Source organism: Balaenoptera ricei, chromosome 20, assembly GCF_028023285.1.
Source record: "Balaenoptera ricei isolate mBalRic1 chromosome 20, mBalRic1.hap2, whole genome shotgun sequence".
NCBI classification, from domain to species: Eukaryota; Metazoa; Chordata; class Mammalia; order Artiodactyla; family Balaenopteridae; genus Balaenoptera; species Balaenoptera ricei.
Genome location: NC_082658.1, coordinates 1,864,863 through 1,919,792, shown reverse-complemented (window position 1 = coordinate 1,919,792; position 54,930 = coordinate 1,864,863). Strand labels below are relative to the sequence as shown.

The window sequence follows — 54,930 nt, the reverse complement described above, 5'->3', positions numbered from 1 at the left end:
CATGGCCACCTTTGCCTAGACGTCACTTGGCCAGACCTGATTCTCTCTCATACCCTTCGCTGGACCCCAGGAATGAGTTCACCCACAGGAGCAACCTTTTGTGAAAGGAACTCACTCTCGATGGGATGAAACCTTCTCCTCGAAGGACTAGGTAAGCCCCCACCTCCTCTCCCAAGAGAACATTTGGGAATACTTCCTTATTTGAAAAGTATACGCACAAAAAGTTGGGGGTGACTCTGGGTTCTTTCCTTGGCTTGTTTTCTGTTTGTGTGGTTCTTGAACCTCACCTCCTTTTTCCAGACTTACTTCCCCTTCTTTGTCTCTTGATGTCATCTACATTCTGCCCAAAGAAGCCACCAAGTATGCATGGTGTTCTCCCTCGACTTTGCATGCATTTAAGTCACTCCTTCCACTCAGTGACATTAAGGAGCATCCAAATGCCACCCCAACAAGGAGTCTTTCTCCATCTGGCCCCATCAAGCCAATGCCATGTCCTCTCCTCTGAACTGGGAAGGCGTGGAGACCTCCGCAGGGCTCTTGTGCTCTGCTCTGGTTTTTGTGGTTAATTGCACTATGGTCTACTCTGCGAGCTCCCTGAGGGCAAAGATTGTGATCCACCAGCCTCTTCTTTCCTGGAGCCACCCAGCAAAGCCGGGCCTCACATGGGGAAATACTTGCTGTTTGTGTGGAAATGTGTCTTTTTGCGTAAAGAATGACCGTGCTTACCTTTCCAGGACCGTGTATTTGTTATAGAAGCATCCCCGAGGTCACCTCCTCCAAGAATTTGGAAACAGGGAAATAAGATTTTTATTTGTTTGTTTTATTTTTTATTATTTTTAATTTTTATTTTATATTGGGGTATAGTTGATTGACAATGTTGTGTTAGTTTCAGGTGTACAGCAAAGTGAATCAGTTATAAATATACATGTATCCATTCTTTTTCAGATTCTTTTTCCATACAGGTTATTACAAAATATTGAGCAAAGTTCTCTGTGCTATACAGTAGGTCCTTGTTGATTATCTATTTTATATATACATAATAACAATCTATTATTATCTGCGTATCTGTTAATCCCAAGCTTCTGATTTATCCCCCCACTTACCCTTCCACAGCCATGTGTTTGTTTTCTATGTCTGTGAGTCTGCTTCTGTTTTGTAAATGAGTTCATTTATATCTTTTTTTTAGAGTCCACATATAAGTGATATCATGTGATATTTGTCTTTCTCTGTCTGACTTACTTCACTTAGTATGACAATCTCTAGGTCCATCCATGTTGCCGCAAATGCCATTATTTCATTCTTTTTCATGGCTGAGTAGTATTCCATTGTATATATTACCATATCTTCTTTATTTTTCATGTGTCGATGGACATTTAGGTTGCTTCCATGTCTTGGCTATGGTAGATAGGGCTACAGTGAACACTGTGGTGCATGTATCTTTTTTTTTTTTTTTTTTGCATGTATCCTTTTGAATTATGGTTTTCTCCAGGTATATGCCCAGGAGTAGGACTGCCTACAGCCATACCACCCTGAATATGCCCAGCCCAAGCTCTTCTGATCTCAGAAGCTAAGCAGGGTCGGGCCTGGCTAGTACTTGGGTGGAGGGAAATAAGATCTCCCAGGGACAGAGAGTTGCCAGATATATACAGCAAAGAAAAAGACAGGATGCCCAGTTCATTAGCATTTCAGAGCAGCAACAAATAATCTCTTAGTCTGAGTACGTCCCATCCAATATTTGGGACATACTCATACAGGAAAAATTATTCGTTGTTGATCTGAAATTCAAATGTAACTGGGAACCCTGTCTCGTATCTGGCAACCCTACCTGGAGAGTTAACGTATGAAACTAACACGTGCGGATTCGAGCAAAGTCAAGTCACCTTAAGAAGTCAGCGTGGGTCCTTCAGCAAGACGATGTAATTGGAGCATACGAGAAAAGCATATTGACAAAACCACTTTAAACCTTCTCTTGTAACATAGCTCAGGAATGGGCCAGTCAGAAAGTGGAGGGTCAAAGAGACAAGCTTTGGTCACTCTCTCCAAGTTTGTCCAGGAGAATCAACTTTGAGGTCCGGGGTGGCTCTGACCCCTCATGTCTCTGGGTGGCAGGGGCCACTGGGGTCGTCCAACGGATTCCCCGGGTTTCCCAGGAAGAATTGTTAGAATTTGGCTTCTTGTGCCTCGTGGGGAGTGAATGTGCTGACCTGGGAACTATGACCTCTGAGGGTGGCAGCTAAATGACATTGGTTTTTTTTCCGCCCCATTCTCTCTGTGAACTTGACTCTGATCCATTCTCCACGCGCCGGGTCACCCCCATGGGACGTCCAATGTCAGTAAGTTGTGTTTTACTTCAACTAGTGCCCTCTGTTTTCTGGGTCTCTGCTACAGCCAAGGGCAGCATCCGTTTCTTCAAGGTCCAAGGGCAGCATTGATGGAATGCTTCCTTTATGCTCCGTAATCGTCACACTAACTCTCTATCCAGCTTCAGAGACAAAGAAATAGAGAGGTTTCGTAACCCCTCATAAGGGGCACAGCTGGGACGTAAACCCGTGGCTGCTTCCCATGATTATTAACCATGATTAACATTCTGGCCAACATGTTTTTAGGACAATTTTTAAATTTTTTTTTTTTTTTTAAATTTATTTATTTATTTTTGGCTGTGTTGGGTCTTCGTTTCTGTGCCAGGGCTTTCTCTAGTTGTGGCAAGTGGGGGCCACTCTTCATCGCGGTGCGCGGGCCTCTCACTGTCGCGGCCTCTCTTGCTGCAGAGCACAGGCTCCAGATGCGCAGGCTCAGTAGTTGTGGCTCACGGGCCTAGTTGCTCCGCGGCATGTGGGATCCTCCCAGACCAGGGCTCGAACCCGTGTCCCCCGCACCAGCAGGCAGATTCCCAACCACTGTGCCACCAGGGAAGCCCTTTAAATTTTTTTGTACAATTTGTAAAGGTCTTTCCATTTACAGTTATTACAAAATATTGGCTATACTCCCCGTGTTGTACCTACATCCTTGAGCCTGTCTTACACCCAATAGGCTACACCTCTCCCTCCCGCACCCTTATACTGCCCCTCCTCCCAGAGCCCACTGGAAACCACTAGTTTGTTCTCTAGATCTGTGAGTCTGCTTCTTTTTTGGCAAACAACTTCTTGAAACACAGGTACACCCACGTTTTTACATAAATAAGCTCAAGTTATATATGTGTGTGTGTGTGTGTATGTATATATATATATATATATATATATATATATATATATATATATATATATATACATACACACACACACACACACTGTTTGAAACTTTAAAAGAAAATTCAGCCAGGTCTTGGGGAATCTTCTATGTCTGTGCTTCTAACAGCCAGGCCACAGAATCCCGCAGAGAAGAGCCTTCAGTGTGACAATTCGGAAAACAAGTTCAAGAAGCCTCCAGAGAGGAAATGCATACATTTAGGAAGGAGAAATATTTGCCCTTGAGAGAAAGTAACGTCCTCATGCCCTTCCCCACCTGGGCCCATCGACCAAAGCCTAATCCTTTCTGAGGTCCCTTCGTGGAATCCCCTACTTTAAGGAGACTCTTCTCACGTTTGTGTTTTACAAGTGGACTGAAGCTATTTGAACTGCCATTTGAAATAATTTACCCAGGTTACCAGGCCGGATCCTGAACCAACAGAGGTGTGTACGTAAAAGAAAGGACTCCAAACAGAAGCAAATACGAGAGAAGGAAAGTCAGGAAAGTCAGAGGAGGGAGACCCTGGGACGTTATATTTACCACCTGGTGTTTCAGAAGGCTGTTACTTTCTGGACTGTAAATTCATCCTCCTGGATGAAAACGATTACGAACCACTGCTGTCTTTTCCCAAGAATGTACATATCTGCAAACCATTCTTAGGAGAGACCTTGGCCTTGAGACTTAAACCACCCGGTGACTCATGTCAACAGGCTGTTTGTCAGAGAGTTTCCATAATTAGAACCTGTGACCAACACGTCTGACCACGAGGATGTATCACAAGGACTTGTCGTGAGCATGGGCTTTTTAGCAAAACCTGACCTGTTGAAATGTCAGGGCTTGGCGTTTTGGCCTTTGGGGTTTTGTCAGGCTGTCTGTCCTTCCTGGAATCAGCTTCTTTGTATCCTACCTTCTCAGCAACCCTATGGGGTAAGGTTCTTATTGTCCCATTTTATGGATAAAGACACTGAGGCTCAGAGAGGTAGCGTATCTCATCTGAGACAGGCCATGGCGGGGAGGGGGGGTGTCTCACCTTGAGCGCAAGTCCACTGACCCAGATTCTAGGTTCTGTCTCCCGTGGTGCCCAGGGCTGAGCCTCCAGGATGTTACGAACGAGGTCGGTTGAATCCTCGTGTTCTCTACAGAGTCCCCGCCCGACACAACAGAGGCCACTGTCCAGTGCCTCGTTCCCTCAGGGCCCCCAGTGCCTGTTTGGTTGACTGGAGCCACTGCAGCCCAGAGAAGACAGTGACCCAGAAAAGCCAGGAGGAAATTGCAGAAGGAGGGAGCGCTCCGTGGTTTCAGATGCCAGGGGCGATAGGCTGACAAACGCGCCCGCTCTGTTGTGACTTTGTGCCTTCCTTGGGGACGTGCTGTTCCCTCACTCCTGACTGTCCTGCACTGGCCAGTCTTCCTCCTCCAAGACTCAGCCCGAAATACTGCCCACCCTCACAGTGGAAATATCGTTATTGTTTAAGATATAACACAGTGTCATGATTTTATAAAAAAGCACCCACAATAACAAGTTTTTAAACTTGCTTTTAGGGATTTCCCTGGTGGCACAGGGGTTAAGAATCCGCCTTCCAATGCAGGGGACACGGGTTCGGGCCCTGGTCCGGGAAGGTCCCACATGCCACGGAACAACTACCACATGCCACGGAACAACTAAGCCCGTGCGCCACAACTACTGAGCCCGTGCGCCTAGAACCCGTGCTCTGCAAGGAGAAGCCACCACAATGAGAAGCCTGCGCACTGCAACGAAGACCCAACGCAGCCAAAAATAAATAAATTTATTAAAAAAAAAAACAAACTTGCTTTTATACACGTGTAAAGTGGATATGTAAATTTCATACTTAACCTTTGTAATGTATATATTTTTGTACTCGCAGATTATATATATAAAGTATGCCAATTTGTGTATAGAAATGTTAAATACCAAAAAGGTACCATATTGTGTATAGGTTTTGTCTCTCCTGTCATTTTCAGTCACTCACTCACTATCTATCTATCTATCTATCTATCTATCTATTTATTTATTTATTTATTGGCTGTGCCATGTGGCTTGTGGGATCTCAATTCCCTGACCAGGGACTGAACCTGGGCCCATGGCAGTGAAAGCTCCAAGTCTTAACCACTGGACCACCAGGGAGTTCCCTCACTCACTTTATAGTGGATATATTTGATATCAGTAAGTATAGATTTACCTAAATTTTTTTCTCAAAATGAATAGTTTTAAAAAACATAAAACTGGTAAATGTTCCTTGCAAAACATATGTAAATGGTACAAAAAATATATAAAGTAAACAGCCAGACAGCCCTCCTTCTGGAGAGAACCATTATTAATATTTTGTCAAACATCCTTACACACACAGACACCCACGTTTTTATATGAATGGGCTCAAGTGATATATACTGTTTTGAAAACTTTTTAAAAAATTCAGCCAGATCTTGGCAACATCCTTCTATGTGAATCACAGCATGAGATCAATCTTTTTAATGACTGCATTCTATTTTACTGGGAGATTATAACTGCTTGACTGAAACACTAACGATGAACATTCGCTGTTCAGGTTTTCCAGATTATAAACAATGCTGTGATGAACATCCTCAGAGGCAGAGAATTCTTTCTGGAAAAAGAGAGAAATGGATTGAAAAGCCAGTCTGTACCAGTTTGGAGGTCTCGGATGATTGCAATTATGTTGGAAAACGCACAGCATGAAAAAGTCTGAAGGTTCAGCCAATGTTCACCCAGGTTATTTCTGGGCAGAACCAGGAGTGATTTTCTTCCTTTGTGTACTCTCCTGTCCTTTCGAATGTGTCTATTCTAAGCACGTCTCACCACTGTCTTTCGCTACGTGGCCTCCAGTAGAAACGTATTTTTACATGGCGTAAGAAATGTGTGCTTTCTCACCACTCAGGCATCACCCTGGCGATGCTTTCCTGTTTCCTCTGCACCAGCCTTTGCCCTCCATCTTCACATCTGTCCTCTCCCTCAGAGGCTGTCAGTCCTCCCCTGTCCCTAAGTTAGCACCAGCTGCCCTCATGGGGGGTGGGGGGGGCAGCTGTCCGACTTGGAGAGCGAGCTGGACTCATGGTCCCCCTCGGATGGCACCTCCGTGGGCACAGCCTGGTTTCCCCACGTCGGGAGCTCAGTGGATTGCAGCTCGTGGGGAAGAAGCCTTGAGGGTCACACGGGGGCCAGGAGGCCTCCCCGCCTCGGGCACATCCGGCCCCAACGCCCCACGCACCCACCCCAGAGTTTCTTCTACCTCCAGGCAGGTGACCCCGATGACCTGGCCAGGGGGAAGCTGGTTGCTTCTGGGCAGCAGCTGCCCTCGCCCCCAGAAGGTCTAAGAGGACACAGAGGATGTCCTCGGTATTTCCACCGAGGTCACTGGTCGAGTGGGGTGTTGGATGTCTCCTTAGTGCTGAGACACTTCCTCTTTCATTTGTGTCTCGTTCATCCCCTCCCCCCCACCTTCTTGGAGACTGAAAAAGGGGAACGTGAAAGAAAAACTGTAAATTTCAGACGCAGCTCCAGCACGGAGACTGTGTGACCGTCTTTAGCAGAGGCCGGGGCAGTGGGTGGGGTGGCCGGGGTGGGAGTGGGATCGCGGCATCCTCCAGGGGTCCCGAGGTCACTGGACCCGGCCTTCTTCCTCCCCTCCTGCTCACTTTCTTAGCTCCCACCCAAGGAGTCCTAAATGCCACCCACAGGAGATCCTTGGGACCCCAGTTCCTATTTTTCAGGGAGTGACGTTCTTAAAGTAAAAACCAAAGTCTGCGTTTGCTCATTTCACTGAGTTTACTATGTTCATTTGCAAGATAGATAGATATAGACACACATTTGTGTGTATATATATGCGTGCATGTGCACACACACACACACACATACACACAGATTGTGGCAGCTTTTTGGAAACTATCTGAGGCTCAGAAAATAACTTGCCTGACAAGACATCAAAGAACTACAGAAAGAGGTCACAGCACCAAAGGCCGTGGTGACGGACTGCTTCGCAATTTGCAGTGTGATTGATGATAAGCATCTATTTGCTCCAGTAAGTTGAAGTAGAACTGTAACATTTTGTTTGTTCCGGGAAACAGTAACTGAAGTCACAAATCATAAATAATAAAAGTTAGAAAAATCCCCTTTTAACCTAATGGACTAAAAGATTTTAGTTTGCTTTTCATTTCTGCTAATGGCCTCTCTCCCTTGGCACTGCCGGAGCTGGCCCATTACGGGCAAATCAAGCCTTGGTTTGCAAGTAGGACAGGGTCCAGAAGATCATTTATAAGCTGGGTGTTTGGGATGCAGGATGTGTTTCCCCTAGAAACTGTCTTCCCAGAGTGCCTGGGTTCTCAGTGTCATTACACAGTCCAACCCCTGCTGTACCTGGGCTCTGAGTTTTTGAGGGCAGGTTGTCTGCAGTGCAGGAGAGAGAAAACAAGTCAGCTCCTGCTCTCCCCATAGAGCCCTGGCTCTGAGCACAGTTTAAACACAGGTTAACTTTCTTTTCCATCTTCCCATCTCCTTGGAGGCATCCAGGTCCAGTGTCCTAACCCCCTGGGTCACAGCATCCTCCCCAACCTGCCTTATCTGTTCTGGGCTGCTCTCCTGCTGGGGGGCTCTGAGACCTCAAACTCCCCACCTTTCCCAACCTCCCGACCAATCAGACTTCCATTTCCTCAGAGCAGTTGATATCAGACAAAGGCTAGATGGAAAGCAAACTAAGCAGGTATGAATTCTTACTAGCAAGTGAATGACTGAAACCCTCTTAACGCTCTTAATGTATTCTCGTGTTAAAATGGGTTGGTTGTGGGCTTCCCTGGTGGCGCAGTGGTTAAGAATACGCCTGCCAATGCAGTGGACACGGGTTCGAGCCCTGGTCTGGGAAGATCCCACATGCCATGGAGCAACTAAGCCCGTGCACCATAACTGCTGAAGCCCGCATGCCACAACTACTGAAGCCTGCGTGCCTAGAGCCCGTGCTCCACAACAAGAGAAGCCACCGCGATGAGAAGCCCACGCACCGCAACGAAGAGTAGCCCCCGCTCACCGCAACTAGAGAAAGCCCACACACAGCAACAAAGACCCAATGCAGCCAAAAATAAATAAATAAATAAAATTAAAAAAAAAATAAAACAGTTATCATTGGGACTTAAGCTAATGACATGTTAATGAATCATATATAGGGAAAACTGACTAGACAGAACCATTAAAATTATTTACAGTGGTTGTGATAGCCTAGTAAGATTGGGGCAATTTTTTTTCTTTTTACCAAAAGTTTTTGGTATTATATGGAGAAAGTTTATACCAAAAAAAGGTGTTAGACAGAAGATACTCAGGAGCTGCTGGATTCTTATCCCTGCACTGATCACTGAAAACAAACAAAAAACAAGTCCTTCTTAGAGGGAAAAAAAGGCGGAAATCAAGCTGGATTGAAACCAATCCTGATGATGACTGTTATGGACTGAATATTTACATCCCCTCCAAGTTCATATGTCAGAGCCCTAATCCCCATGTGATGGTATTTGGAGGTGAGACCTTCGGGAGGTGATTAGGTCATGAGGGTGGAGCCCTGATGAATGGATTAGTGCCCTTGGAAGAGGCCAGCTAAGTGAGGGTAAGTCTGCAAACCAGAAGAGGGCTCTCCCTGGAACCTGATTCTGCTCAAACCCTGGTCTCTGACCCCGTCTCCCAAGCTCTAAGAAATGTATTTCTGTGGTTTGTAAGCCACCCAGTCTATGGTACTTTTTATAGCAGGCTGAACTAAGATAATGACCATAAAATGAATGAATCTGACCTTCACATATCTGAATGCTCCAGTGAGTTTTGGAGGCTATCAGATCCTGACTTTCAACACCTCAGAAAGACTAACACCACACTCTTGAATATCTATGGCCTGTTACAAGGACATTCCCCATGAGGAAAAGAGTGCAGGAAAAAAATAACAATACACTGGGGGGGGGTCACCTTTCCAAAAACCTACTGAGTTCCCCTTAGGGTCCTCAAAGACACGTACTTAAAAATTTCCCCATAAAGTCCCTCTTTACTTTTTTTTTTTTCAGGAAAATTTGAAGACCTTATCATAGGAATTTTGTGTTATCATTATTATTTTTGGCCTCGCCGAGTGGCTTGCGGGATCTTAGTTCCCCGACCAGGGATTGAACCTGTGCCGTCGACAGTGAAAGCCCCGAGTCCTAACCACTGGGTTACCAGGGAATTCCCGGAATTTTGTATTATAGACTATAATACTATATTACGTTATGAACAATTTTTGTTGCAAGTGGGAATATTCTAGAAGGTTTTCAAGAATCTGAAAGTAGTAAAGAACGTGGACACCATTGAGCTCAAGCTCCTTATTTCCCAGATAATTGGTCTAATCTTCAGCTTCTTAAGTTAGTGACCGTCCACTCAAGGGCCACTTGTCCACACGGGAGGGCCAAGTTCTCGCCACCCCTCCTCAGGCTGGTTCCATTCAGGCTCCCGTCACAACTGGACAGTGTCTTCTAAGGCAGACCCTGTGTCGGTGCCTCTTGGGAACAGTCAGACATGTCAGCCGGGCACACAGGGAGCTTAGCAAAAGCATCTGTGTAACAATGTCAGATTCGTGTCACCGTCGAGCAGAAGCATTAAGACGTGAACGTAAATCGCTCTACAGTAAGTGCCCTGAAGAGAGGGGTAGGATGGGAGGGGCACACAGAGGAAGAAACGGCTCCAGCCTCGGGGTGGTAGACATCCTGCCATCTTCCTCAGAGCCAGGCCTTAAAGGGTGAGCAGGATTTGGCCCACGGCCAAGAGAACCAGAGAGGCGAGACGTGGGGAGAACAGCTACCTAGTTCAGCTGGTGTGAAGGAAGCCGGACGCGCAGGCTGGCTGGAGAGGGCGGTTGATGCCTTGAATGTTGGACAGGGGTTTGAACATGATTCTGTTTCATGCGCTTTCGAGAGGGCTACGCTGTCCAGTGCACCTGTGTTACGCTGACGCTCATTATTGCCATAAAGTTGGGCATCCACCCTTGGTCTGGAACGTCATCCTCCTTTACCCCGATTTATAGCATCTTCCCCCAAACTATAACCTGCTGCAGAAATGCAAGGGCCGCCTGGACAACACTAGCTCGACTGTGGAATTTCCTCAGTACCACTGAGCCCTGGGCGCCGTGACGCTCTTTTTTTCGGGATAAAGTTTCGATATACTCATTCCGGCCTTAAATGAAACCAGTGATTTAAATCCCCAAGTTGGCAAGCACTGGGATTTTCCATGGAGAATAAAAGAAAAAGAAAACAACTCGACTTCTCCTCTCCCGAGGTCAGTGGTGTTTGACCTCGTGGCATCTTATGAGTTAACTCTCTCTTCTTGCACGTTTGACAGGGGAGGGAAATCAAGCCCAAGTCTAAAGCCGCCGTGGACTTAATTACAAAAGAATGATCGACTTTTAAAAAGACTTTGTGGCTTGTTTCCCTATCATGTTGCTTCATGGGGAAAAGATAAATCAACACACCTCCACTCAGTATAAATGTTCACTCTGGACATAACTTCCCTCTGTATTCTTGGGGCCAGCACAGAAGCTTAACCCTCTGCCCTGAATAGTTACTTTGTATGGAACCCTTGTCTGAGCCTTCGGTCATCTTGGTGGACTTGGAAAATGGATGCTTGAGAAGTGTAGGTGACAGCGCTCGGTAGATATCCCTTCCTCTAGCTGCGATGCTGTATTCCAGGGGCCCCACTCACTTCCGAGGGAAAGTTACAATATGTCTTTTAAAACAATGCCCAAGTCATTCCTTTTCTGAGGATTTGCCAAATTTCCCGTCACCAAACAAACCTCTGGTTTAACCTATGAACTGCAAGTTTCCTGCATTCTCAAGAGACCAAAGTCTCTTTTCTCTTTCAACAACCCACATTGTGGGCAATGGAACAGGTCATTTTGAGAGCATCTCATGCCAAGGCTCTGTGATGGTGCCCAGCACTTTAGTGGACAATAGTTTTTTAGCTGTTTCCGCCGACAAATCAATATTCTCTTGTTCCAACAATAGCCTAAGAAAAGCTTTTTTTTTTTTTTTTTTTGTAAAGACTTCTTGGTTTCCTTTGGGGGATTCAAATGCTCAAGTGAGTATAGTTTCCATTTTAAAAGATCTTAAGTCTAACAAAGGCTAATTTAATGACCTGTTTCCAATCTACAAATTTGTAGGTATTTGTAGATTTGTAAATACCTCTAAGCCCAAATTTTTCTGTTTTTCTTGGGACCAAGAGTGAAATCTCACTGTAAAGGTGAGGCCTTGGACACAATTTTTATTTTGCCAGAAAGGCCTGGAACCAACTAGTCCTGGATTATAGCCATCACCACTGAACTTTATTCACACCTGCTTTGCAATTCTGATGGTGGGAAAGGGCCCTTCACTCTGCTTTGGGGAAGAAAAGCACATGCTCAGCTTCCCATAAACGCCACTTAAAGAAAAGGTATAAACATACCAAAAGTTATTTAACAGCTTCTAATTTAGCTGAAGTTGCAAAGGGAAAAGATGAGTGCCGTGATTTCATGAGAGTGGTTACTTTACCTCTGTGGTCCCAAAACACAGAATCCAGTCTAATCACAAGGAAAATACCAGGCTGATCCCAACGGACGGACAACCTACAAAATACCTGACCAGCATTCCTCCTCCTCAAAAAAGCCGAGGTCATCAAAAACAAGGAAAGCCTGAGCAACTGTAATAGCCGAGAGGAGCTCAGACAGACAGGACAAATCAATGTAAGATGGTGTCCTGGATGGATTCTGGAACAGAAAAGGGCAACAGGGAAAAACTAAGGAAATCTGAAGACAGTATGGGCTTAAGGATAAATTATCAATATTGGTTCATTAATTTTGAACCAATATGGTGAATTAGTATAATGCAAGATGTTAATTAGTACAATGCAAGACGGTAAATGCGGAAACTATTGCCAACAGTGTGGAGTACAGGGAAACTACTATCTTTGCGATTTTTCTGTAAATCATCATCTTAAAGTTTCTTGAAACAAGAAAAGGAGTGGTAACATGTTGGTTTGTTTTTAAAACGCTATTTTGATGACAAAAGACACAGCAGCATTACTCCTGCAGGTGGACAAACCGTGAGCCCAGAGACACCCTAGTGCAATTTCAGCGATTTTAAGAGGAGCAGAGAGAAAAGTGGGTGTTCCCCATTCCCACATCAAAACAAGTGTTTGGGAACGTTCTTGAAGCCCACATCTCCGTCTTCAGTGAGGAAACGTTTATAGACTAAGTCAAAGTATCGCTGGAGATCTGACAAAAGAGCGATTTCTGTGCTTTCAGTCACTGGGTGAAACTTCTGCTTTCAAATATTAAGTGTCTGCTTTGCACTTGACATTTAATCAGATTTAAATAACATCATAGTATGGAATAGTTTATAAATGTTTATTAAACGTCAGTAATTTTTACAAAGCAAATATTAATAGCAAGAGGCAAAATTTTTGCAAAATATGTACAAAAGTAAAAAGCCTGGATAACTAGCAACTCATTTTATCAAATCAAACCATTCTTTCCACTTTCAGACCCTCCTGTAGAAATAATTTATTGCCAATCCTGAACTAAAGCACTGACAGAAAAAAAATTTACAACAGTATCAGATAATGTGCTCAGTTCCGGGAAAGTTATAAAAAGATATATGTATAAAAAATCCTAAGCCACAAATACTTTCATACAGAGCTAATACAAATCATGTTTTGTTAGGTACAGTATCTATGAGGTTGTTATGAAATAGACTTTTTGATAAGGCTTCCGTGGTAAATGAGCTCCACCTTTAGACTAGTAGAGAAAAGCCATTTAAACATTTTGCGATTCTGCTTTCAAGTAAGAGGTAAAGAAAGGGTAAATGGTATCCTCTGTTGCACTGTTACATATACTTTCCAAGAATTAACCCCTACCTGCCCCCTCTCTGTTTTTCTCCGAGAGCCATCAAATAGGCATGATTTGAGAACAAATGCAGCCCTTTTACTATGGCAAGAAATATTATAAACAAGCTTTCCAAAGACAAACCCAAATCAGAGAACAAGTAAGTAGCATACTTCTATCATGACCTTCACTGATTGATAATGTATGCATACTGGGTCCCTACTTCCATCCATCTGGACATTTTCATCATCATCAAAGGTAATGTGGTTTTGGAAAGGTCGCAAAATCTCTTATCAACCCAGAAATTACTGCCCTATATCATTAACACTTTTTTGTTCCATATGAGCTCTGGCATTTGAAATCAGATGGTTAGACCTAGATGCCACAAGAATGAACAGAGTTATTTAAATGCTAACTATACATTCAAGTACAGACATAAGAATGCTAGTGGTACAAACACTGGTACTTCAAATTATGTTAATAATCACTTATAAGCCTAAGGCTAGTATCAACTGGATGGTACTTGAAAAGGCCATAAAGTTCAACTTGTTTAAAATGTTCCGGTTTAGACTGACACTTTAATCTCTCTATAAATTTATTAAGCCCTAACCTCGTACCATAAAATGAGTATGTACTATCACTTGCTTTATTTGGAACAGGGGGACATGTACACACCACTCACGTACAAGTCCCTCCCTTCCTCATGTTTACTACACTGAAAAGCCAACCTGTGTCCTATCACTAAAAAAAAAGAAAAAAAAAAAACCAGTACTTTTTGTCCAGCAGCACAAACACATGGACAGATCATCTATAATTAATGTAACTTTATGTATTGAAATGATGGGAAAGAGAGAGAAAGTCAGATTTCCAACTGAAAAAAGACATGTAAATTTGTTCTTGATCCCTCAATTAAAACTAAAAGAAATGAAAAGGTAACAGAGTGACTGTCTCTAGATTTATTAGGGAGTTTATTACAAATGTTTGACTGAGCTTTACAGGCATGATTTCATGGATTCAAACAAGAAATTAAGAGTTAACACTGATATTTAGCCTTCTCATTACATATACAGAAATAACATTGCTACAAATTGCAATGAAGAGAATCTTGTTTCAAACGGCTTGGTTTGGGGTTTTGTCTAAATGTATCATTATATAATGAAAGCACCAATTTGAGGGTTTCTCAGATAGTGATTTTAGTTTCAGAACATAACAGAACATAACTTGGTAACTTTATTCTTCATATAAATAAAGCATAACACCGGATATGTGTACTAATGCTGAAAATACATTTTACCAAAAGCATAAATACAAGTATTTGGGTATACACTGGAAGTTCAGATTTACTCATTCCCGCTTACAAACAATTCTGGGGCATATGATTTTTGTGAGTCTGAATCAACACTTCTAATCACTTCTGGTATTAAGGGAATCTCACTTTCTTCTACTTTATACTGACCACTGCCAACAACTGAACAAGGGCCTCCCTCAACAACCTCCCTTGGGAGTTTAACCAGAGGACCTTCACCATGTAAAATACACGCCAGCGCAGCTTCAAACCAAACCAAACCAAACCAAACCAAACCAAACCAAACCAAACCAAACCAGACCAAACCAAACCAAACCATTTTCACCCCACGATGCCTTCTTTGGTTGCTGCTGTGCTCTAGCTGTCAAATGCCCTTTCCGGACAATACAATTGAAAGGAGGATTTCAATGCAATATAATATTTGGCAGCAAGCAATGATACGGGTTATTAAAAATAATATTTAAGTGACAGAGGCATTAAATTATTTGGATCTTCAGAAAAACATTTGACAAAACCTCTTCCCTATAAAATAATCAAGGCAAAAATCTGTGCTGTTCTTTGATTTATAAGGCAACTCTGTATACTATAAATTTCTTCAAGATCAATGAAGACACTTGTGTGACATTTCTTAAGAATTAAGCAAGAAGACATTCAGACTTAAGAACAGAATGTAATAGAGAATTGGGCACATTTTATTCCATATCATAACCATGAAGACTTAGAAAATCAAACACACTGAACAGCTTTAAATCCAAATTACATTTTTAGAGACTGGGGGGAAACTGGCATAGGGAAAACTATGAGCACCCTTTCAACTTTGTCCACTAAATTTCATGTCCCTCTTCACACAGTGGTATTTCAAAAGGATCTGGTTTTCATGCTATAGGTATAGGACTCCTTCAAACAGCTTAAAAGTACAGTATATAAAACATGTGGACTAAAGCCTTCAAATTGAAACTTAAAGTTCCACTGAGTGTCTAAACCAGCCTGCCATTAAATGTAAGTAATTTACTGCCTCAAAATATAGGCTAGGTTTTATTTTAAAAGAAAGTTGACTTTGAGACTTCACACACATCAGGAAAGGAAATCTCAAATGCCCAAAGTAATATCCTATCTATTTGGTGTTTTAACATTTCTTTGTGGTAGTCAAAATGGTGCTCTGTCAGGCAGTACTTATGGTTCATATCACGGATCTGAAATATAACTTAACTGAGAGTATCCTTCCTCTTTATACTTACACTGGAGTGAAATGATGTTTGGCCATTCGGTAGGACCATTTGCTAAATTTACACACAGACTTTCCACCCAAAGCCTCCATGTTACTGTGCACACACTCAGATACCCCTCAGCCCTGAAATGATTCTCTGTGGATTAAGCAATGCGCTCTTTCTGGTAAGAAGCACTAGATACAGAACTATTCTGACGCGCATCAACTCTGCTGTACTGTGGACGCCTGCATCATGACGTAGGGCTACGTGTCAGTAGCTCAGGTGTTACGACGACACGAAAACACTGGCAGTTATGGGTGTAATGATGGTGGAGTTTCACATGCAAGGAAAGTCAGGTACATTGAGAACAATCCCTGGTCAGTTCACTGCAAAGCCCTATTCTCACTAGACAGACAGACAGACCCAGAGCCACTGTCTTGGAAAGGCTGGGTGATCCAGAATGTTGACCAATCTTTCAAGGACTTTCTAGCCAATAAAATACCTGAGAACACAGTCAGCTATACAGTAAAGTGAAAGATATCACAGTCTTAATCACAATTTTCAGGAAAGGAAGAAAAGCCGTCAGACTTTCCAAACTGTCACCAGTCTTGTACATGTGTTTCTCTAATCCAATTCTGACACTACATACGACCTACAGGGCAGTATTTTTAGTCCTGCAACCCAGCCACTCCGAGTTCACTATGCATGTATCTGTAATTGCAAAGCTACTTCATGGGTACATTTTAATTTGGTAAGTGGTGGAGGAGGTCAAATGTAATCACCTTTCAGTATGAACTAAAAAAATTACTACTTATTCTTGGAAGTATCCTTGAAACCTTCAAAATGTACCTCAAGAAAGTTGGAATTTCATAAACAATAATGTTGCAAACACATACATACTCTTTTAGAGACACACCAAGAATGAATAAGAATCTCAAATAATAGTGAATAGTGTGACAGGAAAATACTGCCCTTGGCAAGCTCCAAAAAAAACAAAAAAATCCCATAAATGCCACCGTCTGGAGTTGATGGGAACAGACAGGAGAGCAAAAGAACGATGTTTGTGATGGTGCAGCAGTGATCCCACCGTAAGGACACATCATCTGAGACAGGATTTCAAAGTCTGAGAGTAAAACACATAATATTCTTGGGAAAGGGTGTATTTATTTAGAAAGTTCTGTTATCAGGTTGCTTGCACTTTTTTAGTTGCTGCTATGGCCAGAATGTTTCCCGTATGGCACACTGATTACATGCTATTTAAATATGCAAAGGGCAAATTACATTTCACTCATGACTTTTAATCAGAACACTACGGACGGCACGCGCCTGCCTTGTGCCCCCCCTGGACCATTTGTGAGCTTTCATTACCGTCAGACCAGAGATCCTCATGGAAACTTTAAACACGCCAGAATACTGCCTTCAGAAACCACAGAAATTTAAAAAACAAAACAACTGTTGCGTATATAAGCAATCAGAAAACCGTGAAGGCTAAAACTGGGTGAAGCTACAGAACGCCATTCCTTAGATCACACATTTTTCCAACGGCCCTTTCAAAACAGGCCACCACAAAGCTGGGCACAAGTGTGGCGGCCACCGCAGGGCGAACAGAGGTGCCTTACGCGTTCCAGAGCCGAACGCTCTTCACCTCACACCTACAAACATCAAGGGCACCTTCCATACTTGGCACTACAGCAGAACGCAGTGCGAAAAGCCGAAGAATGTAAAGCCTGAGGGATGCCGTGCTGAGGTCTGGCAGGAAACGACTCCACCCCGATGGAAGCCGGAGCGAAGGAGATCAGAGCCAGGCCTCAGCAGGTATCGGCCGTGTGTTACTCAGCAGCTCTCAGCCACAACCAAAGGCCGCAGAGGAAGGACTGAGATTCCCAAGAAGTTAAACACAGAATCAAGATTTTTCTAATTCCTGTTGTAAACTTCTATTTAAAAAAACAAAACAAACCGAAAACAATCAAAGAGACAGAAAGATACGAAGGCCGCAAGGCTTCTGTGCGTCACTGGAGCATGAGCTGCTTGAGGTTGTCGTGGAGGATGGTGTCCTTCACGTCGCGGAACACAAGGCGGATGTTCTCCGTGTTGATGGCCGTGGTGAAGTGGTGGTACAGGGGCTTCTGCTGCTGGTCCCGGCGTCTGTTCCGGAAGCACTCCACCAGGAATTTTTGGACGTCTCTTAAGCAGTGGGGATCCCCTTCGAATTCCAAGAAATAGTCTTTGATGCTCACAATTTGCACTTTCTCCTCAAGCAAATCTGTCTTGTTCAAGAAGAGAATTATGGAGACGTTGCTGAAAACCCGGTTGTTGACGATGGTTTCAAAAATGTTCAGAGACTCTGTCAGGCGATTGGTCAGACGATCTTCCATAAGCACCTGGTCAAACTCACTTGAGGAAACAAGGAAAAGTATTGATGTCACGCTGTCGAAGCATTCAAACCAACGTTTTCTCTCTGATCTCTGACCACCTACGTCAACCATTTTGAAAGGAACATTTTTAATTTCAAAGTCGTACTCGTGAATGCCTTTGGTGGGTCTTCTGGCTAGCAGAATGTCTTGCTGTGATGGAATGTAATCCTGGAAAAGAAAAAAAATCGTTTCCTACTCAGTAATCCAGGAGTAATGAGAATTTTTAATGTACGACTAACTGGGCTAGTGAATGGATACGCAAACAAAATTATCTTTTAAATGACAATCTCCTGGTAACATTAAAGCATCAATGCTATATTGTGATTCTCATCATAAAACAGCAAGATACACTGCAATGTTAGTGTCCGCACTGGTTCAAAATTCGCTGCAAATGAAGGCGCCTATGATCTTTTCAGCCCCGCCGGACGACCCGAATGTCCGTCCACGCGTGACGCCCCACCGTGCCAGCACCCGCCCGCCGCTGTGTGTCCACGGCCACGGTCACTGCTCCTCGCCCCTCCGTCAACAGCGGCGGGGCCCCCAGTCAAGGTCCTCTGCCCCCCGCGGCCCCTGCTCCGCGCCCCCGCCTGCAGGGCCGACGGCTCTACCCGGGCCGCGTGTGTCGTCGCTGCACGACGCGGCCTCTGCTCTGCCCCCTTGACCGAGCTCACCCCGCGGGGCTTCCCAGCTGTTTGCGGGGGGCCGTCTCCGTGGCAGGGCCCCAGCTTTTCCCCTCTGCCGGCACCTGTGCCCGGACACAGCGGTGCCTCGGAGGGAGGGTCTACACCAAGACCCTGGACAGACGGACGGGCGGGCGGAAGCTGCTGGCCTCCCGAGCCCCCGGCTGCCGCCGACGGTGAGTGCCCCTGGGCAGTGAAACTGGTTCTTTCTTCTCAGCTTAGTATTTTTCCAGAACTTTGATGGAGCTTTTTGATAATACTGAACAGGAAGGTTTCAAATGCTCATCACCAAGGTCACACTTTTTTTTAAATCAAGGCAAGATTTTAAAACAATGCCAACTGTTACTCACAATGCTGCATTTTATACCTTTCCAAACACTATGATTTTGAAATTTCATTACAGTGTGGATACTTATCTCCTTAAAATAGTGTAGCTAAGAATCACAAAAAAAAAGAAAAAAAACAGTCAGCAGTTCTCAGTTGTCTGCAACCCACCGCGATGTATAAAGTGCCCACAGGGCTCTAACGAAGCACGCTGGGGTTCGCACGTGTCCCCCCAGCTCCCGTAAACGCACACGCACCTGCCTCACCTGTAATCAGCACCGCCCCGATTCTCTGCCCGCCCCCAGCTTTTGGCTGAACATTTAATCATGAACTGTTTCACATGCTGATACGGTTGTATTTCATTTTAAAAGAGCACAACATACATCAAATGGATTAACGTGCTATCATTTACATAAATATTCCCCTACTAGTGGTCATTTAGGTTGGTTCCAATCTTTCGCTTAATATAAATGCTGCCATTAAAATTCTCATGCACATTCTTCTTTTCTCCCCTTTTGGGCTATTTCCTGAAACGGAATAACCAGGAATAAGATGGTGATGAAGTCAAAGCTTGTGAAGATTTTCATGATCTGGGACACTTAATGTCCAACTGCTTTCCAGAAAGGTGGGGACCAGTTCACAGTGCTCGTGTGTGCCAGCCGCCTCAGAAACATGCCAGCCCCGAGTGGTAATTTTTAATTTTCTAGTTTCATAAAAATAAAAAGCTCTTTATTATTGCCTTAGTTAGGAGCTAAGGGCTAATTCATATAAAGCGCAAACACAGGACGAGGTAATCAAGTGCTCAAGGGTCTGGCAGAGTCACGGTGATTAGGACTGGATTCTAGAGCCAGCTCCCCACATACTACCTGGGTGACCTGGGACAAGTCATCACGTAACCTCTCTGCGTCTCAGTTTTCTCACCTGTGAACAACACAGACAACAGCACCCACAGGGGAGCTGTGAGGACTAAACACGGCACGTGGGCGAAGCGCTTAAGCACCGGGTTCGGCCCGTGTGTTACTGTCTAGCGGTTCCCACTGCCACCACTGCTGCCACCACTGCTGCCGAGAGCGGGAAACCACGGCAGCGACGGCGCCCCTACCCGTGCGCCCGACGGCCCTCCCCGGACGCGGCCTCTTCAGTGAGAACACGCGCCGTCTTCCTCGCCAGCCCCCGGGGCGCCGGGGCGCTCTCCCGCCCCGCCCCGCCCCGCCCCGCCAGCCCCCAGACCCCCCCGTCGCGGCGGACCTTCTCCATCACCTCCTGCTTTGTATCAAATCCCGCTGCTCCTCCTTTGAACCTTCCTCACATTTTCTTTCTCCTCTTCATTTTCACCGCCCCCATTTTTTAACGTCTCAGCCTGGATCACCATCTTGCCCCTTGGTCCTCCGCGCCTCCTGGGTCCACCTCTCAGCCCCCCGAGGCCACCCCTCCCTGCATCAGACCAATCCGCGCGGACCCGGCTTCCAGGACCCTCCTCACTCCTCGCCTTCCGGGCCCGGCAGCCTCTGCTCCCCGTCGGGCGCCCCAGAGCCCAGCGTGGAGGGCCGCACCAGCCTCACGTCCTGGTAGCGCTGCGCGGCCAGTCGGCGTGATGCGTGATGGCGCCACGACAGCGCGTCCAGACCCTGGCGGCTGCCTTCCTCACGTCCGTTCTTGTAAGTCAGCGCCACGCACTTCTGTCAGACAGACGCGCCTCCGGACCCCGGGCATGGCCCGCTGTGCGCGTCTCCTCGCCGCCCCCGGCCGCCCAGGCTCGCGTCCTCTCACGGGCTGCCAGCTTCTCCATCCATGAACCAGTGCCGTCTTCACCATCAGTCTCATTTAATCGCCCTCTGCTTGTTTTATGCATGTTAGTTTTGTCTCTGACTAGAATGAGTTCCTTAAACACGGAGGTCAAAGAACCAAACAGCTAACGACGAGCAGTTATTACAACCGCAAGGCACCAATCTGAACACCTTACTGGGAGCCGTGGATTGAACTGCGTCCCTGCACCGTCCCCGCACACCCCCGCCTGCATTCATGGGTTGAAGCCCTAACCCTCAGTGTGATTGTCTTTGGGGACAGGGCTTCTAGGAGGCGACCAAGGTTAAATGAAGACATATGGGCGGTGTCCTAATCAGGTAAGTGTTGGTGGCCTTAAAAGAAGAGGCCATACATACACTTCTTGCACGTGTGTGTGCTGAGCAAAGGCCACGTCAAGGCACAGCAAGAAGGCCACAGTCTACAAGCCAGGAAAAGAGTCCTCACGAGAAACCGACCATGCTAGCAACTTGATCTTGGACTTCTAGCTTCAAAAACTGCAAGAAATAAAGGTCTGTTATTTAAGCCACCCAGTCTGTGGTATTTCGTTATGGCAGCCTGAGCAGACTTTTGAGACATGGGGTTTATTTCATGTAATCGCCCCCAAGACCGACGAGGTTGGTTCTCTCACTACGCGCATGACATGGATGAAGAAACTAACGCTGGGAGATGCGTAAGGTCATACGGCCAGTCTGCGATGGAACTGGGATTGGAACTCTGGTGGTCTGGCTGCAGAGTCCTGTCCTTGACCCCTGTGGTTCCACCTCCCAGAGGGTCACGGGGCTTGGCACACCACGGGGGTTCCATGGTCCTAGAGCTTCGGTCAGAGACGGCGAAGCAAACGCAATCCCGTGGCCTGTGTGATGTGCACAGAACGGGCGGCCCGTCTGCAGCCACCCACATTTATTCTCCTCGCCTTTACAACTACCTACTGATCACGGCACTTTTTTGGTTTTATTCCAGATGTGGCCTCAAAACTGTTCTCAACGTAAGACTCTAAGCAGCCAGTACAAACTGACCGGGGCTGGCTCCGAGTCACTCGTTCCGACGCTATTTGTTGAGTGCCTACGAGGCACCAGGCACTGTCACCGGGCAGCAAGAACGCAGCCCTTCACAACCAAGACCCGAGGTCCTTGCCCTTAGGGAAAGAGGCGGGGGAAAGACTAGCAAAACCTATAGATGAAGAGACCAACTGTAATAAGAACAATGAAGCCTGAAAAGAGCCAGAGCTGAAGCTGAAGACAAGAGGAGGGGACCCACTTTGAATGGTTTGCTCAAGGAAGGCCTGTCCGAAAGGCAAATTGAGAAGAACGGGTCAAATGCACACTCTCTGGATCAGAAAACATGAAATAACTCTTAAAAAATTAATTTATCTACTAAAGCTTCTCTCCATTTGGCTTATACTTAACTTTTTTTTAAGGCTTATTGCAATCTGACCACATGGAAAAGTGACAATGAAATAAGTCTTAAGACAAAGTCTTACTGATGTGGATTGAGTGAACAAAAACAGACAAATACAGAGACCCTAACTTCTAGAGCACCTGTGTCTACGAAACAGGTAGGAGAAACACATACTGACTGAACGGCAGACAAGTGCAATTTAGCAAAATACAAAAAAATAAGGGAAAATGCAAAACTTAGCGTTCTAGACACACATATGCTACTTTCCTACTTGCAATAGGTTTCGTTTTGTGCTTTCCTTCTGTTTTATTTTTAAAGTTAAACATCTCAAAGAACCCATTAAACTTTACAACAGAAATCTGGTTTAAGAGGAGGCATACGAAGCTATACTCAGTTGAATGGGTCCCACTGACGCTAGCGCAGTGGCTTTCAAGCATTTTCTCAGCAGCACAAAGCTTCCTTCCAGTGAAGTCTCTGCACAAGTCCAACACGGAGAGCGGCCAGCGCCAGCCCTCACCGGTCGGCCACGGCCTCAAGGGATGCACTGTAGGACAGTCCGGTGGTCCAGCTCCTTCGCAAGGGCGACTCCTCCCACATCACGGCCTTGAGAATCCAGCCTCCTACCCTCCAACCCAACACATGGGGGTCCTGAACTGGAAAATACCGTTTGCTGAAAAGTTCTGAAATCAATCAGCCCACCGCGTTCTTTCAGTTTCCACTTACAGAAAAGCAAAAGACACTGACGTAGGCTAGTTAATGTGCCATCTCATTTTCAAGCATAAACTTCTTTCCATAAAGAGTTTTACTTTCACAAAATAGTGGACAGGGCATTCCTCAAGGAAATGGCAGAGGTCAGGACAGCAGAGGGAGAAAAAATGAAGCAGGGACAATCAGCATGCTGCCACTAGGAAAAAGGAAATAGCTTAATACATAATTTTTTTAAGTTTCCTTATCCTAACTACTGCTTTCAAATGGCAATAAACATAAACATTCAGTCTGAAAACTTACTGGTTCTCCAAGTTTATCCAAGTTATCCAGGAAATATTTTACAGATTCACCCTGAAAACAAGAAGAAAATAAATAGTTATTAGGGCTTAGAAATGGAAGACTTTGTTACAACAGTTTATATTAAACTGTCTGGTTGTACACTTAATCCAAATCCAAACATACTTTGTTTAGTCACCAATTTCAGACTGAGCAGCTAACCCCACTAAAGACGTATAAAATGTCTGCCTCTGGCAAAGTGCTACAGCCTGGTGAGGCTCACAGAGTCTTTACAGAAGCGATACCCCCAAGCACTCATCCATTCGGACAGGATCACATGTACGTGCTCCGATATATCTGTGTATCCAAAGGGAAGATGTAATTAAAAGGTGAAAACTGCTTTTGCGATACACATACAACTACAATTCAGGTGGGATTACTTCTGTCTACATTTTTCAATCAAGTTTATATCAAGAGCGAAGCAGGGATGAGGTGAGAACACCTAACAGGCAAGTGCCTAGACAGACATGCCTTTTTGCTCCTGAACCCTGAAAAATGCTGCAGGCTTCACCTCTCCAACAGGTCTTCTCTACCTGAGTGATCAGCCTACTCTCTCTGAGCCCAGATTTCTATCAGACCTCAGGCAATTTCCACCGTCTAAAGTGCATATGGGAATACATTCCTGAGAGGAAACACTCGCACAAAGGACAGGCAGGTGAGAGCGACCCGGCCGCAGAGAGAAGGGCTGTGTCCTGAGTCTCCCAGCGTTCTCCCTCTCCTGCTGGGTTTCTACCAGCACAGCACTGGTCCTGCCCGAAACTGCTACCCCGAGCTCCAGAAGGCAGTGCTTCTTTCATACAGAAGAGAATCCCCTGAAGATCTTGTCTGACTGCAGGTTCTGAGGGGGCAGGGGCGGGGCACGTAATTTCTGCAATTCGGGTGATTTCTGGGACCACAGTTTGAGTCATGAGGCCTTAAAGCAGCAGTTCTCAAAATTTTAGTCTCTGGATCCCTTCATACATCTTAAAATTCTTCAGGATCCCGAAAAGACGTTGTTTAAGTGGGTTATAGCTACCAATACTTACCACATTAGAAAGTAAAACTGAGACATTGTAACAAATATTTTACTTATTAATTCATTTAAAAATATCGATAATAAACCCATTCATGTTAATGTATTTTCGTGTAGCTTAATAAAAGCCAGTGAGACACTTCTGCTTCTGCATCTGAACTGCTACTACAGGTCGTTTCACCTGTAGCATATGAAGATCTGGCCTCACAAAGAATGCTGATTGGAAAAGGGAGCATTTTAATAACCTTTGTAACTGTAGATATTTTTGTTTCTACACCAGAATTTGACAAATGGTAGTTTCTTAAAAGTAACGTCTCTGTGGAATGGAAAGCCTACCAATGACCTTTTTGCACTTTGTTACAGACACTAAAATTCACTGGTCTATCTTGTACTTTGAATGGGTCTTTCACCCACCCACAATTTTGTAACACCAAGCGCTGACCACATGGAACGTGGTGGGCAATTAAGTATACAGATCTTCCAAATGTTGGCATGTTTCATGACGTAATAGTAAGAAAATCATATTCATTAATATCATAATGATCTCATAAGAAGCCTTAAGGCTTGGGAAGTTGACAACCTCACAGTGGTGGGCAGATACAAGTTTTCCTAAATTCTGATTTTCAATTGAAAGCTCAAATTTTATCAATGGCAACAAATACTGATATTTTCCTTGAACTGGCAGGCTAACTTCATTCATTTTCTTAAAAAATGCCTGTCAAATGCCCAAGTCTGAGTAAGTTGGTTGTTTCTTTCAAGTAAAAATGGTGTTCCATGAAAAACACAGTTAGTTCAGCTCCCGGCACAACCAGTCACAAAAGGGCTTTCCCCGGAGACCACGGCCCTGCTGCAGAAGCGTTTTCAGGGTGCCGCCCAAGCCATCATACAGCGTACTACAGAGTTGTTTAAACTGAGATCTAAAACAATTTTTACTGCTTAATCAAGGATCATCTTCAGTGAAACTGGCGTGTGTGTCTCAAACTGCAGATGCAGAGCAGTGACGAATACACCAACTAGTAGTGTGTTTGGGGCTGATACCCCATCTGCGCTCAGGCACTGGCTGGCAGCTGCAGCCCTGCTGTTCTGTGCTATCGGTGCGAGTGTCAGCTTCATGAAGGGAAAGAACATCTTAAGTGACACTCTCAAGAGTGCTGGACACGAAGACTCCTTTTAAAGGGTTTCTGGGATCCCCAGTGGTCCACGGACCGCACTTGGCGAACTGCTGCCTTAAAGCACATGGTGGAGCGCGCGTACACAGGTGTGCGTGCTGGGGCTGGGTGTGGTGGGGTGGGCAGGCCTGGCTGTGAGTTCCTCGTGACTGCAAAGCAGCAGCGGCAGATGATTCCGCTTTTTTCTGGACCTGGAATATTCGTACAGTGTTTACAGCACCTGAAGATGATTTTTAAGAGAAGGGAAAAGAAAAAGTTTCAAAAAAATTCATTCTGGGGTAATGAAGAGATTATTTGGTCAAGCCTGTACGTGTACTTTGCATTATTTCATCCATTTTAATGAAAAACATAATATTTTTGTTTTTATGATGGATAACATATATAGGCCAAAGGGAATTTGGGCTTAATCTTTAAATAACATCGATATTTACTTATTGAGTTGTTTGCACAACCCAAATGAGGTTATATATTTAAAGTACTTTAAAAAGTAAAATTCAAACGAATATTACCAATCCTGTTACACTGAAGTGTACACGGTAGAGTCTCTTGGACAAATGTGATAAAAAGTAGTCACTCTGTTTCTGTATGAGTAAGACTTACAGAACTGTTACCCTTTCAGTAATGTGCATATTGAATACTTACATAATGTTAAATACCTTAAATGAAATTTAAAACATTTCAAAAGGGTGTTTTTTGACTGGTGTTATATGTTGCATTTATTGACTTTTCTTGATATTAGAATTAGTAAAATTCACTGTGGAAAACTTGAAAATTAGAAAAAGGAAGAAAGAAGGAAACAGGCAATAATCATTAATTCCACAGCTCAAAAATAACTACAGTTAACGCTTGAAGAGATTGCCTTCCAATCACTTTTTGTATATTTAACACTGTTGAAATAATATAGACAAATCTGCATCCTTATTTTTCACTTACGTAACTCTAAGTACATTTTAATGGTCAAAATAATTCCCAGTACTTATATGCTAAAAAGTTAACTAAAACCGCTAATCTAATGTTGGATATTTGAGTTATTTCCACCTTTTAAATAAGGTTTTAATATTTTAAAAATAAATAATGTTGTGTAAACAGCTTTATGTGCTCTTGAATTACATTCTTAATGATCTCAGAAGAATTACTAAGGCAAAGAGATCCAACATTTTAATACGCCTACTACTCACTGACACACAGGTCCTATTGATTCTCTCCTACACAACAGTTACAACACTGAGTATATGAATAGTGAAACTATGAGGACGATAAATAAGCCAAGATCACAGGAGAGTGTTTTACAGATGCTTCTGTAATAAGCTAGAATGCAGACTCTCAGAGGCCCCACACTGTGCTGGCTGATGTTTATCACTTTAGGGACCCCAGAGCAAAGGAGCTCTGTGTAAAAGAGAAAATGACACGTTCCATGGCCAAATTGACAATAAAGGTTCAACTACACAAAAATTTATTTCAATAAATATTGCTGTTTAACTAATGGTCAAATAAACGAAGGTTAAAGTAACCCTAAGATGAACATATTATCGAAAGTAGCAAGCATCTTTCCCCCCTTTAAAAACTAAATGCTTACACCGAACTCATCATTTCTGAGGGTATCGGGAAATTGGTATACTCATTCTAGCGACCTTGCAAATTCACACAAACTTTTTAGAAAGTTATGAGTAGTACACTTCATAAAACTTTCAATGAACTTTTGCACATTCTAAGGAATTTACTGAACATAAAATGACACAAACAAAATGATATTTTACTTGATGCTACCTATAATAGCAAGATTTGGAAGTTCATTTTTCCACTTACTACGGGAATGAGTTAATAAATTTTGGCACACTAACATAACAACATAGTATAAGTCATCAGGTAACAATTATTTCGATATAATCGCTACGTATGAAATATGTATGCCATTAAGAGCTAAATTAAAGCAGGGGCTGACAAAGCTAAGCTCCGCAACCCCTTACCCTACCACACGCTGCTTGTATGCTCACCCCTACACTCACTTGGCAGCAAAACCTGACCTGAAGTGGCTAAGACTCTTTATATAGTCTTTATTTCTCCTACTTAGTGAAACTGTTCAAATGTTTTGCTGCAGAGGAAGTGTGGAGGGACTTCCCTGCTGGTCCAGTGGTAAAGAATCCGCCTTGCAATGAATGCAGGGGACGCGGGTTCGATCCCTGGTCGGGGAACTAAGATCCCACATGCCGCGGGGCAACTAAGCCCGCGTGCCAGAACTACTGAGCTCGCGTGCCTCAACTAGAGCCCGTGTGCCGCAAACTACAGGGCCCATGCGCCCTGGAGCCCACACGCCACAGCTACAGAGCCCAGGCGCCATGGGACCTGCGCAGCACAGCTAGCGAGAAGCCCGCGCACCACAACTAACGGCTTGAGCACCGCAACGGAAGATCCCACGTGCCGCAACTAAGACCTGACGCAGGCAAAAAATAATAACAATAAAAAATAATCATAAGTAAATAAATAGAAAAAAAAAAGAAGTGTGGAGATTACTTAAAAAACAGTACATGCATTATATTATGTATCTGTAATCCAAAAAATTCTTAATGCCATTAATAAATGTGGACTCGGGGATTTATGATAAGAATAGTTCTGCATTACATATGCTTTGATTTTTGCTATTTAAAATATGGACAAGGTAACTTTGCAGTTCTGTTAGTGATTATATTCTCTTTTCAAAAAAGTAAAAAAGGAAATATCATCCCTATTTGTTCTTCTCTTGGTATTACAATACAAATATAAAAAAGTATTTAAAAAGTTCTTTTCACTGAAGCTTCCTGATTTAACTGCATTCCCTAAGAGGGGATCTTAGATCTTTGGGGTTCAAGTTATTACATACCTTTGTTTATTAGGAATTCATCATCTCACCAAAATCAAATAATATAACACAGGTATGCACATGCTCCTGTTATTAAGTTTAAACTTCTGCTGAAGAAAGTTTCATCAGTGTAATTTACAAAGTCCTTTGTGCAGTTGAGACTGTATAAAATCTAAATAAAAACATTTTAATACATTTCACACATTTAAATGTGTGGATTATCCCTAATATTTTAAGTCCTAAATAAAGTGCCCTTTGTCCTCTCCCCCATCACTCGGCCAGGACTCAAGGACTATAAATGCTTTAAAATATTATTCCTATGAAAAACACATTTTGGTTTAAAATAACTCCTCAGTCAAAAAAAAGCTATTTACATCATAGGTGATACTACTAATCCTTGCATTAGTGAGAAAACTGAAAGTGGGGGACTTAAGAATAATCTTAATCATCTGTTAATGCACGTGGTGGTAACTCTTACTGTTAAGAGAAGAAGTTTAGCCAAATGAACCTATTCTGAAACAAAACAGTTTTAAACACACGCATGCAAACGCACACGTGCATATGCGAACACACACATGCTATAAAAGGATGAATACTTTTCTGAATTAGGTAATTTAGGGGAAATTTCTTACAGTAGCTTTAAAGACCTTTACTGGAAAAAAAAAGAGAGAGAGAGAGAGAAAAAAATCTTTCACCACCTCAAAAAACAAAAAAAACCACCAAACTAAAAAATATAAAATGTGTGTTATTTGCAATTGAACCACGAAGGACACAGAAAGTGAATAATGGCACCTCTGTTCTCAGTAACGGAGAGCTTCTGCCCTGGCCTTTTGTCTGAGCGTTAGGCCCTCATGCAAATCCGACACCTTGCTCAGTGCCTGGCACCTGGCGGCCTGGGTCCTTCCTCCCCAAGTGTCTGGTGAATGAAGGGTGAATAACCAGGGGATGATTCCCCTCAAATCCTTTTCCCTAAGCGGTTCAGAGGTGATCGAAATCTTCTGGTTGTCTAATAGTAACACTAAATCTAGTCGTTTCCCTAACACTGAGCCATCTGCAAGTCTCTAAACTTCTCTGGGCCTCAATTTAACCGTCAGTAAAACAAGGAAGTCGCGTGGTTCAATGCATAATCACCAGCGCTCTGCCCCAGGCAACAATTTCAGTTTGTACAACTGGTTTAAATTTAAGTTCTTCTTTCCTTTATCTACGTGCCTGTTACCCTTAAAGTCACTTTTGCTGTGACTCATTATTCAGGTTGTGTTGCTTAGTCTCCTGGCTAACACAGAAGTAAACAATTTCATGTATCGGGCAAGAAAGACCATGGGTTTAAGACTCACTCTTTGTTGGTTATGACTTGAGAGCTATTGTAACTCTCCTCCGTATGTTTTATGTTACTGAAGGGAATTTTTAATAAAATTCCAAAGAAAAGCCATTTCGCACTTACGACTTTTTAAGTTTAAGATGTTTTAGGTCATCCCTTAGTTCTTTTTTCTCTGTTTGAAATACTGAGATAACTTTCTAGGTTATTGAAGCAAGGCTGAAGAGTCCAAAGTGGCACGGCACTCTGAAAGTTTTCCATATTTCTTTAACCTGTGGATATTTGGGTTCTGCCTAAACAAGGGCAGAGCAGCCCGTGGGCCTGGGTTCTACTCGCAAGACAGGCTCTGCTATTGACAAAGCCAGGGAACCCTGGTGAAGTTAACTCAAGGATAAAAATAAAATGACAGATGAAATTAATTAGCTCCAGCATCCCTCTGAATTGAATCCCAGTAGTTTTATGAACCATAATTTGTGTCAGCTTTACAGAGCTGAGCCTAAACTAGGAATGGCTTCAATGTTGTCCCCATTTACAAGAGTCATGTGCTAGAAAGACTGTCTTTGCTTGCAGAGACAAGATGGGTCAGGGGCCCTGAGTTTGAAGGTAACAGAAAAGCTGAGAACACAAATTAGAAAATAACTTCTATTAAACAAATGTGTAATTATAGGGAGACTTGGCAGTTTATTTGCACAGTTATCAAACAAGTGACAGATTTACTCAACACCCTCTTCTGCGCGGCTGAAATATATAAAGGACAGGATTTAGAATGCACTACTCTAAAAGGATGTGGAGGGGCTTCCCTGGTGGCGCAGTGGTTAAGAATCCGCCTGCCAGTGCAGAGGACACGGGTTCGAGCCCTGGACCGGGAAGATCCCACATGCCACGGAGCAACTAAGCCCGTGCGCCACAACTACTGAGCCTGCGCTCTAGAGCCCGCGAGCCACAACTACTGAGCCCGCGTGCCACACCTACTGAAGCCCGTGCGCCTAGAGCCCGTGCTCCGTAACAAGAGAAGCCACCGCAACGAGAAGCCCGTGCACCACAACGAAGAGTAGCCTCCGCTCGCCGCAACTAGAGGAAGCCTGTGCGCAGCAACGAAGACCCAAAGCAGCCAAAAATAAATAAATAAATTTAAAAAAAAAAAAGAAAAAAGGACGTGGAATTTAAGCTAGATAGCCGAAGAATACACAAGAAATTATCTGCTGTTTTAGAAGAATATATGCATTTACTGGCAGCTTTACAGCAACAGGAAGGGGACAACTCTACTTGTACAACCTAGGAGAGATTTTAGCTTCAAAGTCTTATTTAAATTTCTGAAGTCTATAGAGATAAGGCCCAACTTCAGATATTTTAAAAGCAAGGCATGAATATTCTAGAAAGCAATTTGGTAATCTGTAACAGGAGCTGTAGAAATGACCCACATCTCAGAGCTGCAGGAGCAGCACAAGAGCGACGGTGAATGCCTACGGTGGCAGAAGGAAAGGCTGGTCGAGAGCCACTGGATCACTCCTTTATTGCATTTCACACATTCTAGACCAGGGTCCTCCAACTATGACGTGCAGGCCAGACCCAGCCCACTGTCTGTGTTTGTGTGGCCCATCTAAGTAGTTGGAAAAAAAAAAAAAATTAGAAGATTACTTCATGACATCTGAAAATGATATGAAATTCAAATTTCAGTGTCCATAAATAACACCGCACCGGAGCACAGCCATGCGCATCGGTTTACGTCCTTACTGCCTACAGCTGCTTCCCGGCCGCCGCCAGGAGAGCAGCCGGGACAGGCCACGCGTGGTGCTCTTCACTCTGCACCACGAACGGCGCGGACGCAGCTGTAACGTGAAAATGTCCCAAGTGTCATCAGTAGTGCAACACCACGACTTTTTGTCTTTTATTATTACAAGTGCACGTCCACCAAAACAAGCAGAAAAGAAGAGGACTTCATGTGTCACGCTTTTAAGGCACAATGGAATGTGGATAATTTTGATATCAAATGAGATGGCCAAGCCCTGTGTTTATTATGCAATGACCCTACAGCTGCGCTAAAAGTACACACAGACATCAATACTACCAGACTAAGCACTCTACAAAATAATCCCAACTCCTACAGAAAAGCAACAGTCAGAAAAATTACAAAATTTTAAATGGAATAGCTCATCACAGAATTTCTTCACAAGAGGAAAAAAGTAAAAATGAGACTGCAGCTGATAGCTGACAAGTTTCCAAGGAGTTCGTATTTGTTAGCCAAGCAAGGACTGCCACGGACTGCTCAGCGGTTGTTTACTCAAGGGATCAATGCCAAGGGTGAAGTGACTGAAGAATAAGCCTGTATGAATAGGCTGTGTGGAAGAACTACAGATGAGAATATTTTCAAGGAAGCTGAGAAAACACTAAATCAGCACAACCTGAATTGGGATGTGTATTACAACGGACGGTGGTAAAAATGTGTGGAGCAGAAAAGGGACAAATTTACAAAGATTGTGAAGATGGGTTACATCATGTATTCTTCACCAGCAGGGACTTTGTAGGAAATACATTAAATCTATACTGTTACTGAACCAGTATTGTTAACGATGAATTTAATTCACTCTCATGGACTTGACCATCACCAGTTCCGTGAATTTTTGTCAGAAACAGAAGCTAAATATGCTGACTCGCCCTATTACACCAGTTCGATGTCTTAGCAGAGGTAAGTTTTTACTGACATTTTTTGAACTAATGTATGAAATCGAATTTTTTCTGAACAAGAACCACCTTCAACCATTAATGCAGAACACTGAACGGCTTTTCAAAATCAGCTTTAGGGAAGACTTGATTACGTTTCATAATGAATTCAATCCAAAACTAAAAGGCAAAACAGTTTTTTGCAAACTTTATACTGTGGTAAAATCATTTTGACAATTAGTGTTACTGGAATCATAAGCAACGTCCAACTGCTTTATACACTTCCTTTGCTGTCAAGTTAAAACAGTAGGCTTCCATTCTGCAAATGTGCAGCAGATATACATTTCTAAAATCAAACTATAGTTCCAGCAACATCTTTCAGACTGTAATACAAGTGTAAAAAAAAAAAGTCCATACTTCAAAATCCATTTAACTGTGCAACGACTGGAAATGGTAAGCCTGCAATGTAAATGACATGCCCAGAGGCAAACATGTGGAAGAAGCTAACAGAATTCTCTAAATGTCTTCCAAGCAAAGTCTATGCTCGATTAAAACCAAATGCTTGGGTTTCCCTGGTGGCACAGTGGTTAAGAATCTACCTGCCAATGTAGGGGACACGGGTTTGAGCCCTGGTCCGGGAAGATCCCACATGCCAGGGAGCAACGAAGCCCCATGCGCCACAACTACTGAGCCTGCGCTCTAGAGCCCGCGAGCCACAACTACTGGGCCCACGTGCCACAGCTACTGAAGCCCGCGCACCTAGAGCCCGTGCTCCGCAACAGGAGAAGCCACCGCAATGAGAAGCCCGCGCACCGCAACGAAGAGTAGCCCCCGCTCGCCGCAACTACTAAAATAAATAAATTAAATTAAATAAAAATAAATAAATAAATAAAAATAAAATAAATAAAATAAATAAATAAATAAATAAAATAAAAATTAAAAACAAAACAAAACAAACCCCCCCCCCCAAATGCTCACTTGGCAGTACCCATCTGTGTGCAAAGACACTTCCAAGGGTGGAACGTGTAAAATCGTTAATGGATGAACATTTGCACCTGATTGTGACAACAGGGAACACCAAAACCCTGAACCCCACTTAAGCAAAATGTTATCCCCCTTCCAAAAGAATCCAATTCTTCTCATTAGTAAACCTATACTACAAAAAACCGTAGACAACTTTATTATGTTCTGAATTTCGTCAATAAAAAAATCTGTGCAAACTTGCTCTTGTTACACTGATTTTGTCTCTTGGCATGTGACGTCTAAAATATCACACCACCTAGCCCTTTACGGAAAGTTTTCTGACTCCTGTGCTAGCCGAGCGGTTCTTAATCTCGGCAGTGCATCAGAACCACCTAACGAGCTCCTTGAAGACAAAGATCCCCAGGCCTACCGCAATTCTACCAAACCAGACTTCCCACAAGGCCCACGAGATGCGACCCTGAGGAGCCGACTCTGGCATCAGTTCAGATCTGGACAGACAGCAGATTTTATTCAAAACTGGATTTCATATTAATTTTACCTTTTGATACTGATCACATCAAATCAGCTAGGGTTTTTTTTTTTAAAGCTTTGTAAAAATGCCAAGAATATTAAGAATCCAGATCAGAAACTTATTTAGCTTCATCTTATTACAAAAGTAGGTTTCAAGCAATATTTACTTGAGTTCAACTAGGTCTCACATGAAAAGCATCAGGCCTCCATTTGACATATTTGAATTGTGAGATGAACAGCAGAATTAAGTCCACAAACAGCTTTCTTTCTTTCTTTCTTTTTTTTTTAAATTTTTATTTATTTATTTATTTATTTTTGGCTGTGTTGGGTCTTCGTTTCTGTGCGAGGGCTCTCTCCAGTTGCGGCGAGCGGGGGCCACTCTTCATCGCGGTGCGCGGGCCTCTCACTGTCGCGGCCTCTCTTGTTGCGGAGCACAGGCTCCAGACGCGCAGGCTCAGTAGTCGTGGCTCACGGGCCTAGTTGCTCCGCGGCATGTGGGATCTTCCCAGACCAGGGCTCGAACCCGTGTCCCCTGCATTGGCAGGCAGACTCTCAACCACTGCGCCACCAGGGAAGCCCGAACAGCTTTCTTTCTCTTTTTTGAAAACTGACTTGGTGATTCAGACACACTTTATTTCCTGTGTTACTACCGTTCTAGCAGCCTTCCTCTCCATATTCCTAGAGCCCATTTTCAAATGTCCAACACAGTCCACAGCCTTCAAAGCTTAACTCCCAGAGATTTGTGTGGTTAAAAATTAATGAACCTGGTACTCTAGCTGTAACACTGTTAAGCAGCTAAAAAAAGCACAAATGAGAACAAGTATTAGAACTGCTACTTATATTTTAGCAATAGGACCCTAAGGAACTTAAAACCTCAATTAAACTTATAAAATTAATTTGCTTCTGCAACAGACACCGAAACTTTGCATGACAGGTAAATAAAGCAATGCAAAGTGTTTAATATGGAGCACTATCTTTTTACCTGGTGAACAGGTGAAAATTACACTTTGGAATGAAAAAAGAGGTAACAAAATTCAATCAAATGCAAACTATGAGTAATGCAGTGGATTTTAGTTTGCTACTAAAATGAACTACTGTTGCTTAATCTTGTAAAATGCCTGGAATTTAATTGCAGGCTGATTAGGTCAGTCTATAAATGGCAGAAAATTCACTGTGAAAAAATAAGTCAATTAGAAAAAAATAAGTGAATTAAAAAGCATCCCGGGCTTCCCTGGTGGCACAGTGGTTAAGAATCCACCTGCCAATGCAGGGGACACAGGTTCGAGCCCTGGTCCGGGAAGATCCCATATGCCGCGGAGCAACTAAGCCCGTGCGCCACAACTACTGAGCCTGCACTCTATAGAGCCTGCAAGCCACAGCTACTGAAGCCTGCACACCTAGAGCCCGTGCTCTGCAACAAGAGAAGCCACTGCAATGAGAAACCTGCACAGCGCAACAAAGAGTAGACCCCACTTGCCGCAACTAGGGAAAGCCTGTGAGCAGCAACGAAGACCCAATGCAGCCAAAAATAAATTAAAAAAAAAAAAAAAAAAGCATCCCATTTTTATGTGTGGAGGCCCTTTTAGTTATGAGATTAGCATTACCTAAAATAGTTTTTTAAGAGTAAACATATTTCTTGAGAGTACAAGAAATATTAAAATTCAAAGGAAATCTATATTACCAAGACAATTAAGCAGTGACAGATTCTCTTTTGAAATGTAAGTATACGTGTGATTCTGAAAATGATGGCATAACTCGAAGTTAATATCCAGTTTCTCTTTATATAGAGAAGCAACCACTAGCCAAGTACTACAAACAGCAAACACTTCCTGAAGTACTAGTAAACTACAAAACAGAGGTCTGTGTTCTAAAATAGCTAAATCCAACGGTTTAAAGTGGTTCACACCCTTGCCATGCACTTTAAGTCCTTCCGTTCCGTTTGCAAGTCTGGAATATTCAAAGAGGAAAAAGAATCAAGACATAAAATTACAAATCTCTGTTTACTCCTTAAACTGATTACAATTGTGAACTGAACTGCCATATGGTGCTGCCTTGATTGCCGTAGTAAGGTTTTTGCATACCTATAACGTGCCTTTAATTTTCATCAGTCTTATAATCCCAAAACTAAGCCAGGTAGAAATGTTCTCTGAATATTCATTAGGCAGGCTTCACTATGCATATATTTGGAGAACATCTATTCAATAGGAAACTAATTAACTTGCTTTTAAAAGTGACCTAGAAGTAGGGTTGTTTTTCTTTTTTAATCAATAATTCATATTTTGTATACACTGGTAATTTCAGCCCTGCAAATATCCTGGTGAAGCCACATCTAAATAAGGAGGCTTTAAATATTCTATGAATAGACTCTGTGTAATATAAGCCTTTCCATCTAGCATTTAATTATATATAAGGTTTACAGCAAAAAATTAAATGTCAAATATAAGTAAGGTACAAAATGGAAACATTTGAGGTCAAAGCTGGTTAATGAATCAAGACTCCTCATTTCAATAAGGACGTGGCTAGTAACAGAGACAGAAGGTAATACTTCTTACTGGATGGGTTCTGGGTCTCTTTTCCTCCTTAGTTTTTATTTCAAAATAAAATACAGTGGAGAGGCTGGCGAGCTCCACACACAGGGCAGGCATGAAACTCTCCTCCTGGTGCTCAGGCTCTCACCATGCACAGCTTCACTTCTGCTTTCATTCACCTGCCCTTCCAACATTCTTGTTCTGCCTGGTCTTCACAAAGGACCTATTTTACTATTTCTTATCTTTGAGATGACCTACCTTTTTTTTTTTTTTTTTTTAAATGACTTTCTCTATTCATTTTTCTCTGGACAAAAACATTGTAAGGTATTGAAGTGACACACAGCATATGTTTAATAAGGGGATACTGTCATCTTTATCACTGAAGCATGAAGTACTACCACTCATGCCTGTTCTTTGGTTCACAAGGAGAAAGACAGTGTTTACTTATATTCAAAGAAATACAAGCTATTTTCTTTTGTTCTGTAGATAGGTCAAAATTAAGTAGACTCCAACTGAATGCACTTTCAAATTTCTTGCTGGCATTTTCTATGTACATCACTCAAAACTCCCGAAAGAGCCAAAATTAGTCAGTTACATTAAAAACCATCCAAACATTTGAAAATATTTTTCAAATTAAATACCTCTCCAAACTAAGATAGTTTATAATAGCCTAAACAGAATTTCAGAAAGAATACCTCTAAACAGTTAGTTTCAGATTTTTCTTGCATATAAGCTATAAAAACAAACTAGTGCACAATATTAGTAATCACAAATTTTTGGAAAGAAGTTAGCACTTTATTTTGTAAATTGCCGTTTTCTTGCCACTGCTCACAAATTAATAAATTCTTTTTTATATCAAGTTTTCTAATTAGACTTATCACCAAAATGATTCAAAGCTAATGATCTTAGTTTTCTAAGAGTACTCCTGTAGTCCCACCAAATTCCAACTGACATATAACCCAAAAGGTAAATGCAGTTTAATAATTCTACTACAGATGTCACAAAAAAGAAGGCCTTTATTTTATTAAAATGCTTCACCCTGGAGAGACAGAAAAAAGAGTTTGGCCATATGTCTAATAAGCATTTATAGGTGCTTATGTCTTACACTTATATGGTGTTCAACTTTGTTATCTTAAAGTATCAATTATTTTCAAAACCCTATATAAGAATTACAGCCCCTTCTTTAAAATACAGGTTTCAGAGTGGCAGTCAGCATTTCTTTATAAAATCTTATTCCCTGAAAGATTAAATACACATTTTCAGTGTGAGGAAGGAGCTTAACACTGCAGAGGCGGGCTAGCTCTGACATGGTGTAAGCTGCCGCTCACCACGGCGGCAACACGGTATGATTTACCGAAGTATTTATTCCATGTTACCATCTACCACCCTACTATTCATAAATACATATAGATGAAAGAATTTTCCATATAAGTCAAAAACTCACATCCATTTCTAGAAGAATGCCTTACCAGTCCTCTGAGAAAAATCACCTCCTCCAAGAAATGCTAATGGCACAACATTAAATGAACAGGATATAAAATTGTACAGAAATTACAGAAAAGTTTAACTCAACAGCCAATATCGTATTCAAATACTGGAAGAAAATACACCCAATTGTCAACACAGATGTCTTGGGGTGCAGGTATGGTGGTTAACTAGATGATATTCTACAATGGGCATACACCTGTTTTAAAATCTAAATTAAAAAAAAAAAGCTAATTTAGATTCTGGAGCCTATTTCAAGTCAAAAAACAAAAACAAAAACAACTTCCCTGTTTTTCAGTTTTCACATAATGGTAACACTAAAAAGCTTAAGAGTTTTGAACCCTGAAAAATTCCTCAAAGTTAAAATACTTTTTTGAAAAGGGTCAATCATACACAATCAAAACAGCATATAAAGAAATGTCTCGAATTCTAAAAGAAATGACCTCAATTGTTAAAAAAAAAAAAAAAAGAATGTGCAGTTTTCCAACATAAGACATAACTTCCCAAATATAGTTTCAATTCCCCTGCTATCTAAATAGAGGGGCTCATACAAGCACTTTTTAACACCCAGAAGTCCTTGTGAACGCACACCAGATGGAAAGCTCTGCTCTGGGCTGATGTGCTGCAATGCCATCTTGAAATCCCCACAACTCAAACATTGCGCAATAATCCACGTTAATTAACAAAGTAATTCTATGCCTAATATCACACCGCAGGTGACAGGAAAACCCAGACTTTGATGGATTTCACATTCAAGCCATCACCCCAAACTCTCCGCAGCAGAGAAGCTCCGCACGCCACCCCTCACCTCCGATCAATCAGGTCAGACAGCAAAGACAGACATGCAGCCTGTGAATGTTTTACATGTTGATGAATGTGGGTAACAGCTCGTAACGTGTGCTGGAGTATCAATTCCTGTTTCTAAGTCACTACGGGGTTAAGTGTGTTATTAAGGGACACAGGGAAGCACAGCAGTAATTGTGACTCTCACACCCAAACTAGCTACGACCTTAACCTCGATGGACCTGGGTTTTATGTACAAAACGAAATGTACGAAATGTACAAAGCCAAGCGAACTGGCCCACCTGCCCTCCTAGGCCTCTTCTCAGTCAGTAAACACTTGCTGATTCTGCACTCTTGGAAGAGAGGCTACAAATGCAGCACTCTACTCCGTTTATTGTATCATTTGCAGCCACCGCTGGCTGACTTATCTGCTCCTCACTGGATCCAGAGCCTCCAGGAAGGTAGGCCAGCCAGGCAGCTCCTGAGCCCCAGGGCCTACTCATCCCAGCACACGGTGTGGGCAGATACTCGACACACGCTTGCTGAAGGAGGGAAGGAGCAAACGAGCGCCACGCGGCATCACTGCTAAGTTACTGCCCTCGCTGCATAAGCAATGGTCTCAAGTAAACATTACTTGTGTTTGCCTGGCCTAACAGATTAACACTATCATTAACTGATATTAACTCTTCTTCTGAGAGTGAGATTCAAAGAAATTGGTTAATATAAATACAATATACTCTTAAACTTTAAAAAGGCTTGAAAAAACCCAACCTAGTACGTCAGGTGGGTTGAAAGTACTGCAAAAGGGAAATGAGAACAGTCAGCTTGATTTCAAGAGAACCTTCTCCACTTCCTCACCTCCTGTCCCTCACATCACCTGCCACAGTCAGCAGTAACCTTCCTGTTGTCCAGAATCAATGACCACATCTGTCTTCACCTCACGAGACTTCTCAGCGGCGCGTGGTGCCCCTGACCATTTATTCTGCTTTAAAACCCTTTCCTGGCTCCCACGGCGTTACACGTTCCTGAACGCCTTCTACCTTTCTGGCCATCTCCGCTAGCATCTCCTCCTCCAAACAGTCTCAAACAGTTTGAAGGTTCCTTAAGACTCTTTCCTGAGCCCTAATTTATTTTACACCCTTTCCCTGAGTAACTGTATGCATTCTAAAGACTTTAAATATCACCTGAACACAAACAGCTCTGAAATTTCTCCCTCTAGCCCAAAGCTCTGTACTAGATTCCAGACATATATATCCAACTGTCTACTTGATTCCTCCTGTATGTCTCAGAGAGCTCAAAACCTAATAAACCCAAACTAAAGCCTTACTCTTCCCCCCTCAAATTTCCTTCTCACACGGTCTTTTCATTTCAGCAAGAAGCACCACTGCCCACCTGGTTGTCAAACCAGAAATCCAAGTCACTCTTGACTCGTGCTTTTCTCCCTCCCCTCAGTCAATCCATCGGCAGCCCCGTGACTCCCCTACCAAGTGTCCCCGACGCAGCTCCATGGCGACCACCTGACAAGGAGGGCTCCCTCTGCAGCAGCCTCCCAGCTCTGGGGCTGCTCGGCCCCCAGGACAGCACAAAGGCCCTCGTCCCCTCCCTCGGGTTCCCACACTCAGGCGAGCCCTGGCCCACTGCAGGCCCTGCACATGTGGCATCCTTCTGCCTGTGCAACTCTCCCCTCTCCTGGCCTGGCTGACCCTCTCCCACCCCTGGGGTCTCAACGTCAATGTCACCTCTTCTGACTGCCCTCCTGCTCTCCTGTGGCTTCCTCTTCTCCTCCTCCAGAGCATTCATCACAGGTGGCATTATTCACTTGTTTGCATCCAAGATCAACGGGAACAAAGATTACTCTCATGTGGTTCGCTAGCAAGTACCCAGCCTGCAGAAAAGCACCTGACTCATTAACAGGTGGCCGGTAACATGTCCCTGAACAGCTGCTGAAAGCTGCCAGGTACCATGATTTCACTAAGGTTTAACTCTTGTTAAAGAGGAATACGTCTCCTGAAATGTGCTACCCAAGGCCTTCTTGTTCTTTTACACTTGCTCTTCAGTTTTCACATTTGAGAAGAATTCAGATTATCATGATGAAAAACGGATACTTCTGAAGTAATGCCCTAAACCTTAATAACTGCACATAGTATAAAATAGTTACATATAAAAATATCAAATGGATATGTATATATATTCCTATCAAAAGAATAAAGTTCTACAGAATGAATTTTTTTTTTTTTAATAAAGCACCTTTTTCAAAAGAAAGCTATCTTACATTAAGGCCAAATGTGCAAAATACAAGAGATGGGAACCTTGGTTTCTTACTAGATTGTAACGCCATCTTAAAATTGATTGCAACATTTGATCATAACATAACAGTTTAAGAAGTCAAGAAAAAAGTTAAGTATAATTCTCCTTACCCTAGCCTAGAGTTGAATGTATATAATCTATATGACGATTCAATGTCCCCGTCATTTTTGAAGCTGTAGCTAATAAAGGCAGTTTTACTGCAAATGTGGCAAGTCAGTACCAGTTAAAAATGGGAAATCATTTGTACTGCAATATTTTAACTCAGTAGGCTAAATCACATGACTCTTTTAAAAATATTTCAACTAGGATATATGGTATTTGCAGCTTTGTGAATATGAAGCATTTAATTATTTAGGTTTAAAAAAAATCACTAAAAATGAATTTAAGAGACCATCGGACGTCTGAACAGCAGACAAGTTCACCTGCCTGAAGTACAGGTGTGTGCATCCTCTCACCTGCGAGGCCTCGCGGAGCCAAGCTGGCCAGGAAACCCCTCGTGAGCGACTCGCTGGCGACCCGGAGAAGCTCGCGCCACTGCTCGCTGCCAGCGGCTTCTGTGAGTTTTTCTTTTACTTAATATCAATAAATGGAAACCACCACACTACACAGTGTGAAGCCTAAATGCAAGTCACATGATATAAGAGGACAGATTCTCTATACAATTTCTAGTGAGGCAGTTCATTCTATTTAACAGGAAAATAATTTTTAAAAGATCACCCAGGGATCAAAAAATGGTAACCAGGATATTGAAAAGGAAAGCGAAAGTCTCTCACCCCCGTGACAGTGCTCATTACCCCAGCACTTCTTGTTTAACCTTTCTAGAAGGGAGAAGAGAAATGTCCTATTAACAGGCTAAATGGAGCTGCACTGGTTGGAAGAACCCAAAGACACTGGGTTATTTTGGGGGACGGGGGTGATAATACAAGAGTTCTGTTTGCTGGCTAGCACTGTTTTTAAATGGCAAAATTAAAATTTCGTTTTCTTTAGGGGAGTAAAATTGAAATTTGTTTATTTTGCTCCATTATTCTTTTAGACTAATGTTTTCAGTTTTGTTTTTTTTTTTTTTAACAAAATGGTCAGTAGTTCTAAAATCTCTCAAAAAGTAACATGAAATCTTAAAAAAAAATGACTCAGTATTTTATGACTATAAGGAATTTTTTAGGTTGGAAAAGAAGCCCAAATACCCTCCTCAACGTGAGTCCTCACAACACCTCTGCCAGGCCAGAGGCACAGGAAACGGCAAAAAGGGAAAGAGGATACACGTGTGCAGCGGGAGGGGCGCCAGAAACAGCCGAGCAGGGGGAGGGAAAGACAGAAAGCGGCACATTTGGCGAGAGTCACAGAGCACCTGCGCCCTCGCCGCGGTGACCTCACGACGCCGCCGGCAGGAAGACAACTTTGGCTAATTTAGACCACACATCTGAAGCGTCTCAGGAGCACGTTATCCAAATTAAATACTTCCGGCTAGAAATCTCACAGTGCAAATGGGAAAGATCAGTACTGGTGAGTTTCACGACACATCTATAGGCTGCCTTATTTTCAAAGCATTTTAATTGTCATTATTGCATTTGATTCCTTAGAATTGTGTTTTAAAAATCATTTACAAATATATACAAGGACTAACCATAAAGATATAAACCTGTCATTTATAAAATGCTTTTTGTTTAAAATAAATACATAAGCAAAGGGCTTTCCGAACTGACATTGCTATAGCTGTCAGGAAGACAGATTAAGCAACATTTTTAAAAAGTTTGTATATTTGTCAAGGAAATGGAAACTATAGAGTCAATATAGTGAAAGGTAAAGGTAAAATTAGCTAATCTGGGTCAGTATGGTAATTTATGTACGAGAAAAACAGTCAATATAAAATAAGTAGAGAGCAGACTTTCAAATGGACGTCACGCTGGGTGGGATACTTGGGGTTAATGTTTCTAATGTTAAAAGTTGAGAACATATCATCCCCATTTTCACAAAATGTTAAAAAGGTACTATGAAGAAATGAAGAGCCACATCATGAATTTTCGATCTGGAAACAAAGCACAGTGACGTTGGAAAGGAAACAAGAACTGACGTAGCAATGAAAACCTCAAACCTCTCTTTGGTGCTGCCTTCATGAGAGATGCCAAACGGTCTAATGAGACTGTAAGTCATATTCTGCACTGTTTACAATTCAGGATTTTTATACGGGAAATCAGGTTCACAGAGTTAATCAAATCAAAGTTTACAGCACTCTATCTCTTAGGAAACTACTTATGGCTTGTGGATATGGCATATACTAGGGCTGTTAATGGCTAACAATAATAAAATGATTAATGTGTGTCGGGCACTGTGTCAAAGGCTTTACATGGATTACCTCATGTAATCCCTACAACGACTAACAACGGCAGTTGAATCATCCCCATTTCACAGTCGCAGAAAGAGAAAGAGAGCCTGGGGGACTCGCTCAATCTCACACAGTGAGAGGCAGAACCAACACGAGTTCTGTCTGGCCACTTAGTTCCACTTTATCGCACAGCACAGCAGAAAACCACATCACATTTTAAGGTCCCCACATTAAAACCAGTTGTAATAATGTTTTACAATATGGAAAATAAATGAATAGATTTGAACACGGTTATTTTCTAATTTGTTTGGAAGATACAAAGTAAAGTTCCATGTAGCAAAACCAAGTATACAAGTCTAATGACTTAGACCAAAAACCAAAATAAATCAGAGAAGGGTAATTCTACTAAAGTATTCTGCTTCTATTGTAGACTAGTTGTGTATGAAAAAGTTCACCCACTGCAGTGATTTAAAAATGTTTTTTATTCGTTTTGCCAAAAGAAGAGATTAAATTTGAAAGATTAAGATAAACAACTACCATCGCTGAAAGAGGCTGGTAAATGTAGCCAAGGCCACTGAAGTCTAGTTTTCAAAACAAAACTACTTCCTTGATCCGTATCAGCTCATTCTAATAATGCTCTGCTAATGTGGATGTAACAAAATCTCTTAAAAAAAGGCATCTCGTAAAAAAAAAAAAAAAGTTCACAACAAAGACTGAAGTGAATTGTCATACAGCTAGAAAAAAAACAAAATACTTTCAAAAAAGGAAATAAAAATCGCTGCTAATTTCCAGAAATAGGTACTTTCTAACTGGAACAAAAACTTGCAACAAACTACAATCTGGCGTGCTCATAAGCAGAATGAAATATGTGACAACTACATGAGAAACACTGCAAAGGAATTCATAAAAATAACAATAAGAGTGCTCTGATATCTCCTCCAAACCAAGAACAAATCTGGGCAACTGTATACCAGATACGTGCCCATTTCAAAACGTCACTTTCCTACAAAAGATATATGGCTGCTTTTCAGATAACTGGTTGCCATTAAACTTCTATGTTTCAGGGTAAGTTAAAAACCATGTTCACTGATGAAACATCAGTTGAGGGCACTAGTACTTAGTTTTCAAGGAGGTGAACATTCAAACAGCCTTCACCCTGATGTATGGTGGTTAGGATAAACTGTATCTCTCTAACTTAGTATATTTACCATTACATTTAAGATTATTACCATTACCATTGTTAACTATAATCTGAGTTCATAAAGTAAAAAAGGAATGGCACAAGGATGCTATGGAAAGTTCAGAATATTAAAAACAACTGTGCGCGTACCGGTGCAGTGCTATGTATTTGTAAGAAATCCTTACATATATTCAAAATGACGTGCTAGAACTTAACTAGGGGAGTGTTAACTATCAGTGCAGGGTGTTGCTCAGAAGAGGAAAGAGAGCTGGAGGGCTTGCGAAACGGGGCTCTGCCGACAGGCAATCAGCAGGCTGAGGTGCCAGGGTCTATCCTGTCATCGTTTACTACCTCTGGGAGCTGAAGGAACCTCCTTGCCTCTGAATTTTTTAATCTGTGAAATGAGGACAACAGCCCACATTCCGTTTGTTTTCTTTTACTTAAGGATTAAAAAACAGTGTACGTGGTAGAAATAATTAATGTACTCTGAAAAGTACAAAGCAATTTTTGTAAAACATAAGGTATTAAAAAGTGATGTAGGGGACTTCCCTGGTGGCGCAGTGGTTAAGGATCCGCCTGCCAATGCAGGGGACACGGGTTCGAGCCCTGTTCCGGGAAGATCCCACATGCCGCGGAGCAACTAAGCCCGTGTGCCACAACTACTGAGCCCGCGCACCACAACTACTGACGCCCACGTGCCTAGAGCCCGTGCTCCGCAACAAGAGAAGCCACCGCAGTGAGAAGCACGGGCACCGCAACAAAGGGTAGCCCCCGCTTGCTGCAACTAGAGAAAGCCCACACGCAGCAACGAAGACCCAACGCAGCCAAAAATAAATAAATAAAATAAATAAAATTAAAAAAAAAAAAAAAAGAAAGTGATGTAATTAATTATCAGCACTTGAAGTAATTTTCTGGAGAAAGAAGCTGGCACCTGTTTTGGGCTAATATGACAAGATACGGCAAATTGGTTGGGCTGCTGCGTATCTGTGAAAGAAGAACAGGGACCATGCAATGCACAAAGTCCTTGGGCCATTATGCTTTTCTTAAAAGCAAGCTCACAAGTCTCTCTCCTGAGTTAGGTCCACACTCTAGTAAAGAAGAGCAATAAAAGGTAATATAAAAAGCAGCACAGTATTTTACAATCCCTCTTCAGCACCCAGAGTTCGGATATCCCACAGCTAGTCAAGTTTCTACCAAAAATAAAATCATGTAAACATGGACACATCAACTTGATATAACAAATCAAGAGATCTACTTAGGTGTGCATGTATATGTGTTACACACATGCACACACACACAAAATCTCACAAAGTTATATTAAAACTATAAGCACATGCCAAAACAACCTCTTTGTTTTCAATGTAAACAGTAGTACAGCTCTGGGTTTCCCAGGCTTGGATAACATGGAACCATTCTGACACTGGATCAAGTTTACCAAGAACAAATTCTATAGACCTAAATTTAAAAATCTCCACAATTCCTAATGTAACATATAATCCTTGTTATACAGGCTGAAATATTTCACCCTAAGCCTGGAATCAGGAGGTTTTTAGCAACTTGAAGTCAAAGTCCTTCTTTGATTTTATTCATAAAGAAAATGGACGAAACCCTTCTCCAACAGAAAACTGAAAATAGTTTACAACTGAAAGTAGTAATTCACCCTTTAAAGCAAATCCTATCTAGTGTTAAAGAACAAACAAATGCCTCTAACTCTACAGTATTTCAAATCCATACTGCAGTGCAAACAAAGAAACAAATCTCTCAGCCCAAAGGGAAGCTCCCGTTTTACTGAGGCTCAGCTGCTTTTTTCAGGCCACTGCAAGAGGCTAAGTAGTTACTTTGTTACACAGACTGAGGGAAGCACTGCCTTCATGAGAAAACTAGCTCACCAGCTTGGAGAAGTGTAACTGTCCTCAAGCACAAGCTGTACTACTTGAGTAAGAAAAATTTAGTCTAACCCAAGGTACCACGATAACAAAGAAAATGGTTTCAGTCACAGGAACTGCGAAGAAAAGCCTGGCCATCACCAGGAAGCTGTATTAACGCCGACGACGTTACAGTGTGTACAGAACGCAGCAGTGTTCCTCCCAGGGCCACACACTTTCTTGTCCTGTGTAACCAGGGCTATGCGTTCTGCTTACATTCCTGAACAAGTAACTGTGTCACACAGTCCAGAACAATCTAACCGGCAGTGACTCCTGCTACACATCCCCAGTTGCATTGTTTCCCAGCCATCTCTTTAGTCCTCTAAGTTAGCAAATTCCCTAGTTACCGTCACGTGAGTTTTTCTAAAGAGAGGGTATCTCCTCAGTACAGTGGCAGGCTATGGTGAATGTACAGCCGAGGCAGAGCATTACAAACATTTAATTGAGACCTAGAAGAGACCACTTCTTAGGATATACTGTCCTCAGTGTGCTAGCTTATACAAACGAGAAAGGCACCATAAGCTGTAACAACAACGTGAATCTTTAGACTTTTCTTTTTCCACAGTAAGCTATTTAGCTTACCCACAATGAGACTAACCAGAAAAGGAAATGTTTGCCTTTGGGAACTAGGGAAAGAAAACATTCATGTTTGCACCCAAAGTTATTACTAACAAACGAACAGCCTGCTAAAAACTAAAAACCAAAGCTGTGATATCACTACCCTACCCACGTCCCAAAAACTGATTAAAGGGCGGTCATTCATCTTAAGCAAAAAAGCCGTAGGGAGGCTTAAAAACTGCCCCCATTTTTTTGCATTTAAATTTGCATTAATAAATTTAATAATCAAGGGTTAGTTGAAACCAAAAAGGCTAATTTTTGTTATTTTATCTGCTAATTCCTCTCATTTCCCCAATGACTACTTTTTCTATCCAAGATTCAAGAATATACTACATTGTTAAACATAAAAAAGAAAAATTGATTCTGTAATACAAGAACTTCCCATCTCCTGGAAAATTAACAAACTAGCATACAGAAACACTCATGTTTCCCAGGAAAAAAATGAGGACTGTTTCTTTTTTTCTAGAAGAATATTATAATTCAGATCGTCTAAAAAAAATGAGGAAATAAAATGTGTCAGGCCCTATGCTAATGAGACAGAAAAAGACCAAAAAAAGGCAGACCAAAGGAGATTCTGCTTTAGAGGGAGAAGCAAACACAAACGAAAGAGCTAGAACACCAGGTGAGGCACTAGATGGGGGTCGGCACGCAGGCAGGCAGGCAGGCAGGCTAAGGAAAGGCACCCCCGTCCAGCGGGAGGACCAGGGAAGGCTCCCCGCAGAGAGCTCGGGCCCGGCGGCACAGTGGCCCCGGAGCAAAGCCACCCCACGGCCTACGGCCTGCCACAGATGCGGCCCACGGGGCTCCTCCCAGGCTCCCCAGGCAAGGAAGGGAGTTGAGGAAACTGCTCTGTTCTGGTTAAGCAACGATTCCGGCTGAATCTGCTGCAAAGGGCCCATGGACCACATGCAGTCACATTAAAATCTGGTTGGTGCTGTTCTAAGTGAAGGGGGAGACCTAGTAACCAGATACGGGCCTGAAGAACCCGGGCAGAGGGACTCTGTGAAGACGGCCGCGGATGCAGAAGCCCAGGGCACGTGGGATTTGAGAGGTTGTAGGGTGTGTGATGTGGTCTAATGACAGTGGAATCCTAGGCAAGCCCGCTGGAGTCCGGACTCACACCGAGAGGTTGCACTCTGCTCCAGAAGCTGTGGAGAACACGCAGAGCTCGCTGAGCAGACCTGGCCGTGTCTGGACAAGATCACCTGGGAGTCCAAGCAGGAGGTACCAGGACATGGAAAGGTGGGAAGGAGGGACTGATGCAAGAGACTTTTCGGGGCAGAAAAGACAGGACTCGGGGCTTTGTGTGTGTGGGCGGGAGAAGGAACCAAAGAGGACTCCGAGGAAAAGCTGGAGTAGGTGAAGTGCCTTCCCAGGGTCAACAGCACGCCAAGCACCACGGGGCATCCTGAAGCCTGAGAGCCACTGATCCAGCGTACTCACTGAGCACCTACTACCTGTGCCAGGTACCATTAACAATGCCGAGGAGACACACGGGAAAAAAAATCCCTGTCCTCCAGGAGTTAAAACTAGATCTCTCCCTGCTCCTCTTTCCCTGTGTCTCTACTTTTCATCAGAAAAGAAGTATTTCTGGAACTCGTCTCTCCTTGTCTGTGAGGCCTTCTCTGCTCTGAAAGCATCAGCTGGCTCAAGTCAAGAACCTGCAGGTCCTCAGCCTGAGTGGTTTTACCCATTCGTTCCTAATGGCGAATAAATCCTCAGGAATGCCTTCTCAACAACGATGACCATGAGACTGTAAGGTGTGAACGTTCAAATTCAGTTAAGTGTCAGTGAGGTGCAACTTCAATTAAATGGACTTACGGAACTTCCCCACAGAGAACTTTACAGTACAGCCGTTTGTTTATTCACTGAATCAACATGTAGTGTGTGCTATTACAGATGGATGCTTTTTCCCCGACCTGGAAGGACGAATAACATCCTGAGAAAATTCATAGTGAAAAGTGTGGTTTGCTGAGAAAATGAATTTAGAAGAGAATAAGCAGCACTTAAAAACAGGAGGGAGGGTAAAGGGAGATGAGAAGGGGTGTGTGGAAGACAAAAATCAACCCCAAGTCGGAGAAGTGGATGGCAGTCACTTGTCAAGTTAATTCATAATTTTCAACATATAATGCTGCCAGCTACTCAATTTTAACAATTACGTGAGATCGCCCTTGCCCCTCATTAATGGATAAATTAACAGACAAGATACACACACCAAAGAAGAGAACTATACCAGACAATACATAATCAAGTGCTAGGCTGTATGTTACACACCGGGGCCATAATTCAGAGAAAGTAAAGATTCAGGTCTCAGTTTTATCAGGAGCCAACGTGAACAGTTTTCTAGAACTTTCGATTGCCAAGACTGCTGCTGAGCACAAATTGTAACAGCAAGGACTGCTGGCTGCACAGCATTTTGCAGCCACACCCAGAAATGTGAATTGCTTTAATGCCAGTGACATCATCAAACAACTTTCTAAGCAGCTTTACTTTTAACTGTCACTTTATTTTGATCGCATTACAGTAAAACACTTCAGATCTGAACTCCCTCCAAATTGCATACAGTCTAGATGGCTATCATTCCTGGGATCTTTCCGGTCTTTGGCAAATAAAACCCTGAATACAATCAAAGCATTCACAATTAAATTACAGAACACTTGATTAAAAAAATCTATTTCAATCATTATTTTTGTATCTTTAACCTATATCAGATCCTTTTCCACTCTCTCTTCAATGTTGTGTAATAGCTACAAAGTCTTACAGGAGTCTCGTTTAAGACAAAGTAGATATAATAAATGTAAAATAAATTCTAGGTGATTCCCATGTGAAACAGAGGTATAAAAAATAACAGATTATTTTTGTTTTTTAAGAAGGAACATTTTGTAAAATGTGCTTAGAAGCCTTAAAAAATCACAGCATGCAAATATACAAAAAGCATGACTGTTAAACATTATTAAGGATTTTAACCTCTTTATAGATTAAATTAATCTAAATCATGACATAAATACCTCTAAAGACTAAAGGTAAAGAGCACATTTGAACAATTAGGTTACTGAACTCTTAATCCAAGAGTAAAAGGTCAGTTTTTTAGAAAGATCAATATTGTTGCTGGAATTGGGAGGAGATTACTTCTAAAAGGAGAAAAAAATTAATAATTTGAAAGTGTCTGAGAAAATCATTATGATCTTACTTTCAAAAAGGAAAAATGACCAACTAATTATAACAACTTCACCAAACCTGTGGGGTTTACCTTACTTTTATCTTCCTTAGTTTAAAAAGCTCATCTCTAGAGCAATCCAAGTTTCTGAGGCTAGAATTCTGGATACATTATATTGTGGAAGTCAGTGAAAAAGGTGTGTTAGAATCAGATGTTAATAAATGCCGTTAAAATAAAATCACAACATTAAAAAAAACCAAATCTCTTACCAATTGAAATTCTCGACGCCGGTCATAGGCATTCTGTATACCACTGTCTGCCCATAATGCTCTTATAGCAGGAAGATACTGTAAAAAAACTCGAGTTTCCACGATTCCCTGGGCCGTCAAGGGGGTCCGCGTATCAAATGCCATCAGCTTGTCTCCATTGAGGTGGTTTGAGTTATCCCCCCAAGGAATGTGAAGCTTCTCTCGAGCATCTACCAGCACCCTCATACCTTTGTTTAAAAAAAAAAAAAAAAAGTGTGACGGGAGTCATTAGATATTCTCAGAGATTTGATTCTAGTATTATTTCCTTAAACTTCTTAAGTACTCCAGGCCTGGTGCCTCCAAAACTGGAGACCAACATCAAGACAAACAGGAGTAACTTCTCAGAGCGTAAAAAAAAAAAACTAACAGTTGTTCACAGTCATAAAATTAGAGCCTTGAAAAGCAAATACAATTAACACAAGTGCTCCTCCTGAAGGATTTTAACATGTTCTAATTTATAAAATAACTCCTGGGTAGAAGGCAGTCACAAGAGAACCAAAACTAGCAAAGGAAAAAGAAATTATGCTGCATAGCCTGATGTCCAGGCTCTGAAGAAAGATCTGCAAGCAAGATTTTATGAGTCTCTCAAAGAGACATTTATTTATGAGACGTCAAGAACCAAACTTATCACCCTGTGATCTGCTTGGTCCCTGAGCACCCCGCTTAACCCTGAGTCTTCCAGGAACACATTCAAAGCTCAGAAACAGCTCCCATCTCAAGCTTCAAATCAGTGTAAGGCCGAGAATGGAGTCAGACCTCCCTAGAAGGAGGAAGACCAACTGCAAAAAAGATGTAGAAGCTGAGATTTCAACTCACAGAGATTAAATCAAACCCATTATTTCTAACACTAAACTGTTACCTTTCGTCCCTCTTAACAATCACAGGACTATTAGATCATCTGTTTGGATAACTGAAAAACCGTTTTGCTGTCAATTTTCTGATCACGCCAACTCAAAAAATGCAGATGGCTAGTGATTGCATCTCATCACCAATGCTCGAAGTAGGTCACACGTAGGAGCCAGTGCACGTGAAGAACCAGGTGTTTACCTGGCTGACTATCAGTTAACATGCTGGCTCTATTCATTGACAGAATCCCTTCCGTTCAGCTGCATCGTTCAGCTGCATGGGGATACAAAGGTACCTTCGGTTAAGGACTGGCTAGGCAGTCTTCGGCCTTGAAAGAGACCTTAATTAGTTTGGTTCTAAACTTGAAAACAGGATAAATACAACCACTTTTTACAGCTTAACTTCAGAGGTACTAGGGCTGGCTGTGGTCTGTGAGCTCCTGGCCCAGTGCCCTTCCCCCGTCCTTACCCCCGCCAAGCAGTTTTCCTCTACTCAATCCCGGGAGAAAAAAAGTGACACCAAAGAGTGACTTAAGTACTTCCTGAACAAAAAAAAAAAACCTTAAAAAAAACGATGTTTGGAAAGGCTTGAAATCTATAACCAGCTCCTATATAACTGCTACCCAGATGCAATAGAGAACCCTCATGCACCTGAAGTACCAGGCTCTGTATCTCAACTCTGCCAAAATGCCTTTTATAAAGTACAAAATAGTTGCTAGTAAGAAAAATGAGTGCTAATTATCGCTCCAATGACAAAAAATAAAATCCCCTCTTCTGTAATTCTTTGGAAGCCCAGAACTAAAATTCTTGTGTGTTTTTCACCTGAGAACAAAGCTTACCCTCAATTTTAAAAATACCCACAAACAGCAGCAAAGCCTATGGTCTAAGCCAACACCAATTCATTGACTCAACCTGTACAGGCGCCGCATCACATTTAGGCCAAAGATTCTTTGTATCAACACACGACTTCATTTAAGTAGTAGAAGCAAGTGTGGTACTCCCTCCCTCCCGCCCCCAATTATTAAGCAAAAGGAGAGTGGAACGTGCTGCATGGTGATTACAGGCAAACATCCTGCCCGACCGTGACACTGGGGCGAAAAACCACCGCTAACTTTTTTAGGCTGACTGTATGGTGTACTCTTTCCTGATAGCAGCACAGTAAGTAGGACACCCTCAAGTTTCATATCCTTGCCCCAAAGGGCCCAAGACCTGTCACCCTTCGCCCTCGACCAGGGTCTCGGGCACAAGTTCCCTGACTGCGGCGGTTCCAGAACTCCCCGGCTCAGGAGTTGGGAGCAGCCCCGACCCCATGTGACTCGGGTCACCCACCACCCGGGGCGGCGAGGCTGGGCGGGCAGCGCCCGGGCGTGGGGTGAGGATGGACGGTCTGGGTTTGGCTCGTCCGGAGGGAGGACAGGAGAGATCACCCCACACTCCGGGGCACCCGGCTCGCCTCACTTCCCTCTCGCAGGGGGCGAGGCCAGCGGCGGGGTTGGGGGTGGGGGACCCGCCGCACCCCCTGCCCGGGCGGCAAGGGAGGGAACGGATCGCCCCCGGGCATCCTCTCCCCCGGGCCGCGCCCCCTTCCCGCCTGCCGGGCCCGGTCCTTCGCCAGGCACAGAGCGAACGAGGGCGGTGCCCGGCCCCGCGCCGCGGCCCGAGGCCGGGCCCAGCGACCCACCGGCCCCCGGCCCCCCGGGCCCGGGATCCCCGGCACCTTTGATCACGTTGCTGTAGATGGTGGGGCGGAACTCCTCGCGCGCGCGCTGGTCGAAGTCCTGCCCGTGGATGATGCGCATCTGCTTGAGGAAGGTGGACTTGCCGCTCTCGCCCGCGCCCAGCAGCAGGATCTTCACGAGCCGCTTCACGTAGGTCTTCTCCCGCGACAGGCATTTGTCGATCTCCTTGGACTTGCGCTGCTGCTCGGCCTCGCCGCTCGTCAGCACGCAGCCCGGGAAGCACACGGACAGCACGGACCGCGACGGCAGGAAGTCCGCCATCTTGCCGCCGCAGCCGCCTCGGCGGGCCCCTCCGGCTCCTCCGCCTCCTCCGCGGGCGGCGGGCGGCTCCGGCTCGGCGGCTCGAGGGCGCGGAGCGCTGCGGCGGCCCGAGCGCGCTGGGGGAGGGAGGGAGCCAGCGGACTGACTCGCAGGGCGGGCCGGGCAGGGCGGGCCAGGATAGCCGAGGAGGGAGGGAAGGAGGGCGGGCCCGGGAGGGGCGGTGGCCCCAGGGCGTGCGCGCGCCCGCAGCCTCCCGGGGGCGCGCGCGCACGCCGCGGCCGCTCCCCCGACTCGCGCCCCGGGCCGGAGACTCACGTTCTCTCGCGAGCCCGCGACCGCCGCCGGGCGCGCGCGGGGAGGGGTCGGCTGGGCGGGGTCTTGTGGTCACGTGACCTCCATCGGGGCCGGGCGCCTCCGCCCGGGGCAGGCACCTGGGGAGCCGGACTTTCGGTTGCCCTTGAATTGGCTGCACCCACTTAGGTGCGGAAGGGCTACTTCCGAGGGCCCGGGAGGCCGGAGACCAGGTCGCGGGCGCTGCCCTTTGGGCTCCCCAGCCGCTCCCGCCGTTCTTACTCCTGGTTACTCCCCGCCGCCGGCTGTCACCTAATTTCGAAGTCTTTGGTTCGAAGTTATACAAACAGCGAGCGCGAGCTTGGAAAGTTTTTGGTGCATTTTCTTAAAGTGGGTTCCTTGACATCCTGCTCTCCCAAGCCCAGAACGGTGACCAGGCGTCATCCATCCTCCCCCAGCCCCACCCGCAGCTCCCTTCGGCATTCTCAGACCTTGCCGTTCCTCTGAGATGTGCCAGGAGCGATTGTTGATGTTTCGTTGATGTGGGTTCCCACCCGAGCTGCCGCGCTGAAATCTGGACGGTAGCTGCCGGAGGGTGAGGTCATGGTGAAAATCCCCCTTCACCGGACACTGTGATGCAGGCTCTTCCCTAGAAGGAAGCAGATAAGCAAACAGACCGAGGACAAGAGCCGGCAAATTTTAGGTTTCCTGCCAGATTGCGGAGGATATGACCAGCCAAGGGACTTTTTTTCTATCTTAGTAGCGGATTCAGGCCAGGACACCTGAAGGGCTGCCAGGAGACAAGCGACAAGTGACAGCTGGCTTGGCAGACTGCATCGCAAGGACCCCGGAAGCCAACTTCTTCTCTCTTAGTGTTCTAGTTTCAAGTGGAAAAAGGCATTTGGGTCGGTCTCTGTTTATGGCAGTGCAGCCCTAATGCTCCTTGATTGGGGCTTCTGGGGCTCAGAAACTTCTATGTGTCAGGCACTGAGATGAGAAAGAGGTCAGCAGTCTGAGAGGCTCATGAACACGTTTAAATTTAAAAATCAGTGCTAATCAGTTTACTGGCCGGGTTGGGTTAATGGCTGAGGAGCCTCATGACTCGGTAAATTGGCTGCAGTAAACAATACCTACAGTAGGATTATCTCCTGTTGTCCTGGCCAAGCCCACAGGGGTGGATAAGCTACAATATACAAAGTAGGGTCGGTTCAACTCCAGTATCTGTGGATTGATAGGGTCAGAATCACTAGGCCGTGCCTTCAGGCAAAATAGATGGTAAAAGTCCACCCGGGATGCAAGATCTCTCTGTAGCCTCAGCTAGTGTTTGGGAAGCTCTGTTTTCCAACCATGAAAGGACAGACCTCTGCCCAGGACAGGGGTATAGCATTGGCCCCCAAACACCCA

The 54,930-nt window shown here is 43.6% G+C and overlaps 1 protein-coding gene across 1 annotated transcript; it reads right to left on the bottom strand.

Moving 5' to 3' along the window:
* Positions 1–12,613: 12,613 nt before the first annotated feature.
* On the bottom strand, positions 12,614–53,450 carry GNA13 (G protein subunit alpha 13). Its single transcript, XM_059907483.1, has 4 exons — positions 52,953–53,450; positions 50,352–50,578; positions 23,254–23,304; positions 12,614–18,205 (listed from the first exon to the last, which is right to left on the bottom strand). The coding sequence occupies exons 1-4, from the start codon at positions 53,233–53,235 to the stop codon at positions 17,633–17,635; spliced, it is 1,134 nt and encodes a 377-aa protein (XP_059763466.1). The 5' UTR covers positions 53,236–53,450; the 3' UTR covers positions 12,614–17,632.
* Positions 53,451–54,930: the final 1,480 nt, after the last annotated feature.

What these genes read in the sequence shown, in the direction of transcription:
- GNA13 (XM_059907483.1), bottom strand. Translation starts at nt 53,235, where the DNA reads ATGGCGGACTTCCTGCCGTCGCGGTCCGTGCTGTCCGTGTGCTTCCCG. An exon ending in CTACAGCAACGTGATCAAAG is followed by an intron (nt 50,579 to 52,952) that starts GTGCCGGGGATC and finishes TTTTAAACAAAG; the next exon opens with GTATGAGGGTGCTGGTAGAT. An exon ending in TGGATAAACTTGGAGAACCA is followed by an intron (nt 18,206 to 23,253) that starts GTAAGTTTTCAG and finishes TTTCTTTTCCAG; the next exon opens with GATTACATTCCATCACAGCA.